Source organism: Parasteatoda tepidariorum, chromosome 2, assembly GCF_043381705.1.
Source record: "Parasteatoda tepidariorum isolate YZ-2023 chromosome 2, CAS_Ptep_4.0, whole genome shotgun sequence".
NCBI lineage: Eukaryota > Metazoa > Arthropoda > Arachnida > Araneae > Theridiidae > Parasteatoda > Parasteatoda tepidariorum.
This window is the reverse complement of record NC_092205.1, coordinates 100,317,733-100,389,821: the sequence shown is the minus strand read 5'-3', so window position 1 is coordinate 100,389,821 and position 72,089 is coordinate 100,317,733. Positions and strand designations below refer to the sequence as shown.

At 28.8% G+C, this 72,089-nt stretch overlaps 4 protein-coding genes across 9 annotated transcripts in view; 2 read left to right on the top strand and 2 right to left on the bottom strand.

Annotated features, from left to right (window-relative positions):
- The window catches only part of LOC107444131 (uncharacterized), a 20,391-nt gene extending 15,499 nt beyond the window's left edge, over positions 1–4,892 (top strand). For all 4 annotated transcript variants that reach the window (XM_043051934.2, XM_043051937.2, XM_043051935.2 and 1 more), the window contains 2 exons: positions 2,427–2,561; positions 2,646–4,892. In XM_043051934.2, the coding sequence (XP_042907868.1) occupies positions 2,427–2,561; positions 2,646–4,588 (2,078 nt within the window). In that variant the 3' untranslated portion in view covers positions 4,589–4,892. The remainder of the gene's footprint in view (positions 1–2,426; positions 2,562–2,645) is intronic.
- Positions 4,893–17,583: 12,691 nt separating this feature from the next.
- LOC107444135 (protein CIP2A) lies at positions 17,584–21,592 on the bottom strand. Its single transcript, XM_016058217.3, has one exon. The coding sequence runs from the start codon at positions 21,379–21,381 to the stop codon at positions 18,466–18,468; it is 2,916 nt and encodes a 971-aa protein (XP_015913703.2). The 5' UTR covers positions 21,382–21,592; the 3' UTR covers positions 17,584–18,465.
- An 8,328-nt stretch (positions 21,593–29,920) lies between these two features.
- Positions 29,921–49,915, top strand: LOC107444128 (X-box-binding protein 1). Of its 3 annotated transcripts, none has more exons than XM_043051940.2 (6): positions 29,921–30,546; positions 36,034–36,130; positions 37,513–37,626; positions 42,554–42,717; positions 46,378–46,458; positions 49,358–49,915. In XM_043051940.2, exons 1-6 carry the CDS (start codon positions 30,311–30,313, stop codon positions 49,422–49,424), a joined length of 759 nt encoding a protein of 252 aa, XP_042907874.1. In that variant the 5' UTR covers positions 29,921–30,310; the 3' UTR covers positions 49,425–49,915. The 3 variants fall into 3 exon arrangements, with proteins under 3 accessions (XP_042907874.1, XP_042907873.1, XP_042907872.1); XM_043051939.2 differs by having other exon boundaries at positions 49,355–49,915; XM_043051938.2 differs by having other exon boundaries at positions 49,352–49,915.
- A 17,165-nt stretch (positions 49,916–67,080) lies between these two features.
- LOC107444125 (monocarboxylate transporter 9) overlaps positions 67,081–72,089 on the bottom strand; it is a 53,672-nt gene continuing 48,663 nt past the window's right edge. Inside the window, exon 5 of the mRNA XM_043051941.2 lies at positions 67,081–68,720. Within this exon, the coding sequence (XP_042907875.1) occupies positions 68,605–68,720 (116 nt within the window). The 3' untranslated portion in view covers positions 67,081–68,604. The remainder of the gene's footprint in view (positions 68,721–72,089) is intronic.

The following is a 72,089-nucleotide window of genomic DNA, read 5'->3' as shown; positions in this document are numbered from 1 at the left end:
GAATTTATTACTAAACGATTGCACGCGTATAAAATTTACTTGCGTGGAAATTCAGCTTTTTTGCCTTTTGGCCAATCTCATCCCTGATTACTAAACAGTCATTTTCTGACACCAAATGCTGTGTTCCTTTTTAATAATGAGTTCTTTTCATGAACAAGACTGATGAATAAAAAGATTTACAGATGAAGGAAAACGACAAGCAGATATTTAGTTAAGTGCACCTATTTAAGCACAAATGCTCTAACGCATGGATGTCTAAACTATGACTATTTGAGGGCCATATTGCAAAGAAAAAAAAATTTGCTGCTCCACACATTCAATATTTTTTCAACAAATTCATATGAAGATTAACTCTATGTAGTTTTATTAAAGTAAATCAACTTCTTTTTATTATTAATTTTTAAAAAAAAATTTTGAATTAGATATGTATAGGTACATATTTATTTTAAACTTGTAAAAGTTTCGTTTAATTTAGTTTGGATTTCATAAAGATGGAAAAAATTCAAATTATAGAGATGGATGAATGTTGTTTATGTTGAACAAGCCAATAGATATCGTGTTCAACAGACGAGATTGCAGTTCTTTAATGCATTTTCAAGATGTTTGTCAGTGATCTTTGTTCTATTTTTGTTTTTTGCATGCTTCATTCTTGAAAATAATTGTTCATAAATATAGATGACAGAGCTGCCAATTGTTCATAAATATAGATGAGAGTGCTGCCAAAAGCTGATGACGTTAATAAATCATGATTGTGAAAATTAGGATATTTATCGTGGAGTAGATAATCTTTATAAAACTCCAATAAAGAAACATTTCCATGTTTTTCTTTCAGTTGAATGTCACTTTGCAGTTCAATGCATTCCATTTGAAGGTTATTTATTTCTGGAGAAAATGGAATAGAAAATATGTTGAAGTACTCTTCATTTTTTTTTTTAAATCTTGAACTCTGCTTTCAAATTCTTGAATTAATTCAAAAATTAATGCAGCATATTTTGCACTCACAGGTTTATGTGCAGCCAAAGTACTGAAATGTGTCAAGTCTTTTACTTTTGTTTTATTGGGCCAAAATTTTAACTTTCTTTCAAACGCTTTTTTCAAAACTGGAACATATTATTTATAAATTAATTTTTCCCCTTGAAGTCTCAAATTTGAATCCTTCAAATGTTCTGTTAAGTCTTCTAAAAATGCTAAATCTAAAACCCAATCTTTGTCTTCAAATTCAGTCACTAGTTTCCCTTTTGTTTCCAAAAATATTTTGATTTCAATTTGTAAAATCTTTTGAGCATTTTACCTTTACTGAACCATCTTACTTCTGTATAATAAATAACATCTGCAAATTCAGTGCCCATTACCTTAAAAAACTCTTGAAATTGTCTATGATTAAGTCCTTCTACTATTATTATGTTAATGGTTTTTATAGCATTGCTTAATACTTTCCATTTTTAAAATTGTTTTAATAAAAATGTGAAAATTTTATAATTTTCATTTGAGCCGCATTTTAAAGGCTATTGGGCCGTACTTTAAACAAGCATGCTATAACGCAAAGCTATCCCACAAGTTCATCACCATAGAATAGAGTTAACATGTCTCATATACTAATGAATTGGAATTGTTTCTTTGTAGTGATAGATACTCTAAAATTAGTATCAAGTCTGTCAAATTTTCATTATGTGGTATCTGAGACTGTTTGGTGTATCTAGGAAAAGAATCGTCACGAAACAGATAAACTTAATTTCATTTTATTTCACCAAAAAAATATATATATATTTAAAAGGAATTAATTTGAAAAATACCATAGATGAATAGTATATAATTTTTACCTTATGGCAAAAGCACATTTACATTTTTACAAAAAGCTTTCAAATATAATCTCAATCAAGTTTATTGTCAAAAATCTGTATTTCTTTCATTTATGTATAGAGTAGAGAGAAAAGGCTTTCATTTTAGGTATAATTCAAATTGAGATATTAACACTTAAATAAGCTTCTAGTTTTAACATATTTAAAACAACTGTTTAGCGCAAAAAGGTTGTACTAATATTTTTTTTACCTTACAATTTGCTTTTTTACCTTTTATTTCTTTCAGGAATTAAAATTTACATAACTTTTTATTAATGTTTCATAAAATTAAATGAAGGAAATTTCAAAACTGAAACTATATTTATCTCAAAAGTAACTGGTTTATAATTAGATATAAAATCTAAGTACTGAAAGCAGAATGATATTGTTTTTTTTTTTAACATGTTTTTAGCCTTTAAGATTGAAATATATATTTTTTCTTATGCCTATTTAAGGTGGCCTTATTAAGGTTATTAAATTTTGGGGGCTTTTATTGTTCATTTAACATGAAAACTAATTGCATATTATTTGTGGTGATTTTAACAAATTGTTTTAACTTATGAAAAACTTTTTTTATTATTCAAATAGATGTAGACTCCTTAAGCACCACTAATTTAGGATTGAGACTGGTTGCGAGCACTGTTACTTCCTTTCTTATATTAGCTCTGTTGCTCTTTATGATTCATCGTCTTCGTCAAAGAAGACTTTTACTCATGATCAGAAGTAAGTAACGTAATTCTTTTTTTCTTTTTCTTTTTGCTTTATATTTTAAAGTAATAAACATATGATAATGTTTTATTGAAACAGGATTTCATGCGAGAAGAATGGACAATGGAAATGCTCATTTATCTCGAAGATTCTCTGAGGATGACGATGGCAGTGTTGGCTACTTTGTGGGTCACGATCAATTAGACTTCAGTCGTTACGATGAACCTCCTCCACCCTATACTCTTTGGAAACCACCAGAAATGTATATTCCTCCTGGTGAAGCCCCACCTCCCTATGACCTCTCTGTTCAATTAACTGCGCCTTACTCGAATAATGAATGCTTTCGATATGCTACCGCTGAGCAAGTAGAAATGCAACACCAAGCTATAATATCTGTTCATGTAGAAAATCAAGAATCTGCTTCACAAGCCCAGTCAGCTACTGAAGCCGCTGAAAATGCTCCTATAGCAAACTGTAGTATATGTACTGCAGTAGATATTGAGCTCAATAACATGGCAAATTCAACCAGTGGTGCGATTTTACCTCCTGATATTCAATATGAAGAATCTTGTAGTAATGTTGGTGCTTCTAGTTCCTTACAACCAGAAGCAGCTGCAGTTGCTCAAGAAGTGACAAGTACCAGCTTGCCAAGTACAAGTACTGCTTGTAATGAAAGCATTCCTACTACAAGTTCATGTACATGCTCCCTCATCTCCAAGAAAGGAAGAACTAAGCGCCATTCTTGCTGTGACCCGCCTACTGACAATACTCTTCAGAGAAGCTTGAACAGAAACAATCAGGACAAATATTGCAGTACATATCCAACCTCATCTAGCCAAGAAAATAACAACAACTTGTACCCTGATCCGACCGTGTGGTGTGGAGAAGCCAGTGAATCGTCTAGTAGTTCCAGTCCGACTTACGACCAGCCCACTTTAAGCCCTAGCACCAGTGATTCTAGTTCGGCAGATGCGGATTTCGCTAAAGAATCTCGCGTAGCCGAAGCGTCGAACAGTTCTATGCCGTATCGAACGGTATCGACTCGCTCCGCTCTGTCTTCGAGGGAGCCGACCTACGAGAACACCTCTCGTTTAAGAGAGTTACAAGACGATTGTAATAAAGCTCCTCATTTCCAAAAGACTTTATCGAATTTAAAGAAGTTTTCACTCATAAAACGTAAGAAAAAGAAACGACGAATCGATAGACCTAATGAAATAAGTTTTGTTTGTCAGACTATTCCTGATAACTTGCATACGGCGCATCAGGCAGTATTTGAGGACGGCATGGATCTCACTTCAAGAAATTCGACAGAAAATGTTTCTCATCCTCTAGAGGCTATAAATCCTCATATAGGTCACAAGCTAGCTAGCAGTGGCCTAGAATCTCAAACCAGACCCACTAGTATTAACATACCAGGTCATCCTTTCAGGAGGAAAAATGACAGGGCTGGCCCCAGTTATCTCTCCTACGTGGATGTCCCATGTTGCTCATCGGTTGTTACAGTGTCTGGCTGTACCATTGAAAGAAGTTGTTACAACTCCTCGAGTCCTGATTCGATTTGTGAAAGCCACGGCACCCATTCAGCCGTTCAGTCGTCACGTGGGCTGAACAAACAAGGTATTTCGAGATCTGGCTCGATCTGCTCCGAAACAGGAGAGAGGCGGCACCATCGCTCTGCAGGGTCTTCTCCCACGATATCTCGCTCGAGTCGGCCGTTGTTCGAATCCAGTGGCAGGTTTTTAGATGGTCGATATGCATCTTCGTCACACATTCTCGTCAGTGATAGAACAATGAATAATAGGCATCAAAGTCAGGCTTCGGATGACGGATTGATTCGACACATTCCGGTGTGGGTCGTGAACTCTGTCGCATCTAGGCAGGAATATGATGCCGCAACTTTTCATTCCACTGCCATGCGCCGCTCTGCAAGTGGCTGTTTTGGGGAGAGTTCTCGTTCAGTTGGGGATATCAGTTCTCCTTTAGACTTTAGAGATTCCATGCTGTCCTCTGGGAGTAGCTGGGAGGCTTGCAGCCATCTATGATGGCCATAGGTAATTTCCTAAATTGTATTAATTACCATATTAAGTGTAGAATCAGACCAATCAAACTTTTTCCTGCAATTAATTACTGTTGAATCTTCTTTGTGTTTGAATAATCGACTGCTGAAATGTTGTTCTTTCATTGTTTGAAATTATTTGTTGAATTATTTAAACCTTATAGTGCCAAAAACTACCTAGTAGCAGGTGTAAAAATTCAGATTAAAATTTTCATATGTATTCCTCGGCCCACAAAGTTTCAACTCAAAATAAGCAATTTAAACTTGCTGGGCATACTAAAAAAAATAAATTTTTTTTCTTCCAATTATACTCTTTTTCGTGTACATTAATTAATTTGGGCTTTTAAGCAATGGCACTAGAGGGATAAATTTTGTACTGAGCTGCTGGGGGGAAAAATTGCCGATACGGCGGGCTCCTTGATGTAGGGAGAGAAAAAATCTAACTAGAGGTTTTAGTTCGATCTTTAGTTATTAATACAAAAGACTGTTGAATTTCTTAAAGCAAAACTATAAATTTAAGGTTCTATTTGTATAGGTTGACTAACCAAAATGTTAATTCATTAGACATCTAAGTATATAGCTGAATATATGTTGTGCATCACTTTGTCATTTGGATGACTTACACTATTGTGTCCCCTTTCTTGTATTCAGATAAAGTATTATTTGAATGCATCATTCTCATTACGGTGCTTACATAATTAATATTCTTGTAAAGTATAAACACATTGTTTTGTGTTTATCTCCTTCTTTTCTCTCAGAATGGCCACAAGTGTTGTAGGGAATAGTTTATGTCTGTAAACTTTTAAAGGCAACTTTTCTGAACCGGTGTGTAATTGTTATTGTTTTTGAACTCAACTCTTAGAAAAACTTACATTATTATTAATTTTTATTTATTTATTTTGGCAGAAATTAATATTCAAAAAGCGTTATATAATTTTTTTTCTTCAGAAAATGACATTTGAAAAGCATTATCTTAAATCAAAATTTAGAGATTTTTTTTTGTTGAATTTGTACCTAAACTAATAAAGATTTTATTCATAAGTTGTTTTCATACATTTTGGTTATAGAATAATTTTTGACTATGTAGACAATAGATATGCTATCTGTTTTTGCATTTTATTTATATGAAATCTTCTTGATCCAATTAATTGCTAAACTGTTTGAAAGAAAGCGAGTGTTTTAATTTTTACAATAGCAATTTTATTATCAACATGAGTCATTTTTTTTTATTATTGTTAAGAAATGTTGCAGAGGCAACCTTTAGAAACTGATTTATCTAGATCTGCAATTAAAAAAAAAAAATTAAAGGTAACTTTTGAAAGAAGTAACAAGGCCAAAAAGACGAAGCACATTGTAAATTGTAAATAATGAACAACAAATATTTTTTTTTTAATGCTTAAATGCATTTAAAGATAGTTGCAATCTCATACATGCCTCTTGAATTGTTTTTTTTTTCCTTCTTATGTATTATTATTTTATGTGCAATTATACTGTACTTTTATGCTTAGTAATAATTGCTGTAACACTAAGAAATGTATTGAAATTGTTTTATTTATTACTGACGAAATCATATAAATTTTATTTTCCTCCTGGTATTTAACTGACATGTGTGCCAATTTTCATTGTATTTATAATGGAATTTACTCTATTGTTATAATATTGCTCAGCTTAATGTAACAGTAAACCAATAAAGTTACAATTATAAGTTACGAAATTTTATAATGACAAACAACTCATTTTTTTTATCAAATTTGATAATCTTTACGAATTTTTCAAATAAAATGACACTGTGCCAAAAAAGATGTTTTAACATTTATAAAATATTACAAGAAAAATAATAAATAAATAAATGTAATAAAAATTGATGGAACATGAAAGCTGAAATTATGTTTATCTACGTGACATATTTTTTATACATCATTCAGATCAAACTTGTTTGTCGACTGACTTCTAAACTAACTAATAATAGCTCTTTAATCTATTAAAATTCCATTGATTTGTTGATAATTTCATTTTAATTTTTTACTCTTTCTTTTTTCTCCTTCCAAAATCAAATACATGTTGCCGTTTAAATGTTTTATATCTTTATGTAAACTATTCTATTAATTGAATCATTAATATCTAATTATGAACTTTTTGTCTTACACACATAATGCTAAATCTATTCACAATACACAATTATGCTAAACCATCTCAGTTTTTATTTGCGGATTTAATCTGTTAATCTGTTTTTCTTTTATATAGTTGTGGTTATTTGAACTAATATAAAGAAGTATTCTGTTTATCAATGGTTTTTTTTTTAATGTCTTGGACTTATTTTTATTTTAAAATTTGCCCACCAGAGAATTTTTTTAGTTTTCCTTTGAAGAACAATTAACACTTTAATTTCCTAAGTACTAAATTTTTATAAAATATTATTGAAAGTAGAGATTTGCTGTTGTCAAAAGTTAAATTTTTTTTTTACTTGTTTTGATCAAATAGTTTTTTAAAAATAATCGCCATTACTGGAAGCTTAAAGCCATTTAAAATAAAAGATATACCTTAACGATTCGAGCATTTTTAGAACATCCTAAAGATTAGATAAATAGAAGACCTATTGTGCAAATTTACATCAATTGTGAGTACAGCTAATAATCTGAATGCATAAATAGAAGAATCACTGACAAGAATAACTATTACTTTAGAGGAGATTTTGTGCATGCTACTAGTTGAAATTTTTAATTTCGTATGTACTTTTTAATTTCAGAAATTAATTGAAAATTTTTATGTTTTAAAAATTGCTCGAAAATTAATCTTAAAAAATCAATATTTTTTCTGTTTTACTGCTGTTATGAAGAGCATAAATTTAGCCCTCTTTTTTTTCTTCTTTTATTTGTGAATTAGCAATATATAAATTTTTGATAAGCATAATTGTATGCAGCAGCAATTATTCTATCACTTATTTGGATTAAAATATAGTAATTCAGTTGAGTATATAAAAGAATAACAAATTAATAATAAGTGGTGTTTTTGCAGAAATATGATACCTGCATTTTGTAATTTTTGATCTGATTAAGTGATTTAAAATGGCAACAATTTCACCGCTTTTCATTATTTGCCTAATTTTAACAAGAAAATAACTGAGACTAGGAGTAATGAGGCATTTGTACCATTTTAAAAATAGATCTACTTGTTTTTCTGTTTGCATATTTTTCAGTTGGTACTCAATGTATAATTTTTTTACCCCATCAGATAATTGAAGTCATGACAGAAATATTGCTTGTCATAATGTACCTTTTTTTTTTTTTTTTTTTTTTTTTTTTTTTTTTTNTAATTGAACTGCATATTTTTTATCTCATCGTTTCTCTTGCATATATTTTCTTAGGTATAAATCTAGTATTTCAATTGCATGCCATGACATTTTTAAATGATTGTCTCTATTGTATTATTTATGTACTTGTATGTATATAAAAGTGATATATGGCACAGTTATTATTTTATTCTCATTTGGAATATTAAAAAAGAAATTACTTTTTTCTGTTACGCACGGAATTCGCTCATCTGTATGTAGATGCATGTTTCCCACATTCAAATTCAGTATCTCTCCTCAAAAATTGTTTGTTCCCCCATGTTATTAGATAATCACTTCTGAAATAGGTGGTTTATCTCCCTTGTCATATAGTTCAACTTATAATTATTGTTAAGAATTATATAAATTAAATTTTATGTATTTTATTAAATGAGTATTTAATTAACCTGTAAATAATGTAAAAAATAATTGAAAGTATTATGTTTATTATTCAATGTCTTTTAGTTTATTATTATTCAATATTAAAGTGTTTACTTTGTGTAATTAATCATAATTAATATGTTAAATTTAAGATAATCTATCTTATAAAATGGTGACATTTTGCTTCCTTCCTCCATAATCCTCTTTTTTTTTTTAAATTCTCTCTCAGAAATTAGTAGAGGGATGAAATTACTCTTTGGATTTTTTGAAATCATTAATCATAGATAAATCTTTTTTTTAAATTTAAAACTGGCTCTTTTTGTAATTTTGAAACCTTTCATTAGTCTTGAAATTAGAATAAAAATTAACTATCATTTTTTGTTAATTCCTTGTTTACGTATAGCAGGCATGTGATTTTTAATGCTAAATCACGGAATTTCGTGAATCTCGACGCAGCTGATTCGCAAACTTCCGTGAATCAATCATTTATATTCCAACAAAAATTTCTCAGAGTTCTCCTAATCTATAATTTAAATTGCGTTACTTTCGCAAAATCTTGTTAGTCCAACATTAATGCCCTTACCAACACCGCCATTTTTTCTTCCTAAATTCTCAATCGTGTGTGATAACGACATTTTTGCGCGGATTAGTTAAAGAAAAATGCAATTTCGGATAAACGTCATGCAAATTTTGAATTGCGCATTTCGACTATCACTTTTTAACTTGCTCAATACCATTGTAAATCATCGTTTTTTGACCATTCCGTTTTTTTTCTCTCTTTTTTTCCTTAAGTTATTGAAATTGATTTTTTTTATATTTTATAAAATTCTGATATTATTAAGAAAGAAGAAATATAAATCCTACATTTTCTGATGTGCTCAATTTGCCCTAAATTTATACAGCATTTCAATCCGCCATTCCGAAGAATATATAATTTTTTTAAATATATACATTTTTTTCTCTCCTCAAATTTTATATATGTTACTTTTCCTATAAAAATTTATCCGTTATTCTTTTTCTTTGTACAAATATGTATATATATATATATATATACAGATTGAGAAATTTTTTTTTGATAATTTCTTATTCCAGGAATTACATGTCTGATATAAACAAACATTATTTTTTTAATGGTTTAAAATGAAATTATCTCTGTTGAAACTGTGATTATTAATCCTCATACAATTAAATGTATTAAAGCTTTATTTATTGTTTAAAAAATGAAAGTTGTAAAATATTTATTGTTTTATTTTATAATTTAATTTTAATATTACATTTTATATGTCAACATAAAATATTCCAAAAAAAAAAAAGAAAATACCCTGGAAATTTTGTATCTATGGATTATTTAGAAGAAAAAAAGGTAATTTGAATGGGGTCTCATCTCTTAAACAAATACATAATGTAAAATCAAAATGTTGTTGACCAAAGTTTTATTTTTATGCTTTCAATATTTTGCAAATAACTGCTTGGTTGATATTTTGTAGGAGGAGGGGAAGTCTAAATTCCTTAACAATCACTAGGGTGATCGTGACACAAAGTGAAAAACCCTGAAAATTCTACAAGTAAAAACTTGATAACAAGATATTAATTTACATACTATTCATCTTTAATTTTTGAAATAAGATTTATATTTAAATTACCTACTAATAAGGAATATCACACTTTTATGGTAACTAATTTGAGAAAAAACTTTGTTCCTACAAGAATCGCGATATTGGATTTTAAAATCGTGCGAATATTAATCACATTGGATTTAAGAAAGCGAAAATACAAATCGCAATATTGGATTTTTGAATCGCATAAATACGAATCGTGATGCATGATTTTTAGATCCCATGAATACGAATAGAGACATAGGATTTAAAAATCACGCAAAAGGAATCAAGCTGTACTATTGACAACAAGTAACTTTTAAATCCAGTAAATTTCGAAAATCAGTGTTTTACTTTAAAATCGCGTGAATATAGATCGCGATATTTGCGAATTCCAGCATAGTTTCAATTGTTTAAAATGTCCAGGAAGAAAATCAAAATTGCAGAAGAGTCTCGTGTATGAAAACGTCTCATTAACGCGATTTAGGGAAGGTTTCAAAATTTAAATTGTAGAACTTAATTCTCACTTTAAATTTTAGATTATGGTGAAAATTCTGTTGGATTATAAGTTTTGATTTTCGGAAGTCCACAAATCAATGGTCTTCCTCAAAAACATCACATGCCCTACTCCTAGTTTCTAGACCTGGAATTCCAGGGTGCACCTGGAATACAATCACCCCTGCAATCATTATTCTGTTCCAAATGATGTTTCATTTCATGTCAAATGGGAATAAAATAATTAAAAGAAAATGCAATTTAAGTATGTGTGTATTAGATGTTGTATTAATATTTTAAATTATATTCCATTCCATGCTTTCTGTAATAAAATGAAGAGAAAAACGGGTCCTTCTCCAAGCACATATTTCTTTATTTCTAATGTCAATAGACTTCAAAAGAAAAGTATCTATTATGACTCTGTAATAATCAAATAAAAATAAACCTTGTGTTTCCTATAAATATATATAAAGAACCATTTATGTGATATTGCTGGTTATAATAAAAAATAATTCTGTTTGTTAGCATGACTTTCATTTGTATAAAGGAGCGAGTAAATAAATTGATACCGTAATCTCTTTATTTTATTTGATGTTTTATAATTTTTACAGATTTTTTTTTTAAGTATTGTCTTTCTACTATGTTCATACAAAAATTTACTTTAAAGCTTATACATTCTAACATTCAATTTGAAGTGTACTAACTTCTTCAATTAATTACTTGTTTTTAAAAACAATTATATATGTATTAGTTAAAATTATCGAGAAAACATGGGAAATATTGAAGATTTATGAAAAGAAACGAAGAAAAATAGAATATTTATTTATAATTTCATTATTTTTTAATAATTTTTCTTTATTATTTTTTAAAAATTTTTAAAATAGAATATTTATTTATTATTTTTTAATAAATTTTTTTCTCTTTTCATTAATTTTCAATATTTTTCATGCTTTGTCTATATTTTTAACATGAGTTCTGCTTGCAGCTTATGCGCTGTAAATAAAACTTATTAATTTTCTTCTCTTTTTGTCTTTATTGTTTTATTTATATATAGAGAGGATAAAAATTAATCACATTTTAATTTCTTTTTGCAAAAATATGCTAGATATGTTTCATATAATTTGACAGAAGATATATAATAATCAAGAGTACTTAATCAATGAATATTTTTTCTAAATTTTATTTTGCAATATGAATTTTAAGTGTGTTTCTGACTTTTGCCAAAAAAAAAAAAGAATTAAGGTTGCACGGAAATGAAATTAATACATTTATTTGTGTGCAACGCATATTTGATGGTTTTATTTATAATCGTAAAATTGAAAGTTTTGATAACATTAAAATCTAATGTAAATCATTTTTTTATGGAAAAACTTTGAATTCACTTATATTATTTTTTTGTCTTATAAGCATACTATAAATTTGAAAACAAGTTTTAATGAAATACTAATGTAATATACTATGTTTATCAAACACATTCTTAGAATATTATTTAATAAATATCTACTTATCAACAACTTATTTTTGAAGATATGTTTTTTTTTTTCTTCCTCCCAAGCATGTGAAAAATCATTTCAAATATTTCATTGTAATATTAATTTACAGTTTGTACATTTATTGTTGTAATAAATGTTATTTGGGAATTACTCTTGTGCCAAATACTTTTCAATTTTTCTCTTTAAAAATTAGAGCTTAAGATGTCATATTATTTTGTATTTTTAAATAATATATTTTATGGAATTTATTCTATGATTTTTATTTCTTTTGATTATGAAACCTTACAGTAGAATAGACACACCACAATTGCAATATTAAAAATTTATTCTAATGAATATGCTGAATTTTTTATAACACTTATGTGAATAAATATTACTAGTTGAAATGTTGGTGTTGTTATTGAAATTATTAGTCAAAATGTTGATGTGAACTTTTTTATCATTAAAAATTTTAAATCTACATTAATTTTCATTAAAGCTTTCTCTTTTTTTTCTTTCAGTGATTGAAATTTTTATCTTTAAACTGTTTTTCAAATCGTTTTTACTTTGTGCATAATTTCAGTCCCTAATCAAGAGTTCTAGTTCCCCATTAGAGAAAAAGAGCCCATGCTACTTCCTCCATGTTAGCCTATGGAAAATTATATATATAATTTATTTATAAAATAACAAAATATTCAATTTTCAAAATTTTTTTGTTTTGTTGTATTCATTGAAATGTGTTATATTGATCCTAATTACCAAATTTTAAAGTTGTAAGTGTTTTTAAAAAGTTAGAAATTTAATTAATAACAATAATTACCCCTCAACTCTTGACTTCTACCTTAATAGGCATACGTCATCAACAACAACAATAAAGTAAATGACTAGATTTAATTTAATAACTAGATTCAATGGAACCACACATGAATCAATGAAATAAAACAAAAAATATTCAATTCGAAATTATATTCATGTGCAAAGTATAGGATCAGTACAACATTTTGTTTATAAATAGGTCCCTCCTGTGCCAATATATTGTTTCCAGCTATATTGTCAGTCACCTCTGTAGATTTTTTTTTAGACTGTCTTTTCAGTTTTAGTGTTTTTTTGTTTCCCTTTATCAGTCAATTTTGATAACTATTTTCGAATGGTAGTCTTTCAATGTACGATTGTTGGTTTCGTAAATTTGATCTGTAAGGTGTTTAATTACCACTTCTTCTAAATCATTCAAAGGCTTATGTGATACTCCACTTTGTTGCATGTAAACATTGTTGAGCGTTTTAAAAAGTCAGAAAAATTAGTCAAAAATTTACAAATTTCAGTTAGTAGTTCTCTACTGTTTTTAATAATATTTTGTCTTGTCCAGAGCAGTTGGCATCTCTGATATAGGAATAAATTTTACTGTAAATATATATTTTCGACTGGAATAAAAAAAAATAATGATTAAAATTATGCCAACACTGGCTTAGGCTGAATCAGGCTAAAGTTGTATTAGAAAATGGATAAATTAAAATGTTTGTAACATTATCTAATCTGACAGACTAAACATGGTCTTTGAAAATAATATTTTCAATAGTTGAAAATAATCGATTGAACTATAAAACATATTTTCAGATAAGGAAAATAATTTTATAACATTTGAAGTTACATTACACATAAATATAAGTTCCAGCATTCAATGGTGAACAATTTATGTTTTAAAATTTGCTCCTAATAAACTCAGACATTCATCGAATATGAAATACTGATGCGTTAAAAACAATAAGATAGATATGAATAACTTTGTCTCAATTTACTCTTTACAAAAATTATTTTTAATGTGTTATATACAATTAATTTTTTGCATTTTTCTCTCATCATATTTTCTTAAGTTTTTTTTTTAGAAACAATACTTTAAATTATGTTTAGTAAAAAGAATAAGAAAAGTGAAGATAATTTATTCGAGAGTATTTCAAAAAATATATAACACAATAGTAACTTTTAAAACATGCCATAAAGTTACACATTTAAATTGTTCCACAAAAAAATGAACTCAGCAGTTTAGCCAATTGTAAAAACAAACCCAAGAATTTGAAATTCCACATTTTTTTAAATATTTTCCAATAACATTATATGAGGACAAATTTATCAAATCCAAAGAGAACAAAGTGAAATTTTAGCATAAGAAAATTTTGTAGACTTAACATTTTTTTTAAAAATTTAATTGAGTTTTAAAAATTTTCATATGTGGTTTTAACAGTGATCGACTGACTTGCATACCTGATATACCGAAAACTTGCAAACGCGTAACCAGAAGAACTACTAGTCAACTTATACATCAGTATAAGCAGTAGTTCATCATTCTCGAACAAGTTTTATTTGAGTATACTCATCATATAATAGTTAACTGGTAATTTTTATTTAAGGGACTGTGATTCTGTAAGATTTTATTTAACTGAACTTCTTTTTTTGTTCCAAAACAAAAAATTTAAAATTCATAGATTTTTAAAAAAAATTAACTTTTCTAAACTGCTAATTTTTATTTTGCTTTCAACAATTGCGAATTTCTCCTGTGATCAATAGCTAAATTTGATAACAAAATTAAGAATTAATAAAAATTCTAAATCAAAAACAACAATATTTGAAGAACATTAATAACTGAAATGTGTTCAGCTAATTTATCTGTAATAAAATATAATCAAATTATTTATTAAATTATACTTATGTTTATTCTTTGTAATTTTTTTTAATGTTTTGAGATATTAATTCATGTACAATATTTTAGTGTTTTGAAAACAATATTCAAAAATATTCTCTTTAATTTTAAACAATCTTACAATTTCTTGAAATTGTAGGTCTTGAAATTTTTTTTAAAAATATTATTAAGTACAGTAGGGAACCGATTATCCGGAACGGTCAGGACCATCGCTATTCCGGATAACTGATTTTTCCGGTTTTCTGAATCGCTACAAAAAGCCGTTTTTTTTATTGTTCAACCCAACTAAAAAAAAGAAATTATTTGGAAATAATCTTTAAAAGAAGAAAAAACGATGAAGTAATACTCTCATGATTATTTCTAAAATGATGGTAAGGTAAACATCTTTAAAAAAAGAAAAAAAAATCCTAAAATCTTATGAGGAAAAAAAAAATTTTTTTTTAAAAAATGGCGGGAAAGTTTATCGAATTTCGTACCGGTTTTTTGGTTTTCCGGTTTTCTGATTTCCGGATAACGGGTTCTGTACTGTATTAAATAAGATGGCCAAGTTTATTAATATATTTTTATGTTTATTTAAAATGAATGTTTTAGTTATTATTTTATACATAAAATGTTTTTAGTTACATAAATATTAGTCAGGAAAATATCCTCTTTCATGAGAATCTTTCTAAGAATATTCAAAAAAATATTTCTCCAAAATATTAGAATTTTACAGTTCTAGTTTGAGATCAATGCAATGAAAAAATATCTAATATCAATAAGTATTCCCTCAAACCAATATTTAATTAAAATTTGTAATAGAATTCAACATTTCTTTAATCAAATAATTTTAAAGTAGGATTTTAATAATCAAAACAAAGTGAAAATCTTCCTTAATATGTCTTTGTATAAAAGTAAGTTAGTGGCTGATCGCTCATTTCACTATATAAAAATTTTATTATATCATTACTGTATTGGTGATGATACATTTTTAAAATCCGATAAACAAGACAAATCAATAATTGTTTAACTTCAAAACTCCACTCTATAAGATTTGTTACTGCATTTGCTGAAATAAATAAGCGTATTGCTTGCATTTATCACCATAGAAATTTGATTTAAGTAAAATTTTCCATTTTCTTTTTCATAAAATTACCGAATTCCCAAAAGACTTCAGACAATGAATCCTGTTGGTAAGGCTATAATATGCCACGTATGTAATTATAGGATAGTTCCTAAGCTTGAACTATTCTGTGATTTTTACTAATTAAAACAATCCAAATCTTTAGATCCCTCAAATTGATTACTTTAAAATTTGTATTCTAAGTAACCCTCATGTTTTCAGAACAAAAGGCAAAAATTTATGATAGATAAAGCCAAAATATTTTTTTTGTCAGAACAATTACGAATCCTTGTATCTCATCCTGTTTATCTATTTATTTTCTGTATAAAAGCAAGCTTTTTTAAAAAAAAATCTAGTTAATAAGGTCAAGATAATCAGTTCCTATACAACGCAAGCTATTAGCCCATACTTATGAGATAATAGGTTGATTCCACTTTCTATAAAACTACACTATCAATAATACATAACAAGCTCTGCTTTGTGTATGTTTGAGAAAGTGAAAAACTCTTCGTCTGCTTCAGCACCAGTTTTTGTTTAAGAAAGGACTTTACAAGGACGTTTTAGCTTTATGATCGGCTAACTTAGCTACATCGCAAAATCAAAATTTAACTAGTTGTCTATTATATTAGTTTGCTCGGCTTTCTGCAAGACTATGCTATTTTCAAAAACAAAAAATAGCGAACTTAATACAAAAGATCTATATAACATGATTTTACATAAGCTGCATTAATTTCAAAAAAAGCAAACCAAAATTGATAAATTTGTTGCATTTTATTTTTGATGTTCCTAATAATATCAATTTTGTTTTCTTTTAAATAATAGTATTTTTATATATTTATACTGAAAATTATTTCAGAGAATTAAGATTGACTACAGATACATATAGTTGTCTATATTTAGTAGCAGGGGTGATTGTGAGCCCAAGTCAAAATTCCAGAAAATTTCTTGAGTTAAAAAAAAAAACAGTTTAAATTGAAAAATTAGAAGAAAAAAAATTAAACAAGATTTTTTTCCTTATTCTCAATATTTCTTAGTTTGCTTAAAATATATTTAAAATTTTACACATACCTATCATGACCTGGAGAAGTAATTAAAATTTACAAATATGTATCTTTCTTGAGTTTATGATTATAACAACTATTTACTGATAAAAAATGAATATTAATCATGAATATAAGTTTATAAAGTATCTCTCTGGCTCTCCCTTACAAATAAATAAAATAAACTGTGTTTTTAAGTTCCACCTTTGAAAATTTGATTTCCAGAAACTTCTGTGATCAATGATTTTTTGAAACGTCTGGACCTTCGATCTCCGGAAACTTACGTATCACTGTTAGCGAAAATTCCGGAAATCCGGATTTTTTACTGAGCACAATCAGCCCTGTAGTAGGTAAGTTTAATTAAATGTAAAATAGTCTATATACAGTAGGGAACCGATTACCTGGAACGATTGGGACCATCGCTATTCCGGAATACTGATTTTTTTGATTTTCTGAATCGCTGCAAAAAGCCGTTTTTTTTTTTTTATTGCCAACCCAACTAAAAAATATTTGAAAATAATCTTAAAACGAAGAAAAAACAATGAAGTAATACACAAATGATTATTTCCAAAATGATGGTAAGGTAAACATCGTTCAAAAAAGAAGGAAAAATTCTAAAATCTTATGAGGAAAAAAAAAATTTTTTTAAAAATGGCGGGAAAATTTACCGAATTTCATTCCGGTTTTTTGGTTTTCCGGTTTTCTGATTTCCGGATAACGGGTTCTGTACTGTATATAACAAAACTTTCTAAAGTGACATATTTCACAGTTTGTATTATAAAGATTTTCTACAGTATTTTATATTATAAAATAAAGGAAATAATAAAATAATATTATAATAATAAAATATTACAATAATAAAATTAAAGTAGATAAAAAATAAATAATCAATTTTATTTTACAAAACTAATGTATAAATTATTTATGTTATAAATAAACCAGAAATTTTTAAACAATCAGACATTATAAGCAAATGTTTAAAAAACATTTCATATTCAAGCTATATTTCTGAATACGAAAGATTTGCTTGTTTTTACAATAAAAGAACCTAACCAGAGGTCTGTCGAGTTCTTTCTGAGAAGTACCTATTTTGTGAAAATTTAGACATAATTTGTGAAAATTAAAAAATCAACACAAAAATATGGATTTATCGTTTCTTAAGGGAAACAAAAATAAAATTTTAAGAAAACGTATTTTGTGAAACTATTGTTTTTCCAAAAGTTGAATTTGTGAAGGTACCGCTTACTAAACGGTAGTATATTTGACCTGGGCAGACCTCTACTAACAGTAACAAAAGCTAAAAAAAATACACCAAATATGAGGATAAAAATTTCATACATGCTGGTTCATAAATTTTAAACAAGGAATCACAATAAAAATCTTGAAATAATTGGAGATATTTCCAAATGGGTACCTGTACGCGAAAAATGTAAACGTTAACCGTTGCCTCGGTTTTTGGATTCAGAATTTACTGGCAAGCTGGAATTGTTTACGAGTTTGGATTTTAAGTTTGCACTATTTTGTGTTTTTTCGTTTAGTTTTTCACCATTGCCTGGTTATCGGCAGAACTTGGTGCTAATTATGGTACAGGTCCCAATAAGGAAATTTATGTCAATAATTTCATGCTTCTGAAATTAAAACTTAAAAAATAATCGAAATAAAGAACATCTTCATTTTTATAAATAATATTGACAATTGCCAGATAATCCAGTATAAATAAACTAATATAAAAATAAACTATACATACAAAAAAAATTATGTCTTGGGTGGTAATTTATTACCACTGGTTATATTATGGATCATTTCAGTTATATATTTGTGCTTTTCCAGTTCATCTTTTAAATGTTGAATCTGTTTTTCACTATTACATACAGATTCATCAAAGTCCTTTCGCAGAGTTTCAAGTTCACATACTGTTTTATCAATTGTAGAATCTTTTTCTTCGATAGAAGCCTCATACTTTTTACAGAGTAATTCTAGCATTCCTTTATCCTGTTTCAATTTCATTCTTTGGTTTTCTAACTGTTCAAAATCCTTCCTAAGTTTGAACAGCAACAACTCGTTCTCTTGGATTGTGTTGCTTTTCTCTTGCAAACTCTCATTTAATTTTCTAAAAGCTTCATTCATATCTTCAATTTTTAAATCTCTCATCTTCAGTTGTTCCACCAATTGCTTGTTTTCTCCGGTCAAATCGTCTATCTTATGAGAAAAATCTTCAGATTTTTGAACCATTTCATTCATTAAGCTTTCATTTTTTGCCTCTAACGACGCAATATTTTGCTGAGCAGCATCCATAACACTTTGCAATTGCAATAATTTCATTTCAAAATTAGATTTAGATTTTTCAGCACATTTTTTAGTTTCTTCTAAAACTCTAATCAAATCTTCTTTAGACTCTTGAAGTTCTTCCAAGTCTTTATTTTTAAGCCTCAGATCTTCCTCCGTTTGCTGCAGCTGAGTCGTCAGCAATTTCTTCTCGTGGTCTTTGGAAGCAATTTGCTCAAAGAGTCTCAACTTTTCTTCTTCGACATTTTTCTTTTGTTCCGTCAACCTAGTCATCTGAGACATTGTCATTTCCCTCTGTTCAATTACAGATTGTTCCATTTCTTGAATTTTTCGACAAGCGAGATCGAAATTGACTTCTAATCTCTTCCTTTTCTGTTCTTCTTGAGTGAATTTCGCTGCGGACGTTTCGCAGCGACATTCATAATCTTTCATCATACCCCTCAGTCGAAGCGCCTCTGCTTCTGCATCGGCCTGGCGACACTTATACTGCGTTATGATCCTGTCTGCTTCCTGTAAAGCTTGTGTTTTAGCAGCTATGTAATTCTGAAATTCCTGTTCTTTAAGGGTAAGCATGGCAATTTTATGTTCATACAGATCCATTATTTCTGAAGATTTCAAATCTTTAATTTGAAGGCCGTTCTCAATTTTGTTCATTAAAACATCAAAGGCACTGTCACTATATTTGCTCTTCTTAAAACTCGATTGGTTAGTATCTGACGGGAAAAACACAGTAGAATCCGATTTGTGAGAAGAAACTTTTTGCGAATCTGCACTCCTAGATAAAAGGCTCTCGCACAAAATATTTAACGAATTCTTATTGTTTTTAGGAGAGAGAAGGGATAAACTTCTGATAATCTGATGTTTATTATTGGAAGTAATAGCAAAAGCAACACAGTTGGTGACAGCATTATCTTGCAATAACTTACTCAGAAAAACCTCGCAATCAGGTAAGATATCGATTAATGAAGACAAGGTTTCGGTGATCGAGAAGAAAAGGTTAATTACTTGTTTGTGATGCTGATTTTCCTCCAGCAAACTATCTCTTAGAAGACATTTTATAAAATGCTCTAAAGCTTCGAGATTTAGTTTTTCAGCTACGCAGACTCTCAGGTCAGTTTTCTCGCATACGAATGACAGAAGATCGAAACTTACTTGGTTTATAGCTAAACACTCATCGTTTAGATTTTCACACGAGTTGCAAATGTTCTCTAATATGTCCACTATTATGTCCTTTAAATCATATTCAATTCCAATAATGCTTTTTTCAACTAAAAATATTACAATACTTCTTATTAGTTGCAAAGATGCGATTGTGATTGCAGCTGGGACTTCTTTTCCTTTCATGGACCACAATGTTAGTTTGGGATGAATTTTTAATGACTGTTCCCGCTGAGATTCACAAGGCACACATAAACTGCTCAACAGCTTGTCTTTAATACCTGCCGTACCAGATAATGAGTTTAGAAACTTAAGAAGTAATTCACACTGCTTAGGTGATATCTTATCCAGTGATTTAGTAATTTTTCGCAAGCAGCGATTTAAATGTGGGGATTTAGTAAGGCATTGTAGATGTTTAGGGACTTGAATCAAATCAATAAATAAATCTACAGCTGTTGATGCAGAACCATAATCATTGCAAGTAAGTAATTTCATTATGAGATCAAAGGTCAACATGAGGTTTTCATCTGTCCACAGCTTAGTTCCTAGGATGTTGTAAGGTGTAATACTATATAAAATAGACAAGGCATATAACATGATAATAGGAACTTCACCATTAATCATAGTTACAAGTTTCTTGAAAATTTCTTTAAAATTTGTCAATCCACAGACATGAACTTGGACTTTAGGATTGTGTCGACATATGTTGGCCAAAATGTGAAGAGAAATTTTAAGGACTTGAGATGTTTCTGATAAAACAAATTTGAAAAGAATACTTATCAAGCTTTGAAAATGATTTTCTAAATAATCAATCTTAACGCCATACGTAACAGACTCCAAAAGCTGCAGACATTGTATGGCTAAATTATCTTTTATGGAAACTCCATATTGTTGCAAAAATGTAGATATAGCAGAGTGAACATGGTACGTAAGTTGTAAATTTTTTAATAACTTATTATTTTGAGTCATGTTAAGAAGAACATTTAAGGCTCGAGTTAAAAGAGGTTGCTTATAATCATTATCTAAGAGAACGTTCACAACATGAGTTATGCACTGAGAGGAAGAAAGAGTGTGATTTTCAAAAATCGACAAATTCGCTTCTTCAGCTGTCAAGCATACTAAAATTTCTAAGTGTCTCTGAAATTGCTTCCTATTATCTTCATTTTGATGAAGGGCATATTGATTTCCACTTAATACAAAAGCATTAACAACATTGCCTGCATCCATAGTGAATATCTTAAAAAGTTTTGTTCCGCATAAATCATAAATTTTTACTTGTTAAAACATATACTGAAGAAAAGAAAATTGTTTAAAATAATATAGAATAATCAGTTGTACTTAAATAAAGTTTATAAAAATCCAAAAAAGTACAAAAAACAATAATTTAAACTAGGCGCGTTATTGTTGACAGTCAACGAGTTGACGGTTGAGCATAATAAACATTGATGAAATTAACGGATAATTCTAACGGTTGGTATCTGTTCTTAAAATTTCTCTAATAAGAAATATCCAAACATATTTAAGTTACAGCTATGCATATTTAGTATGTCTCTAGGAATTTTACTATTGATACGTTTTAGACATATATGTTTAATAGAATGTCAGAAAGATGTTTCAAATTCTACTTAATATCCAACGCAGATCCAGTTTTTGGATATCTCAGAGATTTAAGTTTTAAGACAGATTGCATTTACCCGATTTACAGGTTAAAAATGTGTGAATTTTTAAATGATTTCTTGCTGTAAATAAGGAATATTAATTATTTTTATTTTCAATTTAGATTTCAATACAATAATTAACTGGTGACCACAATTATTTTTCATTGTAAACAAACTCCGGACCCGCTATCGCGCTGTCGTTTTATTTCATTTGTGTGAAGGTGAAACAACTTTATTTCTCATTTAAAAAATCAAATTCTACTGTGAATTATTACTCTTGCATATTAGAAGGTTAAATTTCAGAGTGTGTTGCCAACTACTGAACTTCATAATTGGGATTTGCGTAGTCAAATTTGCCCATGTCAAATGTGATTCAAGAACTGTAACATAGCAAGTTTGCATCGATTTTAAAATTTTATTATTTACTATAAACATTGAACAGTTATCTGATGTAGAGACTAATTCTATATCTTTTCAAAAATGTCTTTTATTTACTTGTATATTACGTTGAACTGATAAAGTTTTACTTGTTTATGAAAAACTTATATTAATATAGCTTTTATAAACTATTATTTGCAACTTACCTGAAATGTCATTTTTGTAAATTATTAATAAAATATGAGTTTACAACTTCTCAGATTTTTTTATATTTAAATTTAGTTGAATCAGTACGTTTATGATTGTATGTATGTCTGTGAATTGATGACTATTGAATTTGCTTATACAATTATGACTTTTATTTTTTTGTTTTGAATTTAAATTAAGATCTCGCTTTGATATTGAATATGTAACAATAATAATTTGAGCACTACTATATAAATTGAAGCTAATATCAAAACCTTTAACCTATACAATTTTATGGTTCAGTCTAAAAAATATTTAATTTATAAATATATTTTATAATTCTTTAGACTTTTGACAGGGTTTGTTGATTTAAATCAAATGATTTTTTTAAAAAAATCATTGATTTAAATCAACTAATTTTTTATAATATATATATTGATTTTAAAAGTTTAAAAAAAACAGTGTTTTAAATTATTGATATATTTATTATTTTCTTTTCCAAGTTTTAAAATTTATTTTAAATAAACTGCTGCATTACTTAATTTTAGTTAACAAGATTACTTTCTTTCTTGATGTGTGTGAAGTTCCAAGACATTTGAAATTACAGATTAAAGTAAAAATTTAACTCAGTCTTAATATAGACTTGCATAGCTGTAGAAATTAATTAATAAACGTGAATTTTTTCGAAAAATAATGCAAATAATGTTAATTAAAATTCTACCTTTTAAGTGAAAAAGCGTGGAATTAAAATCTACATTATATTTTATTAGTTGAACATGTATATTTCTGAAGCTTGAGGTTATTATAAAAAGAAATTACCATAATATGCCAAAAATAGGAAAGAAAAAAAAAAGGCTGATGAATTCAGATATTTTTTTCATGGTATAGTGTCAAACTCTTTCAAAGTCTATTTGAAGCAGTAGGGTTATTAACTAATATTTTTTTCTGTAAAAGGATTTTGTGAAAAACTCCAATGAGTACATAGATTTTTTTAAATTTTTTTTAGCTTAACTTGTCTATTTTGATATAGAATTAAAAATGAATATTTTAATATAAAAATATATAGATTAAATTTTTATTTATTTTTTGATGAATGACTACATTTATATTATAAACACAATCTGTAACATTTATTTTGTCATTTTCAAAACCATGAGAGAAAAGAAAGCAAAATAGCAATTTTAAATTAAAATTGTGGTTTGTTAATTTTAAACTTTGTTTTGATAGTTAAAATACAGAGGTCTGTCCAAGCCGAATTTGGTACTGTTTAGCTGTACCTTCACAAATTCAACTTTAGGAAAAACGGTAGAATAATTTCTTAAAATTTTATTTTTGTGTTTTGTAAGAAGCGATAAATCCATATTTTTACCATATTTGTGTTGATTTTTAAATGTAATTTTTTATTTTCACAAATTATGTCTAAATTTTTACAAAATAGGTACCTTTCAGAAAAACTTAGACAGACCCCTGAAGTATTCTTTAAATTCTCTATTTCATCTAGTCTTTAAATTTCAATCATGCTTTTGTTTCAAAATGGTTGCTGTGCATTCAAAGCTATATATTATAATGAAAAATTATTTTAGTAAGTTAGAGCTTCTAAAATATTGTTATAATATAGTTTTAATATTAATTTAATTTTGATTAAACATTTATAAAGTTATTTTAATCATAAATTAAAGCTCTTTTTGTATTTGAATAAAAAGTGTATTTGAATAAAAATCAAATAAATCTTATTTAAATCAAAACAATCAGATTTAAATCAGAAAAATCTGATTTTTTTTTTTTTTAAAAATCACGAACTCTGGACATGGATAAGTGTAGCATAAGTAAATTGAGTTAGTGTCCGGGATTTACGGAGAAACTTCTTGTTGCATATATTTCTTTACATACTTTAGGGCTATAAAACAGCCATAAATGACTGATTTTATTTTTAAATAACAAAAAAAAATTATAAAAAAATGATGTTTTTAAATGTTTGATATTTCATTTAAATTGTTACTAAATTCAATTAAAATTTTTATACTTTTCACTTTTAATTTCTCATTGCATATAATTGTGATGATGAATTTCAGTTGCGTTAGATCAACTTTTTCCCTCATTTCATTTAAAATTTATATAAGTTACCTAAAAGTGTTTATATTTTTCAAGGTCATCTAATATTGTTGCTGTATTGTGCAAAGTTTTAATTTTAAAAGTGATATTACTTCTTTCTTTTTTCATTTTGTCAATGTTTTGATGACTGATATCAATACCCACTATTTTGATCATCTGCTACAATTTTTTTCCCCCCAAAACATGTAAATTTCATATCATTATTAAACCCATATCTTATTATTTAAAACAGTTCAATATCTAATTATTTAACTTTGCTCAGTATTTGCTAACCATGTAATTTGGTTTTAGGCTTAAAAATGAATATTTGGTTAACCAATGAGCCAAGTCTAGTTAGAACATGAATGTTTATTAACATTTTAGTGATGGCTGGTTCAACAGTTGTTACATTAAATATTTAATATATACAAGAAGCAAATATAAACTTTAAGTAAGACTTTGTTTTGTCTTTATCATGGCCAGTATGCACTACTCAGTTGCAGTGAATTCTATTTTTTTTTTTTAAAATCCCAATAGAAATAATCTATAATAAGAGTGTAGGAACTACAATATTTCACTTGTTTAAATAACTGTAGTACTAGTGGTTCCCAAAATGTAAAATACTTACTAGTTTAATTTAAATTTACTTCTTTTTTTATTGATTTTGTCTATGGCTATTTAGAAATACAAAGTTAATATATTTTAAATTAAAACACAATAAATAATTTGGGTCATAGATAACTCACTAGTCTTGCTTTGTTTATAAGATTTTGACATGTTTTGTAATTATATAATTAATCATATAGTACAATTAATATAGTATTTAAGATTCTGATAAAAACTTTTAAAGTACAAAAAATGCATTTGTAACTGAAAAGGCAACATTTAATATAAAATAATTTTTGGGTCAATTTTTATCAAAGCATATGTTTATGTTTTATTTTATAACCGTCGTTGAACAGCCGACCCAATTTTTGGGTTTGCGACTACTGGAATATTCTTGTACTCCGTAGCCTTGCAATTTTGAACCAATCCAGAAGACAAGGAAACTCCTGGATCAGTACCCCCAGAGGTTTAGATTTTTTTATGGGAACATGGAGGACTTAGTAACTCGACTGGTTTAATGTGCACCAGTCATTATTTACTACACTGAGAGTCTTCGACCGGCAGGAATCAATCCCACAACCTATTGGACATGGGCCCAGTGCCATACCAACCAGGCATGTTTATGTCGTATATGTTTTTACTCATAAAATAGGAATTATTAATACAGCAACTGTATCAGGCTCTTACACAAGTGTCTTGTGTAGCCTTTATCACAGGCCTAATAACACAAAACCAGTAGTACCAAGTTCCATTATTAAAAAAGCATAGATGACATCAATAATAGTTTGGCGAATTTATTATGCTCCTCCTCTCCCAAAGGTAAGTATTTTATGTTTTTTCCATGATTTATGAAGCAGGTAAGTGTTAAAAATAAGTATTTTTAATCGAAATGTCTTCACACTATTACAATACATGAAATGTCTAAATTGAAAGAAAAATATTTTGTTTTATTGATTATTGTAGTGCTCTTTAATACACGTTATGATTTTCATGGTTCATCTAATTGAATTTGGAATCAGTGTTCAGTTGTGGACTTTGATGAAAAACAAACAAAAAGTTTATTAAAACCTTTTTTTTTTTTAATACATTGAGAGATCATTGTTTCTTTGAATTCATACTACGGAACTTTTTAGTTAATTTTAATAATTGATATTATATTAAATTTTTTTAAACCATTGTGATTATAANTTTTGGGTCAATTTTTTTCAAAGCATATGTTTATGTTTTATTTTATAACCGTCGTTGAACAGCCAACCCAATTTTTGGGTTTGCGACTACTAAAGTATTCTTGTACTCCGTAGCCTTGCAATTTTAAACTAATCCAGAAGACAAGGAAACTCCTGGATCAGTACCCCCAGAGGTTTTGATTTTTTTTATGGGAACATGGAGGACTTTGTAACTCGACTGGTTTAATGTGCACCAGTCATTATTTACTACACGGAAAGTCTTTGACCGGCAGGAATCAAACCCACAACCTATTGGACATGGGCCCAGTGCCATACTAACCAGGCATGTTTATGTCGTATATGTTTTTACTCATAAAATGGGAATTATTGATACAGCAACTGTATCAGGTTCTTACACAAGTGTCTTGTGTAGCCTTTATCACAAAACCAGTAGTAACAAGTTTCATTATTAAAAGAGTATAGATAACATCAATAATAGTTTGGCGAATTTATTATGCTCCTCCTCTCCCAAAGGTAAGTATTTTATGTTTTTTCCATGATTTATGAAGCAGGTAAGTGTTAAAAATAAGTATTTTTAATCGAAATGTCTTCACACTATTACAATGCATGAAATGTCTAAATTGAAAGAAAAATATTTTTTTTATTGATTATTGTAGTGCTCTTTAATACACGTTATGACTTTCATGGTTCATCTAATTGAATTTGGAATCAGTGTTCAGTTGTGGAATTTGATGAAAAACAAACAAAAAGTTTATTAAAACCTTTTTTTTTTTTAATAAATTGAGAGACCCTTGTTTATTTGAATTCATACTACAGAACTTTTTAGTTAATTTTATTAATTAATAGTATATTTATTTTTTTAAACCATTTTGATTATAAAAGCAATTTTTATTTTTTACAAATTTTGGTACTTATGATTAGCAGAAGGCAAAGAAATTCAACTATTTTTGTTTAACTTTTTTTTATGAACTTCCATTTGCCTGTTTTTAAAAAATATAATTCAGCTTATACTTCAATTAATATTATTATGTTAGGTTACAAGCATATTATTAATCAACAAAAGTGTGTTTTATTGTGCCGAAGTTGCAGCAAATTCTATAATATGATGTTACAGATTTACCCGTAAACAAATTTTCTGTTACCAAACAGACAAAGCCAAACGCTTATACAATAGATGCAGATTTTAAAATCTATTACTGATGCTTTATATTAAATTATTTTTTAAAAACAAATTATTTCATTTCTAGATAATTAAACACAATAATTAAATTTATAGATCATAAATAACTCTAGCCTTATATTGTTTACATAATTTTGTCTGATTTTATGATAAAATATTTTTTTGCAAATGAAAACTTGTTTGATGCAGGTTCTGAAGGAAATCTGCTTAATATTAAAAATCTTTCTTTGAATATGAAGAACTTTAATCATTACCACTTTTTATTTTACCCCTCCAAATCTCCCCAGTATATTTTTCTTTTTAAATTATGAATTATTTGTAAACATTTAAATTTTTAGATAAAAATTGCTATCAAGAAATTTAAATTTCATAAATTTGTCAGGGTGCGTAGCGTTTGTAAAAAGTACATAAAGGTGCTTTTGGGGGGATTTCGTTTTTAAAAGCTTTTAAAGGTGCTTTTCTCAGCTTGCGTTTTTAAAAAGTGCTTTTTTTCCGAATAATTTTTTTTCCCTTCAGTGATATCTGGTGGATCCCATGCATTTCACAAAAAATGGAGAGTTTGCTACGTAATCATTCACGCGGACTTCATGTCGTACCCACGTTATGACTTGAGCATGCGCGCACGCTTGAAACCGAAACCCAAGTGCTCCAATTCGGATAGAGAATATCAGGTCCTTATGAAATGTTTTTCTTTTTCATTCATTTTAATTTTATTCTTGTCTATTTTATTTCACTTCTAACACTTTTTTTTGACGTAGGGGGTAAGTAACTTTTGTAAGTACTTTTGTTCTGAGTTCATGGTCAAGTTGATTTCACTCGGTGATGTGGGAAAGTACTGATTGTTTTGATTTTCGCCCATTTCTTTTTGGGTTTTTTTTAGCGCTAAAACTGTTTATAAAAAGTTTTTGTTCTTCAATAATATCATTGATTGAATATGAATTTTTTGTGTGCTTGAAAATTTTTGCAAAGTGCTTGAAAAGTTTTTGAAAAGTGCTTATTTTTGATTCAAAGATTTGGCTACGCACCCTGATTTGTTTTAGAAAAGTAAATAATCTAATATTAGATTATTTATACTTCGCATTCTGTAATGTTTGAAATAATTTAATTCATAAAATTATGGGATGGAAAGCATAAATTTACTCTTTAAATTAAATCAATAAATTTTAGTAAAATCAAGTTTTTGGAGAACTAAGATATCTATCTCTTAAATATCCAGATAATACAAATCATATCTATTAGTAGTCCCTTACATATCAGAAGTAGGTAAATGATAGTACGCAAGTGATATAATTACGTAAATGATATTAAGGTTATAGGCTCTTGATATCATTTACGTTGGGAACAGTATAGCCAATTCTGGCAATAGTGTCATTAAACTATAAATGTAATTTGATCTATAGAAGATTGATCCCAGTTTGAGCCTTATAGTAAACACACTTCTCTTCAAATATGAATTATTCATTTAAAAAACATATCAAATCAAAATTGAAAACTTTCACCTCTCATGCTGTAATTAAAATTTCTTTTAATAGAGCATTAGAGTTCAATCAGAGTTCTTCTAAATAAACAATTTAAAATCAATTTTAAAAATGAAAAGTAATATTAAATTACTGGGGTTAGGCTTTTGTTTCTATGTATGATTCACAAGGGGCAGGTATAGGCATGCATTTGTGGGTTGCCGGACAAGAGGTCATCTAAGAGAAGACAAAAATTGTTTAAAATAAAATAAAAAACCATTTTCACTAGTATTTTGAAAAAGAAATCAAAATTAAAATTCTGAAATTTAGAAAATATTTATAAAAAAATTCCCTTATATAAATATAAAATTTTATATGTAGAAATAGATTCACTGTCTAATAAACATAATATCTAAACAATTGAAACTTCATTGTAGAATTATCTTCTATGTTATAATTTTTAATAATTAAGTTTAAAGTTCAGGAAATCTGCATAGGTGAACACATTCGGGATAACTATTAATTTAATTAAAATCCAAGTTTCTTTTTGATTAAACTTTTTTTTTAACATTAGAACGTAAGGAAAAACATATAAATATTGCAGCTACGGTTTTATAAGGGAAAATATATAAATATTCATAATTTAAAAAATAATTAAGAGCACCCATGAACATACTCTGATTGTCAAACCAATTTCAAAATTAATAAATCAATTTCAGTTAAAATGAAATAATAAACTCAGTAAAGAAAACAAAAAAATTTTATTGATATATTGGTAAATATCTAAAAATTAAAAAACATAAGACAATTTTCTTAAGCACAAATCTTCCAAAAGCCAGATTAATAGAATTTTTATTGCAAAAAATTCCTAATAAACGCGATAACTCTTTCAATTTTTGCAACCAAAAGTGACAGTCAACAGCCAATCAAAATGTCAAAATCTAATCACCCGGATGTTATAACGTTCTTGTTGCCATTCCGTAATAGAAACTATGGAAATTTTATTATCTATCATTTTATTTTTCGAAATTTTATTATTTTATGCAATCCCTAATTTAGTAGCCCCATTTTTACTCAAAGGCGCTTTGCTTTTACTAAATGCTTTTCATTTCCTCAATTAAAAACCCTCGTTAAAGTTTCCTCGTTACAAGTGAAATTGAAAGTATTCCCTTGTAAAAAAAAATGATGTAAAATATTCCACGCTGGCACGTCTTCAGAGGGGTGATGAAACCAGAACTAGAAATTTCTATGACCAATGAGAACTCGACACGCGTTTGTTTTTCCTGTTAATTTTTTGTTTTCATTCTTTCATTGCCCAACGAAAGTTTCGCCTCTCTGAATTTGGGGTGGTTTTTGTCCATTATCTGTAGGACTTGGTATTATTTATAAATATTTCGTTTAATAAACAACGAAATGCCACAGTTAAAGAAGTTATCAACTTCTCCGAGCAATATTTTGCCGAAAATAGATTTAAATCTGAATTGCGGTAGTGACACCAAATACCCACCATCGTATTTCACACTCCTAATTGAAGATGAGAAATCTCTTACCAGTGATCAAGAAAGTGATGTATCAGATTCTGTACAAAACCGCCCTAGAAAAAGACAAAGACTGGATCATTTGTCTCAAGAAGAAAAAATAATGCGCAGGTATTATTTCAATCAAGAATAACATGTATGTTTTTATCACCTTAACAAACCATATGTTTATAAAGTAGTACATGAAAATTGGGCTATCGGCGTATTTAATACATTGTTTTAGCACTGTGTTAAACTTTAATGTAATGTGTTAAACTTTGTTTTTAAAACAAATTGTTTTATTCACCATGGCAAATTCTTCCTACTTAAATCACAACTACCACTTAGTAAAATCAATCCCAACGACCTTATAAATGGAAGACGATGTTATTGCTTATTGTTTTATCATTAATTAGTTGTTTTTATTATACTTTTAAGAGATTGACTGACTTCATTGTAGCAAATTTAATCAAATTTCACTATTAATGCAAAGAGGGCAGGTAGTACTTATAACTGAAAATTTCATCAAATTTAATATTTGCCAAATTGAGACTTCATGAAACCAGCTTCTGAAACCATAAAATAAGGCTAAAAGTGAATTTAATATAATTGCTTTTTTTTTTTATAATTGTTCATATCACGAACAAATAGTTATGTGTAAAGCACACAAATGCAATGAAACTTCTGTGACAGCACACAAATGCAGTGAAACTTCTGTGACGGGGAGGGGGTGGCTACGGTCTCTTTCTGTGGTGTTTTTTTTTTTTTTAGTGTCTCGCGGGCCACTGCCTGGAAGTTTCCAAGACTTGGAGATTATTCTGCCACAGATCACGATACGAAAATCTCCCCTAAATTGTTATTGAAGGAACAAGATTTTTTGCACACAATTTAAATTTTAGTCTGTGCAATTTTCCTGGTGATCAATGAATAAAATTTGGCATTTATAAAAAGGATACCAACTGATATAATTACGTGTAACCAATCATGAACAATAGAGCTATTTTAAATAAATACCTAATACACAATTGTTTTTTTTGTTTAAGTTTGCATTTAATTTTCATCATGAAAAGTTTTATTAGTTTTTGAAGATGAGAAGAGGTTTGTTTGAGCTGCGAAGTTTTTCAATGCACAAATTATCCTTCGCATTTTGTAGATGATCATCACAATAAAAAAATAATTTATAACCGTAAAATCCATAGTGAATAAGATATATAGAAATAGTTAAAAACCATGTGAAAATAATTATCAATAACTGCCGAAAATCAAAACATATCGTTTTATGATACTATCAGCTTAAATTAAGTGCGTCATAAAGTGATTATTTAAATGCATGATTCAAGTATTACGTGTAAAATTCTGTAGAAAAGTAAAGCTTTTCTGACAAAAAATCATTTGCAAAAACTCTTAACGTTCAGCGACAATGTTGCTGTGTCGCTGCTATTCTTCCACAGGGTTGGTCTACACATCTTCTCATGCTCAAGTTTCTGTGGAATGAGTTTTTATCTTTTTTTTTTAATAAAAGAATTATAACTTATGAAAGATCAAGGATGAGTTTAAGCGCATTATTAAGTTGGGAAGTTATTAAAGATTTAGCTAAGAAAAATACAACTGATGCAAAATTACAAGGTGACTAAAATATTTCATTTTAAGTAGTTCCTTAAAAAATATATCTGTAGTTAAATTTAACTGTAATTAAAATTTTAATATTTTTGATTTAAATATAATGAAAATAAATGATAATACATTTGAAACTTTTATTCTAGATAAAAAAAAGTTTTATTGTAATATATAGGTTAAAATGTATGATTTAAATTTTCTTAAACTGGAATAGAAATTCCAGTTTAAAATCAAAGATATATCTTTAAGATGTGAAAAGAATAAAGACATATCTTTAAATATATATCTTAATGATAGAGACATATCTTTAACTACTTAAAAGCAGGCTGAAATGAATTAATTTCACAAATTGATTTAATTTTAAAAATCTTATTTTTTCTAATTTTACTGGGATAAATAAAGATTGTGAGTGTCAAAAAATATGATGTTACTCATGTATTTATGAATTTACTGATATATTTAGATTGAATCTTATCTAATTAAAATAGTGCCATTTTAACTTAGTATTGCTAGTGAAATTGCATACCTGCTAACTTTTACGCATTTGCCGTAAAATTTTATTTCAATATTTAAAGTGGTCGTAAAGTGTGTAGGGTGACCTGGGGTAATTCCTGATCAAAAAATGCAAACATCTATTTTGTAAAAAAACTATTCGAGATAGAATTTTAATATTTACTGGAAGTTTGAGGCTATATGAGATGAGTCCTCTGCTACCTTTTGTTTGAAAATCTAATTAGAATTTAAAAGATTTTAAAATTTTAGTGATCAGGAATTACCTCTTCTCTTGGTCATTTCTGGGGTAATTCCTGATCACCAATTTTTATAGTAAAGGAGCTGTTTCAAAATAATTATACAGTGGTAATTAACAAATGAGACATCAAGATCAAATAAATAAACCCAAAATATATGTTTAAGTAGCTAATAAAACAATTTATTAAAAACAAGAATAAAGTATATTTTCCAAAAATCTTTGCATCGTGCCAAACATTTTAGGCAAGCAACCAACTCTTTCTCATGTTCTGCTGAAATATAAGAAAGAGTTCCCACATGGGTTACTTTTGCTGGGTTTTGTAACTTCATTAAGTGAGAGTGTATAGTTAAGTAAGGTATGTCAACAGCTCTGCAGCAGCTCTCACACTGAAATTTTCATTTTCAATCAGTAAAAGAAATTCACTAATTTTGCTTTCTAAAATTTTAGTATCCTTTTTAGGCTTATAATTTCTCACCATATTTATATTAGGCTAAATTATAAACTTAAAAATTATTCTAACAATGTACACACATAAAATTAAGATAGAAGCAAGGTAAGATAAACCAGAAATGGTGCAAATCAGAACACATTTGTCTTGTATACAGTTAAAATCAAATTTTGTGATTACATTTAAAATATATTTTATCGTTGTTCCACTTAATAAGTATGAACTGTTATTTAAGAGAAGACAATTAGCTATTTTTAATACTATTTATGAAAAGAAATGACAATGATCAGGAATTACCCCAGTGATCAATAATTACCCCATCTGTAGGGAGCAACNAGACTGTTTTTCTTCAAATAAAGTTGTTCCACTTAATCAGTATGAACTGTTATTTAAGAGAAGACAGCTATTTTTAATACTATTTATAAAAAGAAATGACAATGATCAGGAATTACCCCAGTGATAAATAATTACCCTATCTGTAGGGGGCAACATTTGATATAGTTTCCTATAATCAATTTAATGTTTACAGTAGATGCGAAACAATTAAACCAAAGGTTACACTATTTTCATATCAAAAAAAAATACAGTAACTCAAATTATTTATTATTAAGAGAAGGAAGGGGATCTTTGCAGAAATGTGCACATTTTGAAACCTGTCTTTGAAATGGAAAATATAGAAAGCAGTTTAAAAGATACAGTGCAGAACCTCTTATCCGGAAATCGGAAAACCAGATAACCGGAATGAAATTCGGAACCGGAAATTAATTTTCTTCCATTAAAAAAAAATTTTTTTTTTCCCATGCAAGATTTTGAGCCCATTTTGTTATTTAGAGCGTACGACGTATCGAGTTGACGAAAGAACTGATTTAGAGGACGGATCAAAAGCCGTTTGTAGACGAATCTCACATAAGCACAAATAGCTTATATATGTTATTAATGTTAATAATATATAAAAGCCTGTATATAATTTTTATTTCATAATTTCTTTCCTTATTTAAACTTAAGTGTATTATTATTTATCATTCTTTATTATTTCTAAAACTATTTCAAAATAATTTTTTAATTTCGTTTTATAAACATTAAAAAAAACGGCATTTTGTAGCGATTCAGAAAACCGGAAAAATCAGTTATCTGGAATCGCGATGGTCCCGATCTTTCCGGATAATCAGTTCTCTACTGTACTTTTTTTGTTAGATTAAACAAAAAACTATTATTAAGTAAATGTAGTTATACTTTAGTAAAGTGTACAAGCATTCTTGTCCATGTTTCAAATTTTTAAGAAAATAATTTTTTAAATAAAACTTAGGTGATCATTATTTACCTATCATTATTTACCTTACTTAGGTGATTTTATTACAGAAACAGAGTGATCGTGAATTACCCCTGGTCACCCTAATTCCTATATATTCCTTGTATTTATAAATTTAATTTATTGTCTTTTTGACCACCACTATTTTTAAAAAATAGTAAGCATATATATTAATATGTAATACAGTCTGTAGTCCGTATAAGTTTTTTCAAAATACAGCGTATGTTTCTGCCTGAAATTGTAATTTAAATTACATTTTTCTTCCACTGGGGAATATAATCCTCGAAATGATTAAAAGTTGGCAGGTATGAAAATGTGTTATAGAACTATTCAAGATCTTTTTTTACTTAATTTATTTATTGACCCATAAAAGTATACTTATTATAAAACAAAAATCAATAGTTTGGGTGCTCTTTAAAAACCAAAGAACATGAAGCATGCTTAACTGATTGTCATATTCTTTACAAACTAAGTGAATTTTAACGGCTCCACTTTTCAAAAAATGCTCTTTTTTTGGATGTTTAAGAAAGCTCAAAGAGATTAAAGTTATTTTCAGTATACCTACTGGTTGAGCATGCACTAATACAGAAAGTTTTGTTTCTTATATCAATGATTAGAAATGCTCAGAGCCGGATTATACCTTTCGTAGGCCCTAGGCATAGCCGTTTTTGGCCCCTCCCCTCCCTCCCCCACTCCTCCCCTCTTTTCAAAATATATGCTAAAATTTTCTTGCATATTTTTTTAAAAACATTTTTATTGATATGGATTTTAATTTACGAATTTGTTTATCGAACTTTATCTGCAATGCCGACAAGTGTAATGCATAAAGTAAGAGAAAAAAGAAAAGTACTCCTAACTTTAAAGAGAAAAAAAAAATGGTAGAAATATAACATTTAAAAGAATAAAAATATTTACAAGTTTAGCCAAGAAAAACAAGTTTAAAAAATACAAAATTCTCATATTTATTTTTTAAAAATAATTACAATTCCTAAATTAAATAATATAAACAAAACCAATGATTAAATAACGCAATATATTTCATACCTAATTATACGGGGAGAAACAATAAAATAAAAGGAAAACTTATTAATCTAAATAAAAACACTTGAAAATACGATAGTTAAAAAAGGGACTAGCATAAATATTAAAACCCGGAACAAGGCAAGATCAACGGAATTTAAAAAAAAAAACCTAATGATAAAATTTATGAAAAAAAAAAGAATTTATTGAGTGCGAAATTTATCGTAAAAAGAAAAAAAAATCAAACGTAGTGGAATCAGAAAAACAAAACTGTTTTTCTGATTCCACTATGTTTGATTTTCTTTTAAAATGTTTTCCTCCCAAGTTTTTCGTAGGCCCTAGGCACGTGCCTAGTGTGCCTATAGGTTAATCCGGCCCTGGAAATGCTACAAACTTTATTTTGTAACTGATGTAAATGTGTTTTTTTTAAATTTTATTAGTTTTAAGTAAGTGTGCAATTTGATAATTTTATAGGAAGTTAAAAAACAGAGTTGCTGCACAAACAGCTAGAGATAGGAAAAAGGCTAGAATGCAAGAACTTGAAGAACAAGTTTCACGTCTTGCAGCAGAAGTTAGTTTGTATATCTGTTTTGTTAAGAATTTTTATTGAAATCATACATTAATATATTGAAACCTTCATTTCTCTGTGTATGATAATATCTTAATCATGGTTGGGTTTTTGCCGTCAAAAACTGGTTTTTGACATNTTATAATTTCTCACTGTGTTTATCCACTCATTACTATTATATTTTAGATGTATACAATTTATACATGATGCTTTAGCTGAATTTTTGTAGTAATTAAAAAGTACAGTGTATTTTTATAGTGTAGATCCTACAAGTCTAGTGCTCTTTTTTTAACTAGCTTGTCAGTGAAAAGATTGAAATAGAAAGGAATGATTTGACTATTTTTTTACCAATTTTCGACCAAAGGTGCGCAAATGCACCATTTCCATAAATATTTATTTTTATTAACACTGTGACGTATATTTTTCACTAATTTTATTTTTCTGCTATTGTCAAGGGTTCTTAAAATGACCAAAAATTTATATTAATTCAATTGGAGTAAACACTTACTGTTAAGAAATTTTTAAACTATTAAAGTTTTTTTTACTTAAAACGGTTATTGACAAATGAAATTTTTTGAAATGTTGTATAATTATTCCTTTTGAGATTTACTTTATGTTTTTGTGATGTATTAAAGTTGCAAGTCAGCAAATGAAAAAACAAACAAATTTCATAAAACAACAAGCGTTCAACTAAAGGTTTGTTTATTGATTTGGTGAATGATGAATTTGCTTGTTACAATTTGCTTTAACTTATTAAAGGAAAATAATATATAAAGAAAAGATTTATAATTTTTGAAGCTCCACAATTCATTTAACAACAAAAGTGAATACCTTTAAACATGAATAAATCCGCTTTTAATACTGATAAATTATGTTATGGCATAAGGGTAAATAATGCAATATTAAAGATAACAATAACCTATTTTAATTAGACAAGACAAAACTTTTCTTCATTTTGTTTCTTGTTCAAAAATTAAAATTATAATTTTTCACTATATATAGATTTTATTTCTAATTGACATAATTTGGGTAAATAGGTTTTGGGCAATTTAAGACAAATTATTAATTTGGACAGGACGGTTTAAACTGTGGATTAATCCATTTTGTCCTAGATCTTGCCAACTCTGAACCAAACCGTTCTTCACCACACCTATAGAGGATCAAATGTGGCGAGGCGGTGCGAAATTTAGCTGTGGTTTCTGTTGTGATCTGTGTCCATTTATTCAAAATGGTTCATGGAAGTTAAAATTTTAAAAAAATTCAGTGGTAGCATATACACTCTAATAATTATACTTAAATAATTTCACACTGAAATGTTTGATTTTGCAATTATCTATTTGTATCTAAATATCTGTTTATAAAAGTAACTGATTTTTTATTTTCAGAAAAAAATTTTATTAATGAAAACTGTAGAAAGTATGAAAAGGATCCAAACTTTGGAGCAAGAAAACTCAGAACTTAAGCTTCGTTTAGGCGTAGATGTAAACACCACACAGAAGGTATTAATCTCTTTAATAAAAGACTGTTTTTCTTCAAATAAGTGTTTATTTTAAGTATATTTTATTCATACGTTTATTTGCTTGTGTGTCTCATAATAGTTAAAAAAAAAAATTTCTTCAAATTCAAATTATACATTTTAAAAATTTCTTTGCTTGTAAATATACCGTTATTCTTATAATTTCAAGAGATAGTACTATTGAATGATTATTATTTTTGATTTACAATTTATTTATGACACAATTGCAAATCAAAACACTGTAAATTATAATTAAAACATTGTATAACACAATTGTAAACCAATCATTAATTTACTTAATTTTAAATTTTCAAAGCGCCAAAAAAAGAAAAAACAGAGCACCCTGAATAACTTTTAATCTAATGATCAGATCTTCATGTTCTAGGACTCAATCTTAATGGTTCAAGGGAGGTGACCTCAGATATGCTAAATAATTAGTGCAGACAATATTTTGTGCTATGAAAAGGTATACAAAAATATACTTTCTCTGAATAAACATATCATAAAAATAAATTGTAAGAATAAACATAACAAACGTAAAAAATCTGTATATTTAAAACTCGATTTCTCGGGAACTATTCAACCGATTTAACTCAAATTTTACCATGTAAAATTATATACTTTAAAGTGACAAAAAATTATAACTTAAAATTAAATTTTTTAAGACTATTAAGTCAATTAAGAAAAAACAATAAATATTTAATAAAAATTATATTTTGCTTGGAATTATTTTTAAATAAGTGAATTTTATAATTGTGTGCAAAAAAATTTCTACTCACTTAGTTCTAAAAAGTAAAAATAATATTTAGGGGTCCAATCTTTGGATAACGCTCCTGATTAAACTATGTTGACCATATTTCCCAGATTACGGCTACATCTTATATTTTTAGGGTTAAAAATCCGAATCCGTCAAGAGAAAAAAAGGTATGTTAATTCAAAAAAGTTTGTATACGTCAGATACAAAGTTTTTATGTCTGATTTCGTAACTTTAAATATCATTTGCACTAATTGTTTGAGGTCACCTAATTTTCATGTACAAATTTAGTTTTAAAAGATTTAATAAACTGCTTTGCCAATGACACAGATTCAAATCTTATAGAGGCTTTAGAATATAGAAATTTGTGTTGAATGATTAGATAAATTGGTTTTGTAATTATGTTTAAATAATTCTATTTTTTCTAATATTTTTGAATTTTTAAAAAGCATGCTTAAACTCTAAGGTTATTGTACAATACATTAGAATATTAGCTTAAAATTAGAACTGCTTAAGAATTAAAATTTGTAAAAAGTGAATCGTTAGTTTCTTTTGTCATTCCTTTTGTTGCATTTTTGCTTAGCTTATTTTTGTTTAATTATATGTCATACATTTCAGGATGTATTTGTTGATATTTTTTAAGAGGGAAATAATTTTTATCATACTTCATAAAAATGTAATTGCTGTTGTTTTTTTTAGCTAAATGTGATTAATATTTCTGTAAATATATGAAAAAAAGTTAGTCTTGGCAATGTAATAACTATTTGTCTTTATAAGCATAATTAGCAGCCATAAAATGGCAAACTGTATTTTGAGGTTCTAAAAACTGATATTGAGCCTTTGGAATTATTCAAGACTATACAATGATCATTTTGAAATAAAACTATATTTTTAATTATATTAGCACACTGTTGACCGGTCACGAGTTAACTTATCTTTGAGTAGTTTTTGTGTAAAACTCTCCCTCAACCTAGTGTTAATTATTTTTAAAGTTTCCATTGATTGTATTATAACAGAAAAGTATATAAATGCACAACTTATGAACATCTCTAACTTATGAAAATATTTATAGCATATGTTTTAATTTCTTCTTGGATTTTTTTAAATTTAAATTGAGTGTCATTAATAGTTTTTGGTTGTGATAAACCATATTATGAATTTTAAAATAATTTAAAATTAACTTCATTTCAATAATTTTCTTTAAAGAGATATAACCAAAAGTATTATTTAAGTGTGCCTCAACAATTGTTTACATAGAAAGCCTAAAATTGCTTTTATAATGGTCTACTTTTGTGTATTGAGTAAACCTTTAATTGAATTATTTCAAAATATTTCGTAGTGTTTAACTATTCCATTGAACTATTAATTAATGTTTTCAATAACAATTCAAATATATTCACCTTTGTTCCTTAAATGTGCTGAAATAATAATAATAATAAAAAAGAACTACTGTATACTTAAAATATGCCTTTATATTACTTTATAATTCCACTTAGCATGGAAATAAACTCGTAACATTTAAGTTTTATTTTAGTTATAATTTCACACTGTGTTTGTTTTGTATCAACACCCATTATCCACCCATTACTATTATCTTTTAGATGTATACAATTTATATTATTATAATATTACTTCTTAAGTTTTTATGAAATATGCATTTCTTGTTTTCTTTAATTCATGAATCAATATTAATTTTAATGTATGTAAGACAAGTTATGATATTGAATATGGAGGAATGAAATCCTGCAATTTGACAAATTCTCTGACAATGACTATTCTCGATTTTGAGGTGAAATTGTGTTTTCCCCTGACAATTCACTGACTTTTTTTTTTCTTTCCAATCTTGTTTTCGCTGGCAATTCTTGGGACTTGCGAATCCGTCATTTTGCTTTCATATGATATCATTGTTCAATTTCTTGAATTTTCATTTCAGATTCAAAATTTAAGAGGATCTGAGTTAAGAAAAGATTCATGCTTATTTATTATTTTTATTTCGCTTTCATGTTATAAGAAGTGGCAAAAATTAACCGTGATTTTAATTAATTGTTACGAATTTCTTTTCTTATTTCATCTGCTTTTTTAAATAATGGGTTGGAAAAAATTAACTACTCAAATTTGGATTCAAATAGATGTGTTATAACTCTTTTAAGATGCTTCATTTGTACCAATAATAAAAACTTACTCGTTTTATTTCACTAAATTATAAATTTTAGTAGTAGTAATAGTTCAGACAAGATCACAATTTGTATCATGCGATTTTAAGATTACCTATCATGATTCTTGTAAGAAGTACATTTTTTTCCCCTTGAATTAGTTGCTATAAAGGTGACTGTTTTTCTATCGACGATTATTTGAATATGTAGGCAAGCATTTGCAGCAATCGGAAATTAAACAAAAATAAATAAAAAAAAATATTGCAAACAAAAGCAATCACTTAAAAAATGATTAAATTTTTTTTTTTTTGGAAAAAGAGAACTCAGCACCAAAATTTTAAAAATGATGTTATTTATGCTATAAAATGCGAAATTCTTATGGAATGAAAAATAGTTATCTAAACAGTTGCTGATTATCGTGTAAAGGAGTTACCATATATTTCTACTTCACAGTTATTGACATGTTTCACAGGACTCTATCTAGATTAGATTATAATATGAACATAGTGATTCAAATTGTAAAAGTTCCTTTTCTTTTCTAAATAACTTAAAAAGTCGTGTTACTGATTTATTTGCTATAAATCACCTAACAGTACTTATTAAAAGAAATGGAATATTAATGTATGTTCTCACTAGTTTTAATTTGCTAAACCAGGCAGTTTCTCAAGTACTGTCTCCTATGTGAACTGAAGAAAAATATAATATTCTAGCTTTATTTTTTCTATTCGTGATTTTACTTTTTTACTAAATGTTAAGTACCAGTGTAATCATTTATATACCAAATTAGTACACAATTTTATGTTAACACATTGTTATTTATTATCTTAAATTGTCTGGAATTTATTATTAAACGATTACATGTGCGTAAAATTTACTCTCATGGAAATTCAGTTTTTTTGCCTTTTGGCCAATCTCATCCCTGAGTGTTGGAAGTACAGGTGTTCTGTACCGTATGTTCTACAGATTTATTTTATGATTGCTCATGGTTTCTTATAGATTGCCTCTTATAGAAAAAACAAAAGCATTAACTAATAAAAAAGTATGTTTTGAAAGGAAATTTTCTGGTGCTTGTAATAAGAGCTGCAAAGCAAAGTACTAAATTAGATTTAGATAAANAGACAGTTTCCCATGTACTGTCTCTTATGTGAACTGAAGAAAAATATAATATTCTAGCTTTATTTTTTCTATTCGTGATTTTACTTTTTACTAAATGTTAAGTACCAATGTAATCGTTTATATACCAAATTAGTACACAATTTTATGTTAACACATTGTTATTCATTATCTTAAATTGTTTGGAATTTATTATTAAACGATTACATGTGCGTAAAATTTACTCTCATGGAAATTCAGCTTTTTTGCCTTTTGGCCAATCTCATCCCTGAGTGTTGGAAGTACAGGTGTTCTGTACCGTATGTTCTACAGATTTATTTTATGATTGCTCATGGTTTCTTATAGATTGCCTCTTATAGAAAAAACAAAAGCATTAACTAATAAAAAAGTATGTTTTGAAAGGAAATTTTCTGGTGCTTGTAATAAGAGCTGCAAAGCAAAGTACTAAATTAGATTTAGATAAAATGCATAAATAAATTTTCTTTTTGAAGTTTCAGCTCCTGATTTTGTGTTCTATTATACTTGTATGTATTATGTATCTACGAACCTTTTTAGGTGAACGTTAAATTCAAATTTTATCTATTAACAGAACAGTTTTGGAATATTAATCATTAAAATAGTTATATAATGAATAAATTGTTATTAAATTTTAATTTATAGTACCATTAAAATAAAAATTAAATCTTTAATTAGATTCAATAAACATTAAATCTGAAAATCATTATTACATTATATCTGAAAATCATTATTACATTATATCTGAAAATCATTATCTTCAGGTTCAATAAACATTAAATCTGAAAATCGTTATAAGTTATGTGTGACTATTACTGAAATCATAATTTTCAAGTTGGCATCTCTGTATCTAAAATGTCTTTATTATTTTGCAGGTAAAAGTAGAGAATATTGAGAAAGAGCTATCTTCCAGTGTGTTAGAAGACAACAGATCCCTTGAGCAAGCCTCGCTCATTAATGGAACTCAGCTGAAGGGACAGGATCTGCAGATTCTTTCACTCTGGATGATGCAGTTCGTTTACTTGCCTGTAATAGCGAGGTAAAGCCTTTCCTTCAAAACAAAATAATGGTCTCAAATTTATACTGTTTCAGTATTAAAATGTCTTTTTCCCTCCTTTTTTAGGCAAACAATTTAAATAACTTATATATATATATTAATATTATAGTTTGAATTAGAAATACTGAACCAAAAAGTTTATGAATTTTATTTTGAACTCAATGTTGATTTCATCTATAATTTGTAATCAACCCCTCTGCAAATCCATTAAACACCTATATCTTGTTAGCAGCCCCCTAAGTCTCCTGAAGGCAATACTCAATGAAAAATCTATGATTTTAAATATTAAAATATGTAAAAGAAGAATCCTTAAAAAATATTTTTATGCACATATTCAAATAATTAATGTAGAGCCCTGATTATTCATGTGTAGATTATCTACGAGTACCTCAAAGTAATTAAAACTTATATTCAGGGTATCCGCGCTCCTGGAAAGTCATGAAAAATCATGGAAAGTCATGAATTTCGGTATTGAACAAAATTTGTCATGAAATGTCATGATTTTAACTATTTTTTTTTTAAGAAAGTCATGGATTTAGGTCGCTGACAAATCTAATTTCTAAAATGGAATCTAAAAATACCTCCCCCCCCCATTTCATGATGTTCTGAATATCTGAATTTGTAATAAAATCCCCACTCACAGTCATATTTTATTAAAATATAAAATGTTTTTATCATGTTCTTTAAAAGTTATGGTGTTCTTTCAAAAAATGAAAGAAAAAACATCATTTCTAGAGCGAATTATCTTTTAACTTTCTGTGATTTCAGAATTTTTGTGTTTTTTATTTTATCAATTTAAAATTCTAGCTGAAGCAAGCCAGTCATTGGCGAGTTTTTTTTATTCTGAAATGAGAACTGAAAAATCAGGAGTATTTCTTTCCTTTCGGATGAACAAAAAAAGTATCTTTACAATATAATTCTGCAAGAAAAAAATTTTTTGCTTTTGTATTTTTTTCAGCTATTTTATTGTTTCAACTCTTTCTTTACTCAATTTTTATAAATTTGAAATCTTTAAACATGAAGATGCAAAGTACAACAGTTCTGGTTACCTATCATTTCAATTTATGTTATTATAGTGCGTTTTTGAATTTCTTGTTGCATTTTTGTCGGAAAAAATAGTAACTTCGTTAAGTCATGAAAAATTCTAGGAATTAGTCATGGAAATCATGAATTTAAAAATCTAAAATTTAGCAGATACCCTGTATATTGCACAAGATTAATCATTGATTTTTTAAGTGTGCACTTNTAATTTCTAAAATGGAATCTAAAAATACCCCCACCCCATTTCATGATGTTCTGAATATCTGAATTTGTAATAAAATCCCCACTCACAGTCATATTTTATTAAAATATAAAGTGTTTTTATCATGTTCTTTAAAAGTTATGGTGTTCTTTCAAAAAATGAAAGAAAAAACATCATTTCTAGAGCGAATTATCTTTTAAATTTCTGTGATTTCAGAATTTTTGTTTTTTTTATTTTTTTTATTTTATCAATTTAAAATTCTAGCTGAAGCAAGCCAGTCATTGGCGAGTTTTTTTTATTCTGAAATGAGAACTAAAAAATCAGGAGTATTTCTTTCCTTTCGGATGAACAAAAAAAGTATCTTTGCAATATAATTCTGCAAGAAAAAAATTATTTGCTTTTGTATTTTTTTCAGCTATTTTATTGTTTCAACTCTTTCTTTACTCTGTTTTTATAAATTTGAAATCTTTAAGCATGAAGATGCAAAGTACAACAGTTCTGGTTATACCTATCATTTCAATTTATGTTATTATAGTGCGTTTTTGAATTTCTTGTTGCATTTTTGTCGGAAAAAATAGTAACTTCGTTAAGTCATGAAAAATTCTAGGAATTAGTCATGGAAAGTCATGAATTTAAAAATCTAAAATTTAGCAGATACCCTGTATATTGCACAAGATTAATCATTGATTTTTTAAGTGTGCACTTAAGTGGTATGAAATTTTATGTATGATCATGAACACTTTTTATGCAAGTACTAATTTTTTTTACTATCTTTTCCCCCGATTTATATGTAGAACAAATATTAATGTTTTATGCTAAAAATATATACACATATCTGTAGATATGTGTGAAACACATATGTGTACACATACATATACACGTAAATGTATGCACATATTCGGCATTGCGATGTATTTTCACTCTAACATCGCAATATTTCAATACATAGGGATGTTCCTTTACTCTAATATTTTTGCATTTCGTAATGTGTTATTTCGAATTCTTGCACTTTTTGATTGATAATTGAGGCAATTATATTATAATAAACTCAATCATCAGTTACTTTAAAAAAAAATGCTATAAATTCGTCTAGTTATCAACTATAAATTGTTTTCTTTTTTTTTTTTTTTTTTTTTTTTTTTTTTTTAATTGAAAAAAAAAATCATTAAATTAGACTAGTGACATGATACATTAAAAAAAATTTCAATAACTTGTGCAGGAAGGGGTGTTTGCGACTCAAATTAGTCCACCACTGCCTATGTCATTAAATAATTAATTATGAATCTAAAAAATCAAAATTAAAATGCGCATTGAGATCATTCATAAAAATCTTCATAAACAGAAACGTAAAAACTTAGCTGCTGAATTGAGAAAGATTGAAAATTTAGAAACATCTGGCGCTAAAATGCACGTAACTTCTCGATCCCACTCCCTTTTAAATTTAGTTCATTACTATCAATAATTTAAAAAAAAAAAAAAAACCTCTTTGCGCAAGCATGTGGTCATTCATTTCATGGTCGAGAGAAGCACTCATCATGAAACCCTCTTTGTATTTTTGGAAATAATGCTCATCATTGCATTTATAGACATTGACGCCGTCAATGCATCATGAAGCCACCTACCCTGTGGCACAATTTTTTTGAGCTATCTGCGTCGAAACTCTCTAGTACTAATATATTTCTGTAAGATACTTTTAATATTAGCAAACATAAATGTTGCTAATTTAAAATAAATATCATAAAACAATAATTAAAGAAGATTTAAAAAATACCCTTAAACAGCTTCAGCATACAATTTTTATGTTACTGGTTCACATTAGTTTGTTTCAGAAGCACTGCCGTAGTAAACAAAAAAAAAATTTTTTTTAAAGTAAAGTCTCTTGGTAAATAAATATTATTTTGTACTTAGGCAACTTTTTCAGTTAATTATTATCGTTACTTGCTGAATGCTTCTTTTTGAAATAAAACTAACTAATCAGTAATGATCAATATTTCAAAATCATGCACAAATTAAAAAGAGATGTGCGGACACAATCATTCGGCATAATTCTGTTGCTCAAGACCAACTCCTGAAAGTAAAAAATTACCACAATCAACAATTTCCCCCTGTACTCATAGTATGTATCTTGATATGTATGTTAGTATATATAGTACTGTGTGTAAGAAAAAAATAATAAACCTATATATTTATGTGATTCTCTTATTATACTATGTAGTATAATCAAGTTTTTTTTTTAAGCTTTTACTAGCATGGAAATTTTCCGTGTTACGGAAAGAGGTAAAAAATAGTCCAGTCTTTAAAATATAACTTGTGAAATATAATGAAAGTGCCTTATTTTAAGAAACTTTTTTTTAATTTATTAATTTCTGGTTTTAAACAGTGTATTTATTTTCTCTCAGGGTGATGACCTTCTTGATTTGCTACAGCAGTGTGGGGAAGATCTTATGGAGTTTGACTTCATTGACACTGACAGTGGAGAAGTGAGTAGTGCTCCTTAATTGTTTTCTTAAGATTGGTCTTCATTTCAGACAATCTTATTTCCAACATTCCTTATTTAATCATCAATGTTTTCATGATTAAATAAGGAATGTTGGAATAAACTATACCAGATTTATATCGTTTATAAAAATAAACTATACCAGAAATGATTCAAATGTTAACAATACAGTTAAGTATATAAGCAGAAAAAAATTAAATGTAGTGGAAAGTAGTCCCATATCAGGGATCTGTTTAGAAGAAATTTGGGTCCGTTAATGGACCCTTCACAAAATATTTTTTCATAAAAGCGGACCTTTCACAAATTATTTTAACTTAAAAACAGACCCTTCACAAAAAGTTTTTTTGCAATAACAGGACCCTATTTGCACAAATTCACAAAAGCGGGACCCTTGATGAAAGAATGTGACTTAACGTTTATTTTACATTCACAAATTACGAGTAATTTTTTCACAATGTCTGGACACACCTCTGCATATAGAGAATATAGGAGTAAGAATATAGGGAGGGTAAGCTAGATTTCCCATAAAATAGGTTTTTGAGGTAAACAAACATCTTTATTTAGTTAAAAATAACAAATAGGGTATAGTCAACATCAATTTCATACAGCAAGGTATAAATAAACAAAGTTTTCCAATCACAATTTTGGCAGCTATTATTGCAGGTTTCCACCTGGTTTTTAAAATCTCGAGATTTTAATACTACATTATAATGTGCCACAAATTCCAAATTAAGCATTTAATTTAAATACCACTAATGTCATTTAATTACCCACTCGATTAGCGACTATTCAAATTTAAATCGATGTGGTTTTTTATATTAATATTTTCATATGGTTTTTTAATTCTTAATATTTCAATTCAAAGTTCGGTGAACTTCGAATAGCACATTTAAAGAATCCCATTTTTACGCACTCTGTTATTGATGGCTCACTCATAATCACAAGATTATTTAGGATAGTGTCTTTGTCACTTATTGCCACGAATTTTTCATTTCGAACACATTTTCAACAGTGAAAGATTTCCACTGATTAAATTTCTTTTTTGGTACAAAATGCTATTATGTTGCATGATCATTTCTCTTTTCCTTTCGAAAACCCTTTTTTTTTTTTTTTCATTTTCCCAGATTGGCACGTCTGTAATATTTCAATTGTAATGTGAATTAGTACCTAAAATTTTTGTGAGATTACCTTAGCACATATATTTTAAAAAGGTGAATTAAAAATTTTAAAGCACAGAATACAGAAATAATAAAAATAAATATTTCGATGTATGCAGTTTGCAATTGATTCTGTTATAAACCTATCATCAAGAGCTGATTTATTAATAATGAAAGGCAATTATGAAGGGGAAAAAACGCACTAAATTTTTTTCAGTTTGGTTTATTTAAAAAAATTCATTCATTCGTTTTTTTTTTTTTTTTTTTTTTTTTTTTTTTTTTTTTAAAGAGTTAGGTAAAATTATAATTCTGATTTTGAGATCTTCCCCTCAGACCAATAAGATTGAGTCCTATAATGATAAAGATCAAAAGTTATTTAGGGTGATCCCTTTTTTGTGCACTATACTTTAGTTAAGATCATGCGATTACTCTCATTTTTTAATATAGATTTAAACATATGAGTTTAGCGGACAATAATAAAATATGAAAATACTATCTAAATTCTTTATCCCTTTTTTATTGGAGTCATCTCTTTGAGAATCAGAATGTTTCAAGACACCCCAATTCTAGATTATCTGACTATGACATTGTATTATGTATATTTTAAATTCATACATATCATTCGTACATAAATATATGAAAGCACAGTTTATATACTTAAAACTTTTCATGTATGGGTAATCTAACCTTCAATTCCATTTTACTGAAATGTGAGTTTAACTTAATTACAACTTTGGCTACAAATCTCAATTAAAAGGTATTTATCGTACAAATAATCTAACTGCTAGTAGTTTTCATAGCAGAATCCACTAAAAAGTGTTATTCTTCATTGAGATTGTCGGTTGGCATTTTGAATACATTCTTGACTAATGACTATAAGGAATAAATACTAAAAAGTTTAGTCAAAATATTTTTTTTAAAAATGAATCTATATTTTGTCATTATTTTGGAGGATTTCGAATAATTTAGCCTTTATTTATTATTCTGAATGAAGAATGCTCATCTTTGATATGAATTGGGCAGACATAGTTCACTCTTATACAAATGTTTACCTCTAACCATTGCCATAGCTGCCAACTCTACTGGAGTTTTCCAATTTTTGCCTGATCTACTGGTGTAATTAAAATTATCCTGGTTTTTGTATATTTTAGAAAATTCCCTAAAATTGAGGTTTTCCTTAAAAAAATCCCTATTGAAATCTAATTTTTGTACAGATTTTCACTTTGCTTGTTTGAATATTTAAATAAGTATTACTAATACATTATGAAGCGAACCTTATTTATAGAAATCAGTTCAAAACAATTTTTTGTTCTAAAATAGTTAGTTTATTTTTATTCAGAACTCTCTTTTTAAATTAATAAAAAAATCTTTTAACTATTGTTGATGAATTAAAAGCCTTTTACTATTTGAAATTATGCGATGAATAATTTACATAATACATAACATTTCAAGTATGTTTAATTTCAATCATAACTGGAAAATATAGCAATTTTTCTATTTTGGTCACTATAAAAATCCCTGAAATCCCCTATGCGTAAAACATGTAAGTACATTATGTAATAATTTTCATGAAATTTATATTTTGTAAAATCTACTGGATCTTTTCCTATCCATGTTGGCAGCTATTGCATTGCATATTTCTTCAAATAAAATTTTACTTTGTGTAGAGTTTTATATTTACAGTGTTCAAAATATAATTCCAAGTATGATGTATCATTTCAGCAGCAAGTCTTGTACACTGAGGAAGTGGTGGGGGCCCCATCAAAAAGCTTGGAATCCAACAAAGAACTGATTCATTTTGACCATATCTATTCCAAGCAGGAAGACTCTGTCCTCGAGGACAGGAGTCTCTGCTTATCCTTACCAGAAAGTGAATTATCCACAAAGGACAGCCATATTCCTCCTCCGTTACTGGTGGATAGCAGCATTCCTATCATTACCATCCCATCAGAAGAACCCTGTGACGACGTCATATCATTCTCTTTCAACGACGAGCATTTATTATCTCCTCCCACCAACGAACCCTGCTCTAGTCCTGCATCATCATCGAGTGATGCGGGATACGATTCTTCTTTCTCTGTACCTTCTCCTTGTGGGGATGCTGGCAACCCGTGGGACGATACGTTAACAGAGCTGTTTCCATCTTTGGTTTGAGATAGTTTTTTATTGTTATTATTATTTTTTTAAATTATTGAAGATAGTCTACTTGTTGTATATATTTATTATATATATATATCTATATATATTGGTGCCTTTGTGAATAAAATCACTTTGCTGAGTCAAGTCTGTTATTTATTTGTGATGTGACAAGAAAGGATTAGTATCAGAGTTGCAAAAAAAAGCCAGAAAAACCCAACTTGCGTGGGTTTTTCATGTTCTTTTTTTTTTTTTCAAAAGAGAGCATGGATAGGTACCTTATTTTTAAAAAAAGCTTATATTAATAATTAAGTGTAATTTTATAAATTGACTTAACATATAGGTAATTAAAGTGTAATTAATAATACAAATAAATTGGTGCAAAAGTCTGAAATGTTTCTTCTGACAACACGTTACAAAGTGTTTTATGTCAGGGGTGGCCAACCTGCGGCTCTATAAAGGATTATTTGTGGCTCTCGATAAATGTATCCGAGTTGCCTTTTCATTTTTGTGCTATTATATTTTAAAATTTTTCTGAATCCATTTGAAGTAAGCATAATTCAAGGTGAGTTTTCCATTTCCAAGATAAATAAAATATGATCCAGAAAGCATCTGAAGAATTAGAATTAATAAAGATGCAAAACGATCAATCTCTACAATTAAAATATAAGTCGACGTCGATTACTGAACTATAGAAATTTGAACCAGAATCGAAGTATCCTGAATTAAAAAAGGCTGCGTGTCTAATTATTTCCATATTCAGAACAGCGTACTTGTGTGAATCATTTTATGCCACTTTAAAATTCGCGAAATCCAAGCACCGATTAGTATTAACTTGTAAGGGAAGGTTTTCTATCTTCCTACTATGTGCAATTTTGGATAAATAAAAACAAAGTAAATTGGAGACATCATAGCATTTAATATACACAGTTATTTACAAGTTAATATAAAATATATACGTCCATTAATACTTTTACATCCCAATGTCAAGATAGTAATTATTATTGAGTTTTTATTTTTCTTAAAACTAAATTTAAATGCTTGTTATATTATTGCTCTAGGTGGCTGGGTGGCGCAGTTGGTTTGTCCTCGGCCTTCTGAGCCCATGTCTGCGGGTTCGATCCCCGGCCCAGACACCCGTTTTTCGGGATGCAGAAAATCCTCAGCGGCCATGTATGATTATGTGGCATGTAAAAGATCCCTGGAGTGCCTCATTGGCTCTTGGCATTTCCGGCAAAGTTAAATTCCTAGTGCACTTAAGCATCCAAATAGCGTCTCGGTGCTGCCATCTAGTGTGGCAGAAACTAGACGTACAAATTAACATGACCAACGGTATCTCACCCATTGTTGGTGGTTCTGAACCACCTCTGGAGAGCGCACTAGGTCTGCTCATCGGCAAGACCGACTATGCAGCTCATTGGAAATTTTAAAAAAAAATTTATTACTCTTGCGCACCACAAACTAACCAGCATCTCAAAGAATTACTGAGAAGTTCTGTCACCAATTATTCACCAAATTTTAAAGAATTATGAAAGGAAGTAAAATAAATGTGTTTAATATTTAAATTCAATACACATATTTTGTACCATCATGTGGGGCTACTTTGTGCAAATTCGAATTAGGCACTTTTCAAGTGCTGCTATTCAGTATTATGTTTTTTTCACTTTAAAAATGTGTGGAATTTGAAGATGGAATACAAATTGTCGTAAGTGCAAAAGTTTTTATTTATATATTAATAAGCAATTATATCATGTTAGCGTTAAAAAAAATTTGAAAATTAATAACAAATAAACGGAAAATGAAAAAAAAAAATGCACTGTGGGGCTACTTTGTGCAAAGTTTCATTCGTTTTTTTTTCGACAGAAAAATGGTCAAACGTTATTAAAAAAAATACCTGGAATGAGAAACTACCGTGATTACACTTTAGAAAAACTGCAACAATGTTTGCAAGCAGTTACTGGTGATATGTCGATTGCAGAAGCTTCTCGGAAGTTTAAAATCCATAGAAATACTATCTCTAATAAAATTCACAAGAAACACGTGAAACGTGCTGGTAAACTATTATTTTTCTTCTACAAAGATTTTTCCAATGAATTAATCAAACGATTTAACGCATAAAAATAAATTTTATAGGACATCAGATGATTTTGATAGAAACTGAAGAGTAAGTTCTGTCATGTTCATTCAAGGATGTTATGTTCAAATTTATCAATATTATAAATGTTAATGAATATGTAATAATTATTATTTTTGAAATTTCATTCATTTCTATGTTCAAAAATGTATATGGTTTCCTTTTGTTTAAACTCAAATGTTTTTTAATAAACATTCTTTTCAAGAAAATATTCTTTATAAAAAATGGTTTTAACACTGAAAATTATTTTCAAACTAATATCTTTACATATCTTGATGTTTTTGTTATTAAAAATGTCAACAATTAACTTTTTTAACAATTTTATATCAATATTTTACTAAAAAAATTATTATTAAACTGAATTTCTATCGCTGTATGTTTTGACTATCGCTGTATGTTTTGACTTATTATTTGTTATCTTTTAANTGATGTTTTTGTTATTAAAAATGTCAACAATTAACTTTTTTAACAATTTTATATCAATATTTTACTAAAAAAATTATTATTAAACTGAATTCCTATCGCTGTATGTTTGACTATCGCTGTATGTTTTGACTTATTATTTGTTAATATTACATACAAATAATGCCAATATTGATCAAATTCATTCGTCTGAGTCCACTTATGAATATAATATCGATACATTTTACTAAAATTTGAATTAACATAGTTTTTTTACATGTCAAAGTTCAAAAACTGCGAAATCCTGCACAAAGTAACCCCACATGACGGTACTTTTATTTTTATGTCTTCAAAAAATATAACTTCAGTATAAAATTTTTTAATACCTTTTAAATACGTAGATTTAATTGCGGCTCGCGAAAAATGTCAATTTTTGAAAAATGGCTCGTCTATCAAGGAGCTTGTCCACCCCTGTTATATGCACTCACATGCATCACACATTTGAAACTTATTTTAGCACTGGATTACTATTTATTTATATTTTGATATTTGATAATAATGTTATGGAGTCAATAATTAAAGGGAAGAAAGCACTAAAAATTTAAATAACTTAAAAACAAATTGGAATTTCGAAAAAAGAACAACACATTTCAAATGGCCTTAAGAGGACGCCATATTCGTCGCAAATTCTCTTTCTTTTTCGTTACTAATTTAAAGTGTAGGAAAAGTGAGTTCAGACAAACCTAGAGTAAGCCATGGAAATTTCAAATACTGAAGAGAAAATTTTAAATTATACAAATAAAAATAAATGATGAGATGATAACTTAAGCAACAAAGAAGTTCTCTTTTAATAATTTGAAGTATTTTTTTTTTTCAGTCATTGAAACTTCATGATAAATTCTAGGTTTGCCTGAACTTAACTTTTTCTTTCTTTTAGTAATGAAGGAGAAATAGAATTAGAGACGAATATTTTCTTCCGGTCCTCTTAAGCATGACTCATTTTAACTCCGTAGTTGCACTTCTTCGATCTGCCACTTTTTTCTAAAATTTTAGCAGTTAATAATTATCGAATTAACTAAAGAATTAAATTTTGTATTCCATCTTATTCTCTGTATGTTTTTCTACGCACCTTTATATTTTTCATAGTTATATTAAGGGTGCATAACGTTTTTTAAAGGTGCTTTTTTCCATGGGTGTTTTTAAAAAGTGCTTCATTTTCCCTTTTCCGAAATGTGATATTTTTCTTTACATTGTTGATTTTCGTCACAAATTATGCAAAAAGACATTGTCCTATTTCAACGTTTTCACTAATTCAACCCCAATCTATTTCGGCGTACCATCGGTCTGTAGTGTATGAAAGCACCATTTGTTTTACATGTTCGATGAAATACTTGCTGGATTCAGTGGTAAGGATTTTTGACTCTCATGTGCAGCGCTGCTGCGAGAGATTCTTAATTTCAGACTTCATTATCCGCCCCCTGAAATAGAATCGAAACATCTCTCGAATTTTTGCTGATTACGGGGACCCACTGAACATTGTCAATATTTTTTTTCTCTATTAGTGATAGTAAATTTCATTTCTCTCGTTAATTTCATCGTTTGTGACGCCCCGTCGTCTTCGTCAAAAACTTGCCAATCCTGTCTAATTATGATATTTTTCAAAGTGCTTAAAAATATTTTTTCAGTGCTTAAAAGGTGCTTATTTTTTTGAAGAAAAATTTGGCTACGCATAAATAAATAATGTAAAGAAAGTTGGGGAGGGGGGGGGAAACAGCGGCGGTGATGACTATTTATTAAGAATTAATAAATGTTAATGAAAGTAGGAAAAACTGATGACAGTATATAAAGGCAATAACCAGTTTCTGTTTGTGTAACTGTGCAAACCCGTAAAAGTGTAATAACGGTTAGACCATCACTTATTCTAAGTAGTTCAAGGTGGGCAGCCATGCTCGTCCACTGAACTCTTCTTCTTGAATAGATCATTGTTTATAATATAACCACTCATTTCATTGTTATTAGTCAGCCTTCATAGTTAATTCTTTATTTTTTTTAACAAATCTTTGAAGTTTTTTCCCCTCTTGATTTGTAAATACTGTCGGACCTCTATTTAACGATGTCGCTAAATCTCTGTAATAAGTTCGCTAAATTGAAAATTGGTTATATAGAAAATCACCTTTTAAAATACTAAAACAACACAAGATAGGTTTTATATTCATAAACACTAGACATAATTAAAATAGCAATTGGATGCACCTTTATCTTGTAAACTAGTATTTATTTGATAAATCTTAGCCATAAAAGAAATCTGCATGGAAAGCTAGAATAGGGCAAAACATTATCCAGTGTTGCGCTATCATGCTACATACATTTTAAACTAAGAAAAGATAAATGTATGTATAAAATTACAGCTGCATTTATTATAAAAGTAATTTTAAACATACATTACCGCCTGAGATTCAATTCGAGGTCATTTCCCCCTTAAAATGCGTTAAAGTTCAAAATGTTCTGAAACATTTAGGGAATGTGGATTTCAAAGAAAAGTTCGTGCAATAGAAAATTCTCGCTAGTTGGAAGTTATTTTACGAACACATTTCCAAAATGTTCACGGTTCCTCGAAAAAAAAAGCAAAATAGAGAAATTTGCAAAACGGAAGTTTGTTAAATAGAAGTACGACACACTTTCTGAAAATGAATAATTTTCGGGAACGTACTTTTGCATGAAGATTTTTCGCATAAAAAAGGGAACAAAACTTGATAAATTATCATGTCATTTTAATTTCTTGCTTGTACAGAGCACAAAATAAAAAAAATTAAACTCTGTGAAGAACTTTTGATTGAATTTTCACTGATCGTTTTGATGGTCTAACTATAATTATGATGCGAACTCCGCACCAACCGCAGTGCTGACGTAAAATATCCTCAGTGGTAGACGGATCATGGGTGAGAGTCCTCTTGCCGTCAGGATAACCGTGAGAAGTTTTCACTCTCCATGTAAGGTTAGATCCATCAAAAAGTCCTCCACGAAGGCAAATTTCTAACAAAATTTTATCCAGGAGTTCAAAAAAACATCGCGGCGGATTTAAATATTAGTAGTCTTAAACCCAAAAATTGGGTCTTGTTCAACGTCGGTTATAAAATTAAATTAATTAGTGCACACGTTATTTAAGTTATGAAATCAGGCACACTTTCTCTGATTAAACATAACTTTCCAACGCAATCTTGAAAATAGGGTCAGGAGGACGGTCTAAAGTTTTCCCACCTTAATGTTATTTTTATTTATTTATTTTTTTTGTGTCTGCATTGCACCATATTTTAAGAACTTTCCAAGAGCATCAAAAAATATTTTTTTAAAGTCAACTATGAGATTCGTTTATCCAAAATGGATTCGATGAAAAAAAAAATTAATAAGCATCGATTATAGTGAATAATATTCGAACAGTAATTACATTTAATAATTATTTATTGTATTGTTTATTTATGAATAGTCGAACTGCATCGTCAATTAAAAACACTAAAAATTACAATGAAAATAATTTTTTTATATGATGTTTTTTAGATCACCTTAAAAATAATAATAACCCAGAGTTGCCACTTAACAGGGAAAACCTGGAAAATACAGGGAATTTTTAGTTTTCTTTACAAACTGGTAAAATACAGAGAATTTTGTTTCTTATCTTCGTCTTTTAAAAAATGGTGATCACTCAAAGCGTAATCTATGGCATATCTCAGCTATACTAAACTATTTAATTTACTCTAGCATTATATTTGTTTTAAATATGTTCAGATGTACCTTTTTTTCCCTAAGTTTCTCCGGTGATTAAATTTAGTATAGTAAGTACAATATAGTTCACACAAAAGTGCAGTGATTGTGTGTTTCCTCTTAATATATTGCGTATAATATTATCTATCTAATATATTGTGCATACAGGGAAAACACAGGGAATTTTCTCTTCCTGATTAAAGTGGCAACCCTTCATTAAGCTTTTAATTTAATTATTCTAAGGTAGTGAGTATAATACATATATATCATTTCAAGGTGGTAAGTGTTTACCATTCAATTCAGTACCTTTTCGAAATTCCACCTTTTTATCACAATTACGTGTTTTATTTCATCTTAAATTAAAATCAAATGAATGTTTGTAAACGCCTATCTTTTCACCATAGTGGTATTTATGTTTCATTTCTGATTTTAAATGTGATAAGATTGGGCACATTTATAAATCTTGCGGATGAAGCACACCTAACTATGTAAACGCCACTGCTGTAGAAAGAATTTTGAATTATAAGGTATACTAATTTTTGTCATTTAAAATTACATTTTAAAGACTGTAATTTTAGTAGGCAATATTGGGGCCACGTAGGTTGAATAGTTTCTGAATTGTCAAATTTTTAAAAAAAGTCGTATATGAAAGTTGCAAAAAGTAAAATTAGCATTAATTAGAGCAAACTCCTGACCTATCTGACCATATTTTACTGATTGCCGCTACCTCCCTCCCCCCATATTTTTAAAGTCCGAATTCCGTTTGGAAAAAAAAAGGTACGTTTTTGTGTCTTATTTCGTAACTTAAAATATCTTCAGCACTAATTAATTAGCATAATATTTAAGGTGAGGTCCTCAAACCGATTGTGCATCGATTTAGCTCGTGAATATAATTCGTAGTGGGCACAACTTCTAGCGGTTCCACTAGAAGTTGTGCGTTTGAACCCAGATAGCTTGATTTACGCGTTTCTACCCAAATAGCAAAATAAGGTTTATTTTCCCTCAACAAGACCTTTTAATGTAAACCTAATAAGGTTTGTTATGCTGTTTACGTGTGTAAACCTTGTAATCTTAAAACGAGATCCGTGACAAACTGCTCTATTCTGCTGACATTACCCTAATCCAAAACCTTGGAAAACCACCTTCTTTATAAAAACCTTAAATCGAGGTTCACTTAGGGTTTTCAAGCGTGAAAATAATCTTAAATCTGGGTAATTATAAGGTTTCTTTTCGCAAAGTCTTGTATACTCAGCTAAAATTCACCTTGTCATGAAATTTTAATGGACAATGCAATTTGACGCTATCGCTAGTGTGACGTCAGCTAACACGTCATGGTGGACCTAAGTGACTATACTTTTTAAAAAATAATTTTTAATCCTTTTATAGAATGAAAAGTTTGAAACTGCTATCTTTTGCTTTATTGATAAAAGGTTTTTAGTACTAACATTTTCGTGGCAATAAAAGGAAAATTCCGACGCATATTGCCGTAAGGTAGTGTTTCCCAAAGTGTGGTACGCGTTCTTATGCGAAATATCTAACAACATTTCAAAAAATTTTATTTAAAAACATAGCCATGAAAATTTACGATTACGTATTTTTCCATTGGCTATTTTTTGCTGGGTTAACAGTCAATAATTAGTGGTGTCAACAGCCAGTTGTGATTTTGAACTTCTGATCAATTTTTTATAGTGAAAAATACATTCAGTTTTGTATTAGTGGTACACAGCGTTACGAAGAATTTAGAAAGGGTACACGAAAGTCATAAGTTTGGGAAACACTGCCGTAAGGTTGCATGTTTTTTTTTGGGTTCCTTTAACGTAAACAACTGCGCTCGTGACAACCTTGTAAAACCTTTAAATGTCTTCTTTTTTTTTTTTTTAAAGAAAGAATAATTTAACTAAATGATATATGCAAATGGACGATATCACATTGCGAATTTATTTGGATTCATTAGTTTATTTGTTTTGAAAAAAAGAACAATACTCATAAAAAAAGTTTGAAGAACAAAATAAAACGCTTTGCACATTTTCATAAACCAGCATATCTAGCCTTGTCTAGATTTAAAAACTCTTTGAACGAAGGCTATATTCATAATTGTTAGGTTAGGCCAAGTGTCCAGCGCTCTCTATGCATTTTTTGAAAATAGCGTGAAACGCCATTAGGAAGAAAAATTAAGTGACGTTGAGAAACGTTTGTGATTCTAATTAAGTTTTAAAAAGTTAGTCCAACGCTGTGCATTATAAAAATTATACATTCATTTTGATAACTTTCATCTGGATGTAAAAAAATCTAACTAAATTGACAATTTTTATAATGACTTTCTAAATTATTTTGTCCGTTTTGAAGACAAAATGAATATTGACAAAAAAAATGGCATTTATTTAAAAATTTATAGTTTTACTTCAAGTGTGAACACTTAAACAACTGAACCTTAATTATTTTGCTTGGGGAAAGACACTATTAACGGTATTTGCAAGTAGCATCATCGCTTTGCATATATATATTAAAGTTTGTTCAAAAATAACTTCTTTTTTGTGTTATTTTAGAACAAACTTTACGTGCCGTTAAAAGAATAGAACACAATCCAGAAACTAAAAGACGTGATAAGAAAGTCTAAAAAATAAACGATTCCAACATCATAAGAAGCGTGATGTTTTAATGAGGCTGAATGAAAGTGATATTAAAACTTCGTGTTGTTTACATTCCCAAAATATTAAAATTAGTTCAAAGAAAGAAGAGCTTCTTCCTTCCTGTATCATCTCCAAGGTCATATACTTTGTCTCGTGACCAAATATGCGGTTGCAAAATTTGTTTATGCGTTCAAAAGTATGATATAGGTCGTAAATATCTTCTTCGTACTTATTAAATATTCCTCTACGTGTCGAATTTAATTAATCCTTGAGATGTTCGCTACCCATTCAAGCTCGATTACAATAACCCTAAGTAGCTACTCTACATTTTTTTTTTTTTTTTTTTTTTTTTTTTTTTTNTTTTTTTTTTTTTTTTTTTTTTTTTTGTAAATATCATTCTGCAACAATATGAGAAAAAAAGAAATAGTACATGAAATTTCGTTGAAAATTTTTTATTCATTTATTTTTATTTGTGAAAAATACGTTTCTTAATAAGAACATTTTTGTTTACAGTAGAAAACAATAAAAATGTTCGAAAATTAAGACGCTTTTTCCCTAAAATAGAAATAATACAACTGCCAATATGAAAATATAAATTCTGTAATTTTTTTCTTTACAGCGGAATGTCTACTTTCCGTCATCAAAACTTTTTAACCATTCCAGTCGTATGTTTATTATTAAACATCAATGTTTTTTCTTCTTCTTTTTTTACCGTTCTTGTAATATGTATACTCTCAGCCAACTGAGTTTTTTAAAATTATTATTACCGTTCCTGTCGTATGTCTATATTCTCAGCCACCAAACCTTTTTTTTAATCGTTTCAGCCATATGTTTGTTCTCAGGCAAAAAACTTTTTTTTTATTTTTTAATCTTTTAGACGTATGTCTAGCATTAATCACCAAAAAATTTTTATCATTCCAGTCATATGTCTGTCTGCTTTTACAACAATTGCCAACAATTTTTTTTTTTTTTTTTATCGTTTTAATCGTATGTCTGCACTCATCCAACAAACCTTTTTTTATTGTTCCAGTTGTATGTTTGCTCTCAGCCAACAAATATTTTTAATTGATTTAGTCGTATGTCTGCTCTGAACTCAGCCAACAAACTTTTATTTAAAATCGTTTTAGTCGTATAGCTGTTTTCAGTCAATAAACCTTTTAATAATATTGTGTTACTCATTCAGTAATCCTAAGAAACTGAAGAGAAAAGATAAAAACTTCATTGATTTCAAAAAATATAAAGATGGTAATATAAGTCGTCGTGTTTTGAGCGATCAAAAATTCTCTTCAGTATTCAATTCCCGCTTTATGAGTCTTGAAAATGGGTGCCTATTTTTGAATGGATTGGCTCTTTTAATTTTTATGGGCGCTTGAAACACGTCGACTCTCTTCATATTTTGTCTGAAGCCTATGAAGTTTGTTCATCAATTATACTGGGTTACATTTGGTGTTCTGATAAGAATTTTATGCTCGTAAAAGTGAAAAAAACTGTATTTTAATATTTAATTTGTATGTTTGATTTATACATTACATCTAATATTTAATGTATACATTTATATATTTAATTTCTAATTTATGTAGTATTTTAATATTTTAACAGGGTCCTTAAAAAAAGGGTATCAATAATATAATTATGAAGCATTTTTAACTTTAAAATTAAAATCGTTTGTAATCATATATTTGGAGTTAATGAAATTGAACTCTGGCGTAATAAAATAAATCTTATCTTAGTTTTTACTGGCACCATTTCATTATTTTAAGGACTTCGCGAAATCTGTTTAAAAGAAAAGAAAAGAATATCGTATTAGATATAAGTAGTGGTAGTAAGAATCGTAAAGCAAGTTTGTAAATTAAGGAGGAAAGAAAAAAACCATAGCAGCTATATTTGGTAATAAATGTAACTGATCGGAAAAATAAGTTTCAGAATGTATAAAAAAAAGCAGGATGCTATTTGTAAATCATTTTTTCTGCAAAGAAAACCGTATAACCTAAATATTTGAAAGAATGAAGAGATTCATTAAACAGTAGATCATACAATATCCATCCTAAAACTTACATATTTCAATATTTAAAATTCCAATTGACATCCATACATTTCTTCCGTAATCCAGAAAAGAAATACAGTTGGTCGATTGGTGTCGTATGCCTGTTTAGGCTGAGGGGTAAGATTGTTCTTGTTTCCAGTGGCGCCATCTATGGCCAAGAATTCGACTTCTGCCACACCCATTCGTCGCACCCGTTTGTAGGGCGGATCCATTCATACACCCATTCATTCATCCACAGATCGTAATTTTGACCTGAATCAGAGAACGATCGATCTCCAATCCAGTACCCTCAGAGGTATTGATTTGTTATGGGAGCATGGAGACCTTTGCGACTAGACAGATTTAACGTGCATCAGTCACCATTTTACTACACGGGGAGTCTTCGGTCGGCGGGGTTCGAACTTTCGGACATGGGCCTAGCGCCCTACCGACCAGGCTATCCCGGTCTAAGGAATACAGTAAATTAGATAAAAATCTTGTGAATGTGCATTTTAATTAAGGGCCCTCTACAGGAAAGAACCTTCCACATTTTAGCAATTAATATTTTGCGAAACAATAACCTATCTATAAGTCGTTTTTAACGATAGATTTATTTATTTTACTTCTTTTTTAACATTTTTTTTGTCGTGAAATAAATATTAAAAATTACTATCACAAGGAAAAAATTTCCCTTTCAAAATTTTAACAGAGAAACATTAAAAAATTACAATTTTCAATTTAATAAATTTTAAGAGACGCGAATGTTTCTTTTTCATTTTCTCCATGGCTACCATACCATAGTTAGCAGTAACAAATTTTTGCATAGCTGACAAACAAATTGGGCAATGCATTTATTTAGATACTTGAAAAAATGCGTACTTAGTTGCTTTTCTTGATCCAATAGAAAATGAAAATCCAATTTTTTCATTTTCAATATGTATAAAGACAGAAACTACGTACTTATTTTACACATACTTCCTTAAAGACAGAAACTACATATTTGGCTTCCGGAAAGTCCCCCCCCCCCAATTTTTCCTGACAGAAATCCCCCTCTTCCCTTGTCAGAAATTTAAAACCATAAACTCCAAAGTCGCACATTCAGGGCAATACTTGTTCTCATAGTCAACTACAAGATTTGTAAGAGAACCTTCGTATGATATACATTTTTATTTTACAACCGTCGTTGAACAGCTGACCCGATTTTGGGTTTACGACTACTATTGTTCAACTCCGTAGCCTTGTCATTTTGAACCCAATCCAGAAGAAAAGTAAACTCCTGGATCAGTACCTCTAGAGGTATTGATTTGGTATGGGAACATGGAAGACTTTGTGACTCGTCAGATTTAACGTGCATCAGTCACCATTTACTACACGGAGAGTCTTTGGCCGGCGAGGATCGAACCCATGAACTCTCCGAGTCCTACCAACCAGGCTATATCGGCCCCGTATGATGTATAGTCAAGTCTAGACATCAGTCTTTATCTATGCATTTCGTACACATTTTCAAAGCCTTGAAGAGACACATCGAAAGAAATTTTGTACGCCCTTTACACCCGAGATAAAAATCTTTTTTTGATTCAGATTCAGTTGAAAGATTAGAGGCGCTCTAACATTGACATTCAGTGAATTATAACCACAAGTGGGACTGCTCGTTCCCTGTAGAACACCGGACTCAAGCATCCTTGGCAGCAGTTAGTAAGCGAGAGGGTGACCTCTTGGATCAGACTGCGTAGGGACCGAGGGTGTACGATATCGGTCCTCGTTAAACTGTTCTACCGTAAAGGGCTCGACTTCGGGTTCTGGTCCTCGGGCTACCAAAGCGAAGGAGCCATCCCCTGTGCAGAGGATCGAAATTGCGATGGCATGTCTTCTGATCATCCTCCGGGATGTTTCCCAGGCCGTCGCCAATAGCCCATTGTGCAGCTCTAGTGCGACGTAAGTTAACAACAACCACAAGATAAGTTTTGTAGCAAGATTCACACATAAACCGGGATATCGTGATTAGAGGCCCATGTCCAAGAGTTCGTGGGTTCGATTCCCGCAATAATAATGGTGACTGATGCACGTTAAATCTGACGAGTCACAAAGTCTTCCATGTTCCCTTTGGGGATCATACCTCTGATCCAGGAATTTCTATGTCTTCTAAATTTGGTTCCAAATTACAAGGTTAACGGAGTTGAACATTAGTTGTCGTACAACCCAAAATCGATTCTGCTGTTAAACGGCGGCTATAAAATCAGTAATCTGACAGATCATTATTATAATCACTATTGTTACCAGTACACAAATTCATACCAGTATTTTTACTAGTATGACTGTTGTTTTGAACATAATTAATTTGGTCAATATCTATGCTGTCATAAGCTTTACAGGCCAGGTCTTTATGTTCATTGTTTTGATTCATACTTTTGATATCAATAATTTTACCAATATCAGTTATTATGAACAGATGAAACACGTGCTGCATCGTAGCTCAGTAAAAGGTAACTTTTTTTCCCTCCAATACAATACGTGGATTTCAAAAGCTGCTGTTTGATATTCTATTACAAATTAAGAATTTTAAAAGAGAAAATATGAAACAAGATAGAGAAAATAGCCTTCCTAAGTCCTAATATGGAGTACAAATTTTAGTATAACTTAAAAATAATCTCTTTTGATATTACAATGAAGATTTACGTTGCATTTTAGGCAGTTTTTTTTTGGTTAATCTCATTATTTTCAGTCGAGTGGATTTTTTTCCTTCATGATATGCATCTCCTCCACGTATAACAATTACTAAATATTAAAATGTATAATTTTTTTAAGAAATAATTTAGTTAAGTTTAGAATTAGTTTAGTTAATTTTTTTTAAAAAGTATTTTTATTCTAAGTTAACTTCTTCATAAGCTATACATGTTTCTGAGCTCGCATTTTCTGCCATTGATTTAAAGCTGAGGTTTTAGGTGACAAAATCAAGAATTTAAATTAAATTTACTCCAGACGAATAAAAATTTTAAATGCAGTTTTTTTTTCAAAATACTCCATTCATTTTGTTCAAATTTTGATTTTTATTCCTTAAAATTCGAACGAGTTCGTCCTAAATTTAGTTTTTAATATTATTGGTAACTATTTATTGTTATTCTCTTTGGCGTGTTCTTTCAAGGATTGTTATTTTTAGGTAATCCTGAATGATATATGTTTCTTGGGTAAATACATCAATCGCCTTTAAACTGGAGTTTCCAAAGATTTTTCTTTAATCTAAATGAGTGAAGGTCACGAGGAATTAACGCGCAAAATCCAGTCCTTTGACATTCTATGATTATGAATAAACTCGCCTAATTGCTATTTTTTAGCACTGTTTCTCTAGACAAATGTTTTTTAAATCAAACCGTCGGAACAAAATGTGTTTTCTATGTGTAACAAAATTCTATATTTATATAATATATCGTCTTATTTATCCTATCGTCAAATTTATATGATATATCGTCTTATTTATCCTATCGTCAAATTTATATGATATATCGTCTTATTTATCCTATCGTCAAATTTATATGATATATCGTCTTATTTATCCTATCGTCAAATTTATATGATATATCGTCTTATTTATCCTATCGTCAAATTTATATGATATATCGTCTTATTTATCCTATCGTCAAATTTATATGATATATCGTCTTATTTATCCTATCGTCAAATTTATATGATATATCGTCTTATTTATCCTATCGTCAAATTTATATGATATATCGTCTTATTTATCCTATCGTCAAATTTATATGATATATCGTCTTATTTATCCTATCGTCAAATTTATATGATATATCGTCTTATTTATCCTATCGTCAAATTTATATGATATATCGTCTTATTTATCCTATCGTCAAATTTATATGATATATCGTCTTATTTATCCTATCGTCAAATTTATATGATATATCGTCTTATTTATCCTATCGTCAAATTTATATGATATATCGTCTTATTTATCCTATCGTCAAATTTATATGATATATCGTCTTATTTATCCTATCGTCAAATTTATATGATATATCGTCTTATTTATCCTATCGTCAAATTTATATGATATATCGTCTTATTTATCCTATCGTCAAATTTATATGATATATCGTCTTATTTATCCTATCGTCAAATTTATATGATATATCGTCTTATTTATCCTATCGTCAAATTTATATGATATATCGTCTTATTTATCCTATCGTCAAATTTATATGATATATCGTCTTATTTATCCTATCGTCAAATTTATATGATATATCGTCTTATTTATCCTATCGTCAAATTTATATGATATATCGTCTTATTTATCCTATCGTCAAATTTATATGATATATCGTCTTATTTATCCTATCGTCAAATTTATATGATATATCGTCTTATTTATCCTATCGTCAAATTTATATGATATATCGTCTTATTTATCCTATCGTCAAATTTATATGATATATCGTCTTATTTATCCTATCGTCAAATTTATATGATATATCGTCTTATTTATCCTATCGTCAAATTTATATGATATATCGTCTTATTTATCCTATCGTCAAATTTATATGATATATCGTCTTATTTATCCTATCGTCAAATTTATATGATATATCGTCTTATTTATCCTATCGTCAAATTTATATGATATATCGTCTTATTTATCCTATCGTCAAATTTATATGATATATCGTCTTATTTATCCTATCGTCAAATTTATATGATATATCGTCTTATTTATCCTATCGTCAAATTTATATGATATATCGTCTTATTTATCCTATCGTCAAATTTATATGATATATCGTCTTATTTATCCTATCGTCAAATTTATATGATATATCGTCTTATTTATCCTATCGTCAAATTTATATGATATATCGTCTTATTTATCCTATCGTCAAATTTATATGATATATCGTCTTATTTATCCTATCGTCAAATTTATATGATATATCGTCTTATTTATCCTATCGTCAAATTTATATGATATATCGTCTTATTTATCCTATCGTCAAATTTATATGATATATCGTCTTATTTATCCTATCGTCAAATTTATATGATATATCGTCTTATTTATCCTATCGTCAAATTTATATGATATATCGTCTTATTTATCCTATCGTCAAATTTATATGATATATCGTCTTATTTATCCTATCGTCAAATTTATATGATATATCGTCTTATTTATCCTATCGTCAAATTTATATGATATATCGTCTTATTTATCCTATCGTCAAATTTATATGATATATCGTCTTATTTATCCTATCGTCAAATTTATATGATATATCGTCTTATTTATCCTATCGTCAAATTTATATGATATATCGTCTTATTTATCCTATCGTCAAATTTATATGATATATCGTCTTATTTATCCTATCGTCAAATTTATATGATATATCGTCTTATTTNCATTGGGCGTCATTTCGACTTCAGTAATATGAACTTTTAAACTCGCTCGATTCAAATGAGGATAAAAAAAAATAATCACCTAAATAAACATGTTTATCGATATTTAAGTGAAAAACGAAAAATTGTTTTCAGTTTTGAAGCAACAAAATTGATTTTTGGGAACAAATTGGATCCAAGTTGCGCTTTTTGCTGGATGAATATTAAAGCTTTTGGAGTAGCTGGGAGCATTTTGGGGGAGGAGATGGCACAGTAGACCTTTCGTTTTGGAGCAGCTGTGCAACTAGAATAAGAATAGTGGACATTTGGAAGCATAAGTGGTATGTATAAGTGGATGAATAAGCATAAGTGGTCACAGGATTAAAACTTAAACACGCTCTATTTACAATTTACTCTGTTTGGCTTCTCCAAACTGAGTTGAGAATACTTCAAGGAAAAATCGGGTTACTTCTATCATGAGACTCCCCAATCATCGCATTTCGTATTCTAAAAAACCATAAAGAGACCACTCGTATTACTTTTACTCCAAAATTGTTCTACCGGCTTAAGAATAGTGGTTGTCCAAAAAAAAAAAAAAAAAAAAAAAAAAAAAAAAAAAAAAAAAAAAAAAAAAAAAAATTTTTTTTTTTTTTTNACCCTAGGCTCTGAGATACTTTTTGTAAATAGTATAGGTGTTTCGATGTTACGTGATCTCACCGCTCTCTTCACTTTCTCCTTATCATTACCACGGTTTGGGTATATTGGCAATCGAAATAGACTGCAGGTGGCGTAAAGCAGAACTCTCTACCCATGGCAACACATCGCCTGCTTTCACCATTAGCGTGTGGAGAGTCGTAGAAGAAGGAAGTACGTTAGTTTCTGTCTTGATTTCCAAGTAGATTAAAAACCTTTTAAATTAAGAAACTATATGGAACTGAAAACTACATTAAACATAGTTCTAAAAGAAAGCGNAGAGTCATAGAAGAAGGAAGTACGTTAGTTTCTCTCTTGATTTTCAAGTAGATTAAAAATCTTTTAAATTAAGAAACTATATGGAACTGAAAACTACATTAAACATAGTTCTAAAAGAAAGCGTCAGGGAAATTAAAAAAATATATATTTAACGTTTAAAAACGAAAAATATTAAAAAAAGGAAAAATATCGTATTACATTCCTATATAACTGAAAAGAGAAGGAATGGGAAGGGCCAAAGACATGGAACCGGTCTTCTCCCCAGATGGCGCTGCGGTCCCCTATAGTGTTTTTTCCCTGCGCCAGTGAATTCTAACTTCTTACTGAAAACGTACTCCAATAGGGAGAAACCATGGTAACATACAGAAGAGTGGGGAGATGGCGTAACCTCTAAACGCCTATTCTATTTACAAAAAGTTTAATGATTCGAAAGTGGAATAAAAGGCAGTTGTAGAGAGTTTAGATTGAAAAGCTTTTTTTGGCAGATTGAAAGAGGTGGAATTATCAAACGTATGAAACGTTTTTATCTTTCGAGGACGTGGACTAAAGTCACATTTGTTCACCATGGCCATCTAGTGTAAATTCTAAAAGTACTGGCAAAACTAATGTCGATCATTTCGGAAAGATTCTATGGGTTCATCATTTCCTTTTTTTTCACTGATGAATACCAAAACAATCTGATTATGCATTATTATTTGTGTATTATAGAAAAATCAACGTAAGCGACAAAAAGTTTAAAATTGAGATGTATTCGGCATTCTACCATGACTAGCCGAATGACAGTCCCTGGCCAACTTATTAGACGCACTATAAGATTCTATGTTAAATCTTAATTATCAGGTGACAGCTTTGTTGTTTTTACACGGCTGAAACAGGTTTGCACTTGTTTTATGTTTGTGCATCAATTGGTTACCATTGTAATGCAATACTTTAAAAATAAATACACGTAGGAAGTATATAAAAAATCTTCTGAATAAAAACCCATTACATGTATGTTTAAACATAAAAGTATTGCATATAAACTCGTGCAAATCATGTCATTGTTAAAACACTACAGTGCGTTTAATAATTTGGTATAATTATTAAAATACACTAACATAATGCCTGATATAATAAATATTTTATATTTATATACTATATCGACTAATTTATCGAATGGTGGTATTTATAGTATATATCGCCTCATTTAAACAATTGATACACGAACGTAAACAAGTACAAACCGCGTAGGAACAATAAAGCTGTCTAGTATCAAACGATAATTAAAATTTTACATAGAATCTTTGAGAGCGTCAAATAATTTGGCCTGGGATTCTATGTTACTAAAAAGAACATTTCTTTTAATCAGTTTCACTGTGTTGAAAAGATCGCGAACAGTTTATTGGACGACACAGTTTTGTTTCAACTCCTCCAAACGAACTTAATGGGGAAGAATTGGAGCGTATATACTGTCTTAATTTAACAGAAACTATCACATATAAAGGATGATCACCACTTGCCGTCACAAGTGAAATACTTATCACAATGTTTATTTCAGTCTTTTGAATACTGGTTCTAGTAGCCACAGAAGAGAACAGATGAGGCACATCACACCCAGAGTGGTGAAAAGGTGATCATACGATCCGACGTCATCTCTGAAATAACCTGAAAAATAAAACGCACCTTATTTTTAGTTCTTCTCCACCGTAGGAAATCTAATGTTAAAATGAAATTCGAATAAGAGCTTCGCATTAAACACAACTTAATATATTTTATTTTATAACCGTTGCTGAGCAGATGATCTAATTTTTGGGTTAACGACTACTAATGTTCAATTCCGTAGCCTTGTAGTTGTGAACCCAATCCAGAAGACAAGGAAACTTTTGGATCTAGTATTGGGAGAAATTTGACTTCGTGGAGGACTTTTTGATTTCATTAACCCGCATTTGCATTGCATGGAGAGGAAGATCACGAAAACCTCCCACGGTTAGCCTGAGGGCAAGGGGACTCTCACCTATGATCCGTCTACCACTGAGGATATTTAACGTCAGCACTGTGGTCGGTGCGTGCCGGATGCGGAATTCGTATCGACCAGCCATTCCCAGGATTCGAACCCGGTTCACCTCATTGGAAGGGGAACGCTATATCCCCTGAGCCACCAAGGCTCACTTAATGCATTTTATAAAATGTTTAGTAACTGTTCACCTGTAAAACTCCTCGAAAAAAATTCTTTCCAATATTTTATATTCCTAAATTCAGCTTTTATTTCAGATTTGATATTTTTTCACGTATAATTTTTTGTTAATTTTTTTCTTTCATTTTTTTAAAGAAAATTTGAAAATATGATGATTTTTATCAGAAATTACTAATATTTTTTAAAGAACAGCATTTTTTAAAAAAATAAAAAATAATTTTATTTTGTAATCGACGATGAACAGCCAACACGTTTTTGAGTCGACGATACTTAATGTAACTCCGTAGCATTCTCATTTTCAACTCCGACTCCTGGACAAGGCATTGGGACAAACTAGTTTTATTGGAGACCCAAGTCAAAATTCCTGATGGTTTATGTTGGTTTCAGAGCGATTCATGATAGTCCAACATCATTTGATGGTTATCCATCATCCAACATTTTCTATTACGCGTTCATGGTTTTCGATATGCCAACAAAAATACTACTTTAAAACTATGATGGTTAATCATCAAGAAAAGTTTGAGTCTCAAGGACCAACATTCCATGATGGTTTCAACCATACATTTCCAGAATGGTTTAATGGGAATTATTGTTGGTTTAGCAGGAATATACCATCAAAGCAATTTCTTTTTAAGTTGACCCATCAAAAATCAGTCCGTTGGGGGTGATGGTTGTTCATGATCGTTCCACCATTTGATTTCTAAGATACTATGATGAAAATTTCTGATGGTTCAACATGAACAAACCATCAAAACAAGTTCTTATCTTGAACCATCATAAATCCATTCGAATGCCTACATTGGGATGATGGCGACTTCTGTTGGTTACAATCAAAAAATATAATGGTTCATGATGGAATTGAGGGTTCCTTCCTTCCTCAATGGCACTCAGTGGGCCCTGGCCTTCTCAATCAACTTCCTCCAGGCCTGCCTCCGCCTGGCAGTTGTCTTCCAGTTTGAGACTTTTAAGACTGAAAAGTCTCTTTCCACGCAGTCGGCCCATCTAAGCTTTGGTCGAACTCTGGGTCTTGATCCGATGGGCTGAGCCGAAAAGATTATGTTTGTCGAACGCTCTCTGTTCATTCGAATGATGTGACCAGCCCATTTAATTCTTTGGATTTTTACATACTTGACAACATCAGGCTCTCTAAAGGCCGGATAGAGTTCTGAGTTTGAACGTTTGTACCAAGTACCATCAACTTGTTTGCCCCCAAAAATGGATCTTAGGATCCGACGTTCGAAGATTCCCAAGGAATTCTCATCTTTCTGTGTTGTTGTCCACGTTTCTGAGGCATATGTTAGGATAGGTCTGATTAAGCATTTATAAAGTAGTATCTCTTTTTAGTAGGTTTGATTTTAAATATTTTTTTAATCCATAAAAACATTTACTTGCACTATTGATTCTTCTTTGTATTTCGGGTGCGATATTGCCATTAACGTTGACTTCAGAACCAAGATAAACAAAACTGTTTACCTTTTCAAACTTGTATTCACCAATTTGCAAGTGAGTTGTAGAATCAGTTATTTTGGTGCATTGGATATACTTGGTTTTCTCCTGGTTAATAGTGAGATGCATTTTTTCTGCCTCTTTTTTCCATGGATAGAAAAGCTTGCTTTAAGTCAGATTGTGTTCGCGCTGTGATGTCAATGTCATCGGCAAATGCGAAAATTTGGACAGACTTATGAAAGATATGTCCTCTGGTATTGATTCCTGAATCTCTGATAATTTTTTCTAATGCCAAATTGAAGAGTAGGCATGCCAAAGCATCGCCTTGCCTTACACCATTTTTTACCTCCATTGGTTCCGAGAAGTCATTTTGGATTTTAAGGAATTGAGGGTTACCATCAATATTATGTAGGTCCATGAATAGAAAAAAAAACACAAATATTTTGACTTGGGGGGCTTTATGATGAAACTAATTCACACTTGCGTTACACGGTGAGAAAAACAACAAAACCATCGCACGGTTAGCCCGACGGCAAAGGATATCTAACCCATCATCTAACATTTAGGATATACTAATTGCAATCTTAGTTTAATTTCAAGACATTGATTTATTATTTTTAAGTAAGTGAAAACCAAAAAGCAAACAGTCGGAAAGAAATTTAATAAACTGTAATTATTTAATATTTTACGTAAATGAGTATTATAAAACATAATTTTGCAAAGAATTGTTAAAAATATCATCAATTAATAACTGTACAACAAATCGCATATTTAATTCGCAATTACAAATAGTAAGTTAATATATACTCAAACCAACTCTTGGATGGAGTTTTAAATTCTAAGAGAAATAATAGCAAAAACTTTCTCAAACTATTATATTCAATTTGACTCGGTTGATTAGGCTGTTCTCTATTATGCTTATTGCTAAACAATTGCGTCATTTTTAGTTTCTTTCATTTCGTCCAATACCTTCCACTTTCCTGGAAGGTTTCTTCCGAATAAAATACCCTGTCCAGAATACCCGGAAATAGGTTTCTTACAACCCAATTGGAAGACAAGGAGAAAAAAAAATTTCAAAAAGAAATATCAAACACAACGACAGTTTATATATTTGCAATCTGGTTTCAGATTGCAATTAGAAACTGTTTAAATATAATTTAAACAGTTTATAACTGCAATCTGGTTTAAATAAAAATATTCATTTTCAAGCTATATATTATATCGTTTTTAAATAAGTGAAAATTTAAAAGCAACAATAGGGAAAAAAATTAATTTCATAAATGTCTTAAGAAATTAAAATAACTGTTGAAAATATTTAATAGGCATGAGTATAATAAAATCTAATATTATAATTACACAAAGAACTGTTACAATAATAATACAATCGAATTTTA

Excerpts from the sequence above, each read along its gene's own strand:
- LOC107444128 (XM_043051938.2), top strand. The coding sequence starts at position 30,311 with ATGCCACAGTTAAAGAAGTTATCAACTTCTCCGAGCAATATTTTGCCG. Across the intron at positions 36,131-37,512 it reads TTTCACGTCTTGCAGCAGAA|AAAAAAATTTTATTAATGAA; the intron begins GTTAGTTTGTAT and ends TTTTATTTTCAG. Across the intron at positions 42,718-46,377 it reads TACTTGCCTGTAATAGCGAG|GGTGATGACCTTCTTGATTT; the intron begins GTAAAGCCTTTC and ends ATTTTCTCTCAG.
- LOC107444135 (XM_016058217.3), bottom strand. The coding sequence starts at position 21,381 with ATGGATGCAGGCAATGTTGTTAATGCTTTTGTATTAAGTGGAAATCAA.